At 35.8% G+C, this 72,089-nt stretch overlaps 1 protein-coding gene, 2 long non-coding RNA genes and 1 pseudogene across 4 annotated transcripts; 1 reads left to right on the top strand and 3 right to left on the bottom strand.

The window, feature by feature from the left end:
* Positions 1-6,793: 6,793 nt before the first annotated feature.
* Positions 6,794-10,916, bottom strand: LOC113696084 (serine hydroxymethyltransferase 3, chloroplastic-like). 2 transcript variants are annotated; one of them, XM_027215417.2, is made up of 12 exons: positions 10,198-10,668; positions 9,824-10,074; positions 9,444-9,639; positions 9,156-9,330; positions 8,934-9,051; positions 8,734-8,846; positions 8,474-8,596; positions 8,155-8,259; positions 7,951-8,037; positions 7,775-7,882; positions 7,430-7,502; positions 6,794-7,336 (listed from the first exon to the last, which is right to left on the bottom strand). In XM_027215417.2, the coding sequence occupies exons 2-12, from the start codon at positions 10,041-10,043 to the stop codon at positions 7,062-7,064; spliced, it is 1,593 nt and encodes a 530-aa protein (XP_027071218.1). In that variant the 5' UTR covers positions 10,044-10,074; positions 10,198-10,668; the 3' UTR covers positions 6,794-7,061. The 2 variants fall into 2 exon arrangements, with proteins under 2 accessions (XP_027071218.1, XP_071911914.1); XM_072055813.1 differs by lacking the exon at positions 10,198-10,668 and adding an exon at positions 10,779-10,916 and having other exon boundaries at positions 6,889-7,336.
* A 19,044-nt stretch (positions 10,917-29,960) lies between these two features.
* Positions 29,961-40,131, bottom strand: LOC113697163 (uncharacterized; annotated as a pseudogene).
* Positions 40,132-65,679: 25,548 nt separating this feature from the next.
* LOC140009664 (uncharacterized) lies at positions 65,680-66,655 on the bottom strand. Its single transcript, XR_011817152.1, has 2 exons — positions 66,519-66,655; positions 65,680-66,256 (listed from the first exon to the last, which is right to left on the bottom strand). It is a non-coding gene; the product is annotated as an uncharacterized lncRNA (long non-coding RNA).
* A 222-nt stretch (positions 66,656-66,877) lies between these two features.
* On the top strand, positions 66,878-71,280 carry LOC140009663 (uncharacterized). Its single transcript, XR_011817151.1, has 3 exons — positions 66,878-67,619; positions 68,967-69,026; positions 69,630-71,280. It is a non-coding gene; the product is annotated as an uncharacterized lncRNA (long non-coding RNA).
* The last annotated feature ends 809 nt before the right edge of the window (positions 71,281-72,089 follow it).

Here is a 72,089-nt window from a genome sequence, read left to right as displayed (position 1 = left end):
CATAAATAAATTTTTTAAATTATAAGTTGAAACAAATAATTTCATCTCAATCTCAATTGTATCTACCAAAAAAATGATGTTAAATCTAACCCATAAATCTAACCCAAAAATATCACAATATTCTGAAATTATACAAAATTCACATCTATGGGAATTAGATATTGTAAATTTTAATTTTAATTCACATTTTTGGGATTTAGAGATTGTAACTTAAAAAAAAAGAAATTTGAGTTTGGAGGAAGTTAGGAAAATAGAAAATAGACATGAAAATTTGGTAAAAGGCAAAAAAATGAGAAGAAAGTGAGTGGATGTGGCATTTAATAATTAGTTTTTAAATTTAAAGAAAACCTATTCTTTTTTATTTTTTTCAATTTAATAGACAAAATAAAAAAAAATCCGCCAGTTAAACGATTCAATTCGATTCAGATGGTTTGAAAAGTTCTTACTAGTTTCTAAGTTCAGTCAATCCAAAGTATGAACCAGACCGGAGTTATGAATGTTTCGCAGTCCTATCAGTCAAACCGGCCAATCTAATCCGATTTTTAAAACAATGCTTACTATTACTCTTTTTCAGTATCTCATCATCTCCATCACTTTTTTTTTGCGTGCTTTTTGGCTTGTATATCTTGATTATTGGGATGCTTGCTATGCTTCTTCTTCTGTATAGTAAAAATTTCGAGAAAAATATATTTTATCCCCCTATGGTTTAGTAATTTTTCATATAACCCTTCCGTAGTTTCAAAAGCTCTACATAACCCTCTCATAGTTTAGATTGAAGTGTCCAAAACACAGAATTTACATTCTGTAATGGAGTCAACTAAAATGTCAAAAGTATCCCTTTGTAAAGTTGAAAATTATTAATTAACCAAAAGGAGGTTATGTATATATTTTGAAAATCATAAGAAATTATGTGGTAAAACAATAACAATAAGGAGGTTATATAGTAAAACATAAAACTATAAGGGATTAAAGTGTCATGCACATTGTAGAACTAAAAAATTTCATCAAAAATTCATAGGAGATAAATGTCATAAAATCATTATGATGGGGAGGCAATTTAAACACATAAGAATATGTGTATGAGGAGAGGAATAAATACCAACAATAATATATTAACCGCGCACCATAAGAACAAGTCTATCAAATTTCACTCTTCTTAACTGATACAATAACAAGACTCTCTATTTATAAACTAGATGACTTAATAAACAAGTTTTACAATTATAAGAAACTTCCTAATAGAATACTAATTCATAAATAATAAAACTGGCATAACTTAACTCAAATATAAGTGCTAAAACCTTGACTAAAATACTGATATATAATAATATGAAAATTTTTATTTTTAAACCTTGATTTAATATGTCAACTTTGCCTCCCTTAAATCAAGCCTTTTATTGGATTCAGCTTACTACCACCACAAACGATAATTTCCTTTGCAAATTATATCAATATTACTTTGTACTAGTTATTCATCTTCAAACACTTTTATCGTTGCAATAATCCCCGCACCTGGATAGACTATTTTTGTCATGCAATTTGGTGTCAATTTATTAACAACTCATTTTGTGATTTTCATTGACAAGATTCTTCTCTAATTTCTGTCTTCACAATCACAATTAATTTGACAATTCTTCTAGATCAATCTTATGATCCAATATTCACCAATTGGATACTCCATGACCAACTTTGTGATCTTAGTCAATTAACTTACTTCTTCACAATAGTAATTCTTAAGGATGGCAATGGGGGCACCCGCCCCGCGGGAGGCTAATGGGGCGGGGGGGATTTTTTCCTCCCAGCTTAGAAACGGGGCGGGGGTACATCCCCCACCCCGCGATCCGCTTTAAAAAAATAAGATATAAAATATATATATGTATATATATAATATATAATTTAATTAGTTACAAACTTATGATAATGATATTATTAGTTATATGTATTATATAATGTATATTAGTATATGTAATATAATTGACATTATCAATTATACTAATAATTATATATGTGTACTAATACAAATTATTAATCGATTATACTAAATTTACTAATACATTTATACTAAATCCCTAATTACACTTAATACAATAACATTTTTTTCTCAAAAAAAAACATAAGCACAATAATAAAATAGTGATTGTATTTGTGCTAAAAGTGAAAACTTGACTACTTTAGTTGTATTTATTTCATTATGTTGGATTGTATTCAAATAACTTTTGTTTGATTTTTTTTATAACTTTCAATTGTGAAATTACAATGAATAATAATTTGGTGATGTGTTGATATTTTAGTACTTGATTATTTACTAAAATTTAATTATAATAAAATTATATAACAAATTTTTATTAGTCTCTCGGGGGCACCCGCGGGGGAAGCGGGGTGGGGCGGGGACAAGGCAGAGGGAGCGGGAGACGGGGGACGAGGCGGGAGCGGGGTGAATTTGTAGGCAACGGGGCGGGGGGCGGGGGACCCGCCCTGTTGCCATCCTTAGTAATTCTTATACTCTAATTATGATAGCAAAAAACAAGCACAACTAATCTTGTAACCGAGAAGATTCTTCAATATTCACAGTCACCCCAAGATCAATTTCTTAAACCTAGAGCTCGGATACTAGATATAGAACTAAAAAATTCCATCAAAAAGTTATAGGTTATAAATTTCATAAAATCAATATAATGGGAAGGCAATTTACACACATAAGAATATGTGTAGGAGAAGAGGAATTAATACCAACAATAATATATTAACTACACACCATAAGTATAAGTCTATCAAATTTCACTCTTCTCAACAGATACAATAATAAGATTTCCTATTTGTAGACTAGATGATTTGATAAATAAATTTTACAATTATAAGAACCTTCATAATAAAATACTAATTTCTAAATAATAAAACTACCATAACTTGACTCAAATATAATTGCTAAAACCTTAACTTGGCTAAAATACTGTTAAATAATAATATGAAAATTTCTAATTTTGAGCTTTAATTTAATGTGCCAACACATATTAAATTTATATATTTTGGTCATTTTAATCATTTTAGTTTTTAAGTAAGGACATTCTCAGCATTTCCTTGAGTTCCGTTACAGAGAATTATTTCCGTCACATTTACACATATTAAATTTATATATTTTGATCATTTCAATCATTTTAGTTTTTAAATAAGGACATTCTCAGCATTTCCTTGAGTTCCATTACAGAGAATTATTTCCGTCAAATTGACACTTCAGTCCAAACTGTGAGAAAGTTAGTTTTTGAAACTAAGGAAAGTTATATGAAAAATCACTAAATTACAGAGGAATAATGTTAGGAAGTTGACTTAATTTCTTTTAGACAGGTTTCTTATTTTGTGTACAAGTAATTAGTTTTCTAATTGATTTTAATTACTTGAAATAGTAACCAAAGAATTTCCTATTTGTATAAATTTAAAAAATAGGAGTTATTTCCTAGTTTAAACCAGTTTAGAAATTAACAATGATTTCATGTTATTACTTGAATATTTGCCAAATAATGTAACTTAAAAATAAGTGAGTTGGCGTACTACAAAAAAGCATACAAGGGTGACATATTGCCTTATACATAGGGTGAAAGAGGATTCTTGTGAGATAATATACAAGAGTTTGGACTTGGGTTTAAATTGTATTTTAGTATAAGATTTTTCCTCTCATAATAAAGAATGGATTTCTCTTCGTGGACGTTGACGTAGACTTGATGATCGAATCGAACTACGTTAAATCTTGCATGTCATTTATTTTTTATGCTTGTGGCTCGTATATCATTAAATTGTTGTGTACTTGATATCTTAATAGTCGTGTATTCCGCGTTTGGATCCCAACAAACTGATATCAGAGCGGGGTTCATAGTTGGATCCTGATTGATTATTAAGATCAAGTGAGTTGGTGGATGTTATCAATTGACTAATTTAATGAGTGATATCCTTGTTTCAAAAGTTTGGCAAAAAGTATTGATGGTGAAGGATGGAAAGTTGGAAAGCATGAAAACACTTAATGATGTGAATCTAGGCATGTGATTCAAGAGTCAAGAAAAAGGTGGAGTCCAATATTAATTTTGAACGTGAATTGATGGAAACTTTCTCACAATTTCAACAATTGATACTTAATCCCGGATGATTTTTAGATTCAAATTATATTCTTTAGATGATGTGGCATGCGTGCTAAAAAAATAAAGAGATCTAATTTTCAAGCGTCAGAAGGCTCTAATAGTTACGAGTTTTTCGTTGTAGGTAGAGTCTTTAAAATCACATATGGCGAGACAGTCTTGAGCATGGGAAGAATTATGGTGATTTTACCACCTGATTGCCTTAATGGTTGGAAATAGAGCTAACTAAATAGGATCCCAAGTTACAAATGGTGGTGAGAAGAAATCCTACGAAGGGAGATCCTAAATTAAGGCACATTCTCGCGAGTCAACAGGAAGTTAGACTCGGAGTAACTACACAGGTTCATTTACCAATTGAATTAATTGAGAGTCAAGACTATATTGATTCGAATATGTAGTTTGATACCATATTATTTGATAGTTAAAGGTAAATGGTCGCTAAAAGAAATAATAGCCAAGGTGGAGATTTGTTAGGAAATGGTTTAATTTCATTTAGACAGATTTCTTGTTTTGTGTGCAAGTAACTAGTTCTTAATTAGTTTTAGTTGCTTGAAATAGTAACCAAGGAATTTCCTATTTGTATGGGTTTAGCAATTATGAGTTATTTTCTATTCTAAACCAATTTAGGAATTAACAATTATTTCTTGTTATTACTTGGGTATTGGCCAAGTAATGTAACTTATAAATAGATGGGGATTGACATACTACAAAGAAGCACACAAAGGCGACATATAACCTTATACATGGGGTAAGAGAAGATTCTTGAGAGACAAGAGATGAGATATGGTATACAAAAGTTTGAACTTGGATTCAAAGTTGTATTCTTGTATAAGATTTTTTCGCTCATAATAAAAAACAGATTTCTCTCTGTGAACGTAGATTCAATGATATAATCGAATCACGTTAAATCTTATGTATCATTTATCTTTCATGTTTGTGATTCGTTTATCATTAAATTATTGTGTACTTAATATTTCAATAATCGTGTATTCCGTACTTGGATCCCAACATATAAAGTATATTTTATGCAAAAATTTCACCAATCTCATCCCTGGCTCTTTTACAAGACTGTTTTTTCTCCTCTCATACTAATATAGGAAAAGGGCCTTTAGTAGCAACCCCCACTAATGCTGCCGATTTTCACCACTCTATCTTAGTTGATCCAATGTGCCAGTAAAATTCATCTTCTTTCTAGCTATAGTTCATTAGTTTGTATTCTTTGAACAACAAGGTTTTATGCCCTTTTTGTCGGGGGAGGAGGGAGGGGGTGTTGGGGGGAAGAGATTCAAGAGAAACTTGAAATTAGAACTAACAAAGAAAATCAAAATCCAACAATCCACCCTACCCGCCCATTAATTTTAAAAAATGGGATAGGTCAATTAAGTTATGAATTTTGTTGGGTTGGATAAGAACAACCCAACTTATTCAATGGGTGAGTTAAATTTTTTATTTGGGTACCCAATACCCAATCTGTTTAAATATAATTCAAAACAACAAATACAAGATTCAATACACATATACCCAATCACTTGCATTTGGGCATATGTTAACAATTTATTGATCAATTTATATTCACAATTCTCATATATATGTTTTCAATCAATTATTTAAATTTTTATTTTAAAAAAAAAAATTTGAAATAAAAACTCATGCTTATTTGTTAAACTTGCTCAACTTCTATAATAATTTATTATGCCTTTTAAGAATATGTTGTTTTCCTCCCCTTTTTTTCTTTTTTCTTTTTGTTTTTTAGTTGTTGTCCTTAGGTTGTTACTTGCTTCTATTTCTTAATATTTTGTGTACATAAAATAGAGTTTTAAATTTATTCTAATCACATTCTTTTACTTTTCTTTAACTTGTTTTATTTCATTGGTAATAATTCATCATCAATATTATAATACAAAAAATTATGTCTCTTAACTACATTTTCAAGCAGAGTATAATCTAGCATTCAATAATTTAAATATGTCGAATATTACAATTTACAATAAAGCAAATATGAATAGTGAAAGTGTTAAATAAATTGTGACAAAAATAAGTTTCAATCAATTAATAATATAGAAAAGTATAAAGTAAACAAATTTTTTAGCTAATCTATTTAAATGTATAATTTATTATCTAAAATTCACAATACAATCAATATAAAATATTATTCTATTTATAATGTGTTTCCAAGCAAGTTAAGAAGTGAGCGTGTGTGTCAAAGCATACTAGTGTGTGAAAATATATTTATGCATATGAAAATATGCTTATGTGTGAAAAAAATCTTTTTGTGTCTTAAAATATATGTGAGAAAATTTACGAATAAAAAATGTATCAATTAATATGTTAGCATATTTGAATCATGAATTTAAGATAACTCAAGATAACCCAATTCAAAATCAACCAGCCCAATTGTCAGGCATACTCCAAGTGATATCATCTTTTGACCTCCAAGTGATATAATTTTTTACCTCTTCCGTGAAGATTCAATACAACATTACGTTATCGAGTCAAATAATTATATCAAGTCTCGATAAGTTTGATATAATCATCACAGAACATTTATGTTATCGACTCAACAAGTTACGTGATGATTTTAAAAAGAAAAAAAAAAGTTAATGTGATGATTTTCTCAACAAATTTTGATATACGGAAGACGACTGAAAAGGATCAACTCTTGACCCCCATTTGGTAGCCCCTCAGCATAAGGGAAAATTACTAGCATATTTTTGGCAGTGTGAACATTGATACAGGCAGTCCAAATGTAGAGGAGAAGACCACATCAGAATCTCTCGAGTAGCTATTGGTTGCCAAAGAATATAAATCAATTCTGTGACAATTTCCACACTCAATATTCCTAAATTGCTGACATGCATGCACCCATATTATCGAAGTTCCATGACTAATTTCAATTCTAGTGGTCTTACCAAAATGTAATTCTGAAGTTTCATTAGCTCATAAACCAGGGAGTGGGAACTTGGTTGTGAGAGCTTCAACTCTCCCTCTTAAATCTGATATTCGATGAGCCAAAGGGAAATCTTTGGATGTAACGAATTTCATGAAATCTTGAAGCTTAGAACCTGGAGAAGCCTGTTTTGCTTCCAGAGTAATTTGCACACCCTCATGAATGAAGTCTGCAACTGATACAAATTCCTTCTCTGTAAAACCTCTGGTAGTCATTGCAGGAGTGCCAATACGAATACCACCAGGCACTAAAGCACTTTTATCCCCTAGACTCTCAAAAGCAGCAATGTGAATTTGAGGATAGAAAAAAAAAAGGGTGAGAACGTTCAAATTAGAGAAGGATAATTTTGAATACTGACCAGGTACTGAATTCTTATTTAAAGTGATAGATGCCATATCAAGGATTTTCTCCACTCTAGCACCATCAATGCCCTACAATGTAAGACAGCAACCAATCCATGAGCGACATAGAGCTTGAATTGATCCAAGAACTACGAAGATAATCTATTCAATGGATCGCACTCATATGCTACATCGTACTAAGGTAGATCCATGGACATCATTGATTTTGGAAAATAACTGCTCCCAAATATTTCGTTTAGCACATTTTTCCGCCAGTTCATAGGATAGCTGCAGAGAAGTAGAGTGCTATTTCTAACAAGGATTGAGAAACCATGAAGACTATATACAAGGAAGAAACTCACTAATGGCCTGAGATCCACAAGAACCAAGTGGTTGTCACTTCCTCCAGAGACCAAATTATAACCCAACTCAAACAAACGTTCTGCAAGAGCTTTGCAATTTGAAACAACCTATAAAAGAACACTTCAAAGTCAGAACAGGGACAAGTACATTAATTCACAGACAGAGAATGCAGGACCTTGTTCTGATAATTCTTAAACTCTGGTGATTGAGCATGCTTCAAGCAGACAGCCAGTCCCCCAATTGTGTGGTTATGAGGACCACCCTAAGTCAACAAACATTCTTTATAAGTTACTAACTTCTTTCAAAAGCAAAAAACTAAACAAACCTGGTGCTAGGGAAATCCTAGTAAAAGAGAGCACAAGTTAGGATCCCAACCAACCTGTAACCCTGGGAAGACAGCATTATTGATGGCTGATTCTAAGTCAACACCAAGGATAGGATCCTTCTTGAAGAAGATCATTCCCCCTCTGGGCCCTCTCAAAGACTAAAAACATCACAAAGAATAGGATCAAGGCAGAAGTTGTGTGAGATGGTTGCCTTAGGAAGACACCAGCAAAGATTGTTCAAACAAAGAACCAACAATATTTGAAAAGCGAAAACTCATATTTAAACTAAATAATTGTTTCTTTGTTATGTTGGTATTTTTGAAACCATATAAATGTATATGCTACAAAATTGCACAATCAAAGATAATATACCTTGTGTGTTGTTGTTGTTACAATATCACAGTATTCAAAAGGATTGGCAACCACAGAAGCAGCTACAAGTCCACTGATGTGTGCCATATCCGCCATGAGGAAAGCACCAACAGCATCTGCAATCTTCAGAAGCACAAACAATGCAGAATTCAATTACTCTATCAAAAGGCAATGAATACAAATACAGCCAGATGCTACACAAAGAAAAAGAAAAATACAGATTCCTCAAAGGACATATAACAAGAATGCTAGAAATGAACCTTTCTCATGCGAGGATAATCAAAATCACGAGGGTATGCACTTGCACCAGCAATAATAAGTTTTGGCCTAAAAAGAATAGCTGTTTTCTCAAGCATCTCATAATTTACAAGGCCTGATCAAAGTGAAAAGAAACTTTAACATCAACATTGGTATTTAGAAGAAGAAAATAAAATGAAGCATAATACAGATAATCATGCACCTGTGGACTCATCAAGCCGATATGGCATAGACTCAAAGTAAATTGATGTGCCTGATACACGTCTTTTTGGAGTCATGAACCCATGGGACAAGTGTCCTCCATGAGGTAAATCCAGCCCCTGAACCAATTAATCTCCATTAAGAACTTCAACAAGAATCTAAAACTAATATTTCAGGAATTATTTTGAAAGCCCAACCAGCACGTAGGCAGCATATAACTTACCATTATCCGGTCATGAGGATTGAGAATGGCTGTGTAAACCTCAAAATTAGCAGGGGAACCGGACAGTGGCTGGACATTTACACCCCATATTTTCCCATCTAAATGAAATGCTTCTAAAGCCCTTTGTTGACAAAGAGTTTCCAGCTCATCAATGTATTCATTTCCACCATAGTATCTGATACATTTAAAAGTTAAAAGACAAAGACAAGGACCAAGAGAGGGGAAAAAGGACTATCAAGAAGTAACACCACAAAATCAATACGCTTCATCCAATATGCAAGAGCCAACCTTTTACCAGGCAATCCTTCAGAGTATTTGTTCGTCAGGCAAGAACCAACAGCTTCCATTACTGCTCGAGATGTAAAATTCTCTGAGGCAATAAGCTCTAAGCTTTTAAACTGCCTTTCCTTTTCCTTGTCTATGATAGACTGAACTTCAGGATCAGACTCACTCAAATTGAAGTCTTCAAAGCTGCTTCCACTACCTAATTTACAAAATAGTATTTTGATTTGACTAAGCCCTAATCTCATTTATTCAAATACTCACAAAAAACTAAAGACTCACTGAAATTGAACCCTATTCACTATAGAAACGGCAGAAATTCAAAAGTTTAGACTTGCTGCTGCATATTGGAATATAATCGCAATCTGTTGACTCATAGCCATTACCTCCAATTTCAGGCACAGGAACAGAAACAGAAGATGGAGGTCTCCCGGTGACCAAACTGCCTCCCAGCTGAGATGCTCTACATGCGCCAACCGAAATTAGTTTAACATAATTCTGATTTCCACTGATACCAAACCCTTTACAGGGAAAAGCTGATCCCTTAATCCAAATGGGCTGTTGAAGTGACCCCATAACTACAGCAGCTCCACTACAAGACTGCATCTTTTGCTAGTATCCCACTAACTTCCCGCACCTGAAGACATGCAAAAATAAGATAAGTATCCCACCTAGCTATTCAGCCCAAAATACAAATTAGAAAAAAAAAATTTAATGAGAAATTGCACAGAAAGACAGAAATAACAAATCAATCTTTAACCCAAAATTCTTTCTTTGAAGACTCTTCACTAAACAGCAAGTGGGTGGCAGAGATTCAGGAGACGAAGGAAAAATAAAAGGGCGAAGAAGACGAGGAGGCTTTCATATCATATGCACCGGTGGTGGTTGCTGTGGCGGTAGCGGTGAAATTTGAGAGGGAAGGGAGGAAAGAGGAAAGAAAGACAGACGGCCACAATAGGTTGGCGACGATTGGTGCAGCTGAACGAGTGAGAGGGCGCTTTTCTGCGCCTTTTTCTACTGTGACTAGTCTGCCCTAATCGAATTAGTTTATAACATGTACAACACAGAAGAAGGAGCAAAAAAGAAAAAAAAAATGGAGGAGGGAAAGATGAAGAGCAATTCAACAGAGATGAAATCTCCAAGAAAGCCCTCTAACACAAGAAGGAAATCTCCAAGCGCTCGGGCTGCCCTCTTATTCAAACCAAGCCCTACGAGGTCCTTTTTTTACCTCCTTTTTTCCCTCCTTTTGCATAAACCGTATATTATATGAATATTGTTTATTTTCAACACCATGACAGAGGGTCTTGAAGAGGTGATTTTTTGGTGGGCAACTGGACCGACCTAAATCAATCCCTTCTCAGGTGAAGTGAAGCGTGCTTGCTTGTCCGAAGTGGATGGCGGGACTTCTCCCCTGGGATCACTCCGACGATCAAGTTAGTATGAGAACGAGAGAAAAGCAATAGTATACGTGAATGAACAGTATGCTTACTTGTGAGATGTACATGAGGGGTATTTATAGAGTTGGGGTGGATGACTGGACGGAGGGCTCATGCTAGTGGGACCCATGTCCTGCCATTACGGCTCTGTTCCCTGTCAGGTGGCCTGACTCTGTCACTGTAGCCGTCTGGGCAGGGTGACGGGGAGCCTTGCGCAATAGCCATTAAGAGGATCAGTGCTTTTCAGATAAAGCACTGATCCTGGATGATGTTAGGCGGGTTGACATCATCAGCGTGCAGTCGAGGTTGAAGTCAGACGTGCAGAGGTCATCTAAGAAGGAGGTCAGACGTCTGGCCGAGCTCAGGGGTCATGCTCGGGACATGACTGCGTTCGTGTGAGAGACGAAACGAGGTCACCTCGGCAGAACGGCACTGCCGAGGCGAGCATCCTCAGGTCTATTGAGAGATAAGTATAAGAAAGAATTTAAAAGTTTAATGCTAGGGAAAATTTGAATTGATATTGAGTTGGAGTAATTTATTTTAAGTATCCCACAAGAAATGAGCTTTTCGATCGTTGGAATGCTCTGGGTTGGATCTCTTAAGCAATGATATTCCTTCCCTCTAATGCAGAGATTGATATATTTTGAGAGCCCTTCGGCTGAGAAAAAGGGTCTTCATTATGAGAGTGATTTTATTTTTTATTATTATCAATTGAGGGTGGCGACGGCAATAACAGGTCAAAGTTAAGCGTGGCGCAGTTCTTGGTTTCTAACGGTATCTCACTTAGGACCTTTTAAGTTTAAACTTTAAAAAATTCCAATTTTGTTTGGATTGTAATTTTTTAGGAGTTTATGAGAAAAATATTATTATAATATATTTTTTTGAAATATGATATATATGAAATGAAAAAATAATTAAAAAATATGTAAAAAATATTTACATAAAAAGTAAAAAATAAATTCCCAAAAAACAGCAATCCAAACGGGGGCCTCATTTGCATCCCTTATTTCTATTACTTTTTTTTTTAATTTTTGCAACTCATTTCAAAATATAATATTGAAAATCTTATTTTGAAAGAGAGAATTTAATCTCATTCTAAATTTACGATTTTCTTTCGAACTCTTAATTGTTTTTAATTTTTGATAAATTTGAACGGTACGATTCTCTAATTAAAATTAAAAAGTTGATAACAGAGTTGAAAGACCCTTTAATAATTTTTTTATGTCATTGGTTTGGATAACAACTCATGACACATAATATGTTTCTTCAAAATCATAGCTAAAAATCCACAGCCAAGGGGAAGGACAATGAGTGTTATCAAAGCAATTGGACCTTCAAATAATCTTTAGTACCGATGCTCATTTAATTTGTCTTATCTTGCAAAGCATAGGAGACAACAACCGAAGTAAGAGAACATTTACTTTTCAAGAAAAAACCTAACCAAACATCTTTTTTTATTTAAAGCGACAAAAGCATTTTCATTCCTTTGTATCCTCAAAAGCTGCATTTACAATCACGTATGGGAAATTATCCCACCAGACCATTCTGTGTTCCAACATGAGAGCTAGATTTGCTGACAGATGAGCTGACAAGTTTCCAGTTCTATATACGTGTGAAATATTACAAATCTGGATGCCTACTTTCATCATTCTAGCTTTGTCTACCAAGTGTCCCGTTGCTGATACAAGTCTGCTTCAATAGAATTCAATCTCTTAACAACATTTGCTGGAATCACTTTTCAAGGTGAAAGCTTCAATCCCTACTTTAGCAGCAGCCCACTGCATCCGTCTTGCATGCCGTAATCAGTTCTCCAAGCTCGATGACATTGTTTGGCCAATCCCTTCAGCTACTCCTGCCAAGATTTGTCCAGCTCCATTGCTGCTTTTCTTGTTTCCATGCCGCATTGACATTTATCTTCAATAGATCACCATCAGGGGGGCACCATATCCCTGTCAATTTCTGCAGGATCATGAACTTATTTGATTTCTGAGCTTGAATAAATTCCAGCCTAGAAGTCTTAGCCCGTTCAACTTCCGTACGCTCCTTCAGAAATATCTTAGCCCATTAAATCTTTACAATTTGAGACTTTGATACCTCTTATATCCATGGTTAACTCTGCTTGTTCCCACACTTCGGCAGCACAGTTACAATAAAAAAGGATATGTCTATCATCTTCATTTATTTCCCCACACCAAGGACACGAAGGATTGATTCCTACTGTTCTTTTCTTTAGATTTGCTCCAGCAGTAAGGGCATTCCAGCACAATCTCCTTAGGAAACATTTCACTTTGGGGGGAGCCTCTAGTTTCCAGATTGCTTTCCAGAATCTCCTTTCTTCAAGTGATGACGATGACTCAATCTTTCCACTTCAATGTTTTCAACAGGTCAATCATCATCCAGTTTGCTGATTGAACTGAAAAGTGACCATCAATGCTGGATTGCCACACTAGTTGATCATCAGGCCATGATTCACATAGTGGAATTTTGCATATCATTTCAGCTTCAAGTTCCGGGAAAACCATCTTGATTAAGTCCTTGCTCCATTTCTTCCTCACGTCATCTTAAGCTTAACCTTGATGCTTCAAACTAATTGTAACGAATTTTATTTTTTTCATATACTTTGGCATCAAAAGGTAATGGCCACATTTGATGTGACACACTAAATGTTTCTAACCTTTTATAAAATTTTTCCAAGTTGTTTTGGGATGAAAATCCATGTTGTATTGTAGGGGTGAGATGCCATTTAACTTTAGTACAACATTGCATCTTCGTACCTTCTTTTGCACTTTTGAATGTTTCTAACGATGAACTCACTCAGAAAGTTGAGGTTCATACTGCAAATTGCTCTTTTTGAACTCAAATAGCCCAACAAACATAACCAACAAAAGGAATCTAATGTTTCTATCACCATAAGCAATAACATAAAGGCCCAAATTATGTCTTGAACAATATAAAGAATCCGATGTCATTTTGAATATCGTAGCTTGCAAAAACAATTATGTCCAGAAGATAATTTTCATTTTATTTTAATTTTTAATGTGTTTGGCAATTTTTTTAAATTGGACCAATGAGGGAATTACAATGAGCTTTCGGTTCGCAGTTCAAAAGTGTTAACGCTGACTCAATGTTCAGCTTTTTTTCCATTTGCTTTGTCACTAATTACAACCAATTCAATAGTCCTTCTTTTACGTCCTCACTAGTTTTTAACTGAATTTTACAGGTTTTTTAAAATTATTTGGGTTTGAAATAAAATTGAACCGATACTGTGGTTGGATTGTGATTCAAGAGTTCAAACTGGTTGGCTGGGTTTTATTTTTCAACAATTTGTGCTTCCAATGATCTTCCATTTCAATATCTATGTCTATCTAAAAAGTCTAATTCCGGAAATTAGTATATTGCTATATGCTGAAAAAAAAAAGTTTGAAATCCTTGTGCTTAAAATTTTTAGCACACGGATATTTCTTCATTGGCATATGGATAGTTCTCGACAACAGCTTGGGGAGCATGGTGCAATAACTAAGTTGGCTAAATAATTAAAAGAGAATGGAAGGATCAGTGACTTTAGATATTAATATAGGATTAATCTTTGCTACATTGATAGTGTATACACTGTCAGTGTTGGATGAATGACAATTAATCAAAATTTAGATTTAAAATTTAATTTTTACATATATATCATGAACCAACGATAATAGTGTATACACCGTCAGTATACCTAATATTTACTCATTAATATATGGCTATTAGTAATTAACAAACATAATGAGAAGTACACTGACAACAAAAAAATTAACTTGAATTCGGTCATCCGGCTTCGCCAACTTTTCCCTCACTGTGAACCAAGGGCAGAGCTACTCTTTGTTGAGGGGGCAATTCCCTTCATATAGTGCATAATTTTGTGTAAGTTTTACTATTCCCTCCCCTCCCTACGAAATAAAGGGGGCAAACTGGTGAAGCAAAAGTATTATAGCCCACCAGCACTTATTAGAAGAAAGACAATGTTGAAGAAGCCATGTTTTTATACTTGTACGTGTATATATCTTCTCTGCTGTATGTATTCCTTGAAACTAGGAGACGTTTATGGAATAAGTAAATAATAAACATGTACATTTAACAATATCTCTCAAGTTTCCATGCATGGAAAGTCTTCAATTCCTAATTTCTAGAAAAAAAATTATAGAATAACTAAAGAATAAGTATCTATGATACATGAATTCCGTTTTAGTTTTTTAGCAAAAAGTAAAGAAACAACTAAATATTGAAAATATGAAATAAAGGAACGTGAATTTGTTTCTAATTTATTGGAAAGAATTAAAATAATTAAATTCACTTTAAACTTATAGGAACATATTTCAAATTTTTAAAACTTTTAGGAAATTGACTTTAGTTAAAATGTTAAGAAACACACAAGTCGCAATTTATTAGAACATCTTCCAACATATCTCCACGTCTGAAAGAAGAAAATCTCCTAAAACATCTCTATTAAAACAACAATTCTCTGAAACTACTACTATTGCTATTGTAAAAAGAACATTTTCTACTATGAAGATTGTGAAGAATAGGCTACGCAATCAAATGGAAGATCATTGGATGAATGAATGACTGCTTGATGAGATACATTGAGAGAGATATTTTTAATAGAATTGACAATGAAGCAATAATTCAACGTTTCTGAAGCATGAGTATTTATCGAGGACAATTATGAATTTTATTATTTATGTCGTAATTGTTTCATTATTTTATATTAAAATTCAATAAATATTGCATGGTAGAATTTTTTTTATGTAATTGACAATTTTTTAACAAAAAACTTCACAAACTTTGCCTCCTCCAAACCTACCCCGCGGGCCTCAAGGTCCTGGTTCAGCCACTACTGTGAGCCAATGAGTTTAGGGAAACAGAATACCAAAAGCATCATAAAGAAACACAAAGTTGATGTAAAGATGGCTAAAATGTTTGAACCATTTGAGCATGTATATACATGGTGAACAAATTATTGGAGTACAAATCTATGGTTGAGAAATGGAAACCTTTATGGTAGAAACGCTTTGACCGTGCTTATGGTAGGAAGGGCTGCAGAGATCGACACGTATTGGAGTTGAATGGAGTCCAAATGGAGACGTTAAGTTGTGGCAGAGCGCGTGGAGAGGAAAGATGCATGCACCGTCTGCGGATGCAACCAAAAACTCACACGGACTTCCGTACGATGTTGTAGGTTGGGCCAAGAAGGGTAATTGCAAGTTAGAACCAGAGGCATTTATGCATTTGCAAATGTACCCATTACCAACGGAAAAATGCTGCAAATGCCTTCGACAAAAAATGTGCTTAAAGAAGGTACGGAAATTTTAACAAATAATAAATGTAAATCTCACACGTGTGGGGGATAATAATTTGGAAGAAGGAAAAGTGGAGCAGAGTTGTAGTTCCGCGGCAACTCGAAACACAAAAGGATTCGAGCCCTCATTATATTTATATACATATATAAATTTAGTACCCAAGTGTTCAGCTTAAGCATCCGGGAAAATGGTGTAGTAACTATCGTTATGGTAAAAAAACAGTTTTAGACATGATATAATAGGTTATAATAATTTTAGCAACCATTTGATTACCTGTTGGATTTATCCACTTGAATAGGATAATAGGTAAAAATAAGGAAGTAAGTTTCTCATCTAAAATAGTAAGTTAACGTAATAACTTAGTAACTTTTGCAATCCAAAAGGTAAATTGAAAGTAATATGAAACATACTTTTTAAAGAGATAAATTACTATTTTATATCCCAAATATACTTTTGAGGGAGTAAGTTTATTTCAAGTAATAGTATGTTTTTATACATAAATAGTGATTTTTACTTATAACATAGTAAATTTGATTAATGACCAAAACATGCTAATTTATGGCACAAATATTCTATTCTGCTTAAAAAACTTATACCAAGCCCATCTTTCATTGTTATTTGAAATAACAATAAAATATTTTATTAATGATTAAAACTAAGTACCTTACTTAGTAAATACTCTTAATATACTTGTATACATACTTGATCGTATGTATAATTTAAAAAATTTTTGGGTCAATTTATTTTAAAATATTTTGACCTTTGACAAAACCTTATAAAATAATAAAATTTTGTCGTATTATACATTTGACTAATTTTTGAAAAGTTTAAAAGTTTGGATAATAATAACAACACATGTTCCTACTTATGTATGGAATATCACTTATCTATATAATTTCTATAATTTAAAACCTATGAATATAATAAGACAATGAAGTTTTAATATATGTATTTTCTGGGACACGAGACATAATAAGAATTAAACTTGTATTAATATAGACCAAACAAAATGAGAGAAATAGCGTAACAATTAATACAATAATAAGAATAACAGAGTTAGTATAACAAAATTAGTATAGTCTGGAATTTTTTTTTCGTCTGCAGATAGTTCACGAATATAAGATTCAACCACTAAACAAAAATGACATGCATATGTAATTTATAACTAAATATAAATTAAATTTAGTTACATTTTGTCATCGGATCCATGGTGCAAGTCGGAGTTCAATAATGCAATACCAAAGTTGAAGCTTACTTCAGACGCCATTGGGAAGAAGTGGGGTCACAAAATAATTGGTACAAAGAAAAGACACGGAGCAAGAGAAAGGAGGGAAAACCTTTACAGTAAATGGAGGGAAAATGAAGCTATGGAAATGGCTGGAAAAGCTATCACAACTAGCATGGTCCCACACCGTCCCTGTCAAAAACGTGTGGTAGGGGACCAGTTAGTTGAAAAAAAAGCATAAACCTAAGTTGGGCAAGGTTGTGTGAGCAGGACTGTGCAGTCCATTTACACCGTGCTTCACTTCATCCCTGAAACCGGACACACAACAGTGGAATTTTGGTTGCAGCGGTCGTCTGGTTGTGCACCAGTCATTGCTATCTTGGCGACGTCGAAGCATGCAAGTATTTCAACTTTTTCGAATACTTACTTGTATATTTTCACCCATGTGCATATGCTTACCATAATCGGTGTATATACTTTTGTTGATGCTGTTGAAATGCGTACAATTATCAATGCTGAACACCATAAATGAGGGGAATTTACAGCAAGCACAGTTGTCCGGCTTAAGCACAATAAAAACATGCATTAATCGTGTAGGTAAAACTATTTTACTGCGCCTTCTTACTTCCGTAACTTTTTGTCTGGTGAGAAGCAGACACGGTAAAGTTGAAAATGGTTGAAAGTTAGCGGCAGATACTTTTTTGTTTGTTGGTAGCACAGGCCCAGCGAAAGGTTTGGGCAATTGACTATTGGGTTCAATTTCAGTGCTTTTCCCCTGCTTTGTAAATATTCCATTCCTCAAATCTGTCGAAATAACCTAAACATCTGTCTTGCCTTATTAAGGTAGAGTGGCACTTTTACGGTTATAGTCCAATTGCCAAACTACATTTGTGGGCCACGACTATTATTTTTCTAAACTCAAGTTTATTTCAAATATGAAGTCAGTAAGTTAGTTTGTGTGGTGTACAATTTCTTCCCATGGACAAATACACATAAAACCCGATCTTATGGGTTCAGTCCGTATCTGCACAACTCGTTGAACGTATTGCTGACACATACCAAATTGGGGAGACCAGGTGCAGAACTTGGCAATTGCAACCGAGTTTAGGCGTGCCTCTGTTTACGTCACTGTAGTTTACTTCCCACTGGCGGTTCCACCACCCCTTCCTCAAATTTCGTTAATTACCCCTTGTCAGTTAAACTTGGGCAACACAGGCCTTCTAAACAAACCAGTAGTCACTTGTTTCGCTTATATGCAACCAATTGCGGTGTGAATGCAGATGGCAATTGCATAGTGACTGAGTTGTCAAAACAAATCAAACTGAAAAATTTTTAGGTCACACATGAATGTTACACTTGAACATGTATCCCGTTCAACAATAATTTGATGAAGCCAGAGTACAAACCACATGAATTCTTAGCAACCAATTGTAAATGTAGGAACAATATAGTTCCACTTCGAACATTACATATGACCCAGCAGAAACAATAGTACACAAGTACAATCGAGTTCGGACCTCACTACACAACAAGCGACCTATTTTTCCACCGCAAAATAGTAGTTTACTATGCAGGGTCACACAAAAGCAAGTGCCAATTCACTCTACCCACAGTCTATGCTTCATCAATCAGCAATGTCGGTTGATGCTGCTACAAAGGTATCAGCAAGTACAGCTGGTGGTTGATCAACCTGCCCAACATGGCCACTTCAGATGTAAATTACCTCGTATCGAACACAATTACAGATTGCTTTTGTTGTCCACTGCATGCGCCAAAAGCAAAAAACTTAATAATGTTGATGAATACCTGATACGAGGAAGGGCGTGGTGAATTCAGTATGTATCCGAAAAAGCCATCCACACTGTCCGGTCCACCCTAATCCAATTAAAATAATGGTAGTCAGTTCAAAAATGCCTTGACATACGACACGAACGACTCATTATGTACATAACTATAGCAATTACCCATTCCTTTTTTTTCCTTTGCCCTACGCCACTTGCTCCTGCCACATCCATGTCCTGCAACCAGTTGCAGGGGCCATATAAGCACACGCACTCACATAGGGGTATACCTGTTTTAGGCTAATATTTAAAGGACACAATGTCTGTCCTTCAAATACCTTACCGCTATGATTTAGTGCCACAAACCTATACAAATTATGCGTAACACCAATTTTCGTGATATTATGTTCATTGCAGTAGTTTACTTCAAAGATTAACAGAATAAGCCAACACCTTGTGAACTATATTAGCATTCGATGAGAAGATGTACGTATTACTTAGAGGGGGTGTGAACATGGATTTTGTGTACGAAGAACTTAGCAAGATAGGTAGCGAGGGATGTATTCAGACCATAGTCGATATATTGCAGATAATATCCATTCTAACCTGACGCCTAACAACGGGCTCTATTGGTCCCTGTTGCCCTTGTTTTTTAGGCACACTGATTCGGCCATCGGATGTCGTCCCCGTATTGCTTTGTTGTGATTGAGCAGTGCAACTACTATTCGCATGATGAACATCGTTGTCTGTGGCTCTGCGCTTTGATGACGTGTTTGGCCCACTTTCTCTTCCCCTGCATTAGTAATAAAACAAATGGGACTAAACTCCACACTCACCCTTTTCTATTCCATAACAAGTAACATATGTTATGTATGCCTATTTATGTACACACAGTTCGAATGTGTGCCGAAGTGCATTATACATGTGATAATCCAATAATACCTCACTGATATTGTTGCCTGCCTCGGTTTCCCTCGACGCAGGCCTCGTGATGCAATCATTTCGGGGTCCTTAACCCAATTCCTTTCACCCACAGTTTCATTGCTCCCCTGGACAGCTGCACAGTCCTTACCTCTGTGCCGCTTCAATTGCAGCTCTTTAGCTCGAACTGACTCGTTCTGGAACAGTTCCAATGCATTTGTGAATCCGTTGGCCGTCTTGCATGCATGCCTACATACATCATTAGCGGCCGAAACTAGTGTAGAATATCTGGACATCTCTGTAAAGTGCGTGCTGGTTGTTTGGGCCGCCTCATTACTTATTACCCCTTCCTTTGCCTGCCAAGTCCACCTCTTCATGATGCAGTTTGGAGAGATCCTTTTCAGTTTCTCAAATAGCATTGTACGAAACATATGACAACAGGGCAGTCCATGTGTTTCTATTTTCAGGCAGGAGCATTTCATATGTCCCGTGGACTTGTTATAGGCCACAGTATAATACGAGTAATTGTACAGATGCTTCATGAAGTGGACAACGGTGATTCCATCATTTGTGTCATTAATCCTACAAAATAGCCTCTGCTTCTTCATTTCCTTCCGTACCACAACAAATGTGGACCTCGTAAATACTTCACCAACATGTTTTTTCACCGCATGTAAATGTGTCGCTAGCACAAGGGTACTGTACTCTGTCACAGCCCTTTGACGCCTCTCCTCATGTTGCAAACGGGCCACGACCAAGTCATATGTTTGAAGGTACTCAAAAAACTTCAATTTCGGGGTGAGATGTAATTTTAAAACTTGATGTTTTTTCTCACACCGTTGAGTACTCCGCACTCCGCCAAAAAAGTTGCCTCTGAGAAAAGCCATAGCCCACATCTCCCTCTTCCGGTACATCTTGTTAACCCATTCGTTATCTTCAATCCCAAAACGTCTCACGACCTCTGCCCACATCGTTTCAAACTTGTCTACTGTACAATTCATAAACATGCAGGTCTTGAATGCCTCCAGAAACTCTTTCTCCCTTACATTTGTGGCTGTATTCATTTCCAAATGGAAGCTGCAAAGTCTATGCTTAGCTGTCAGTATTAAATTTTTAATGCACTTTCGCATTGACTTGTCCCCATCAGTCACAACTGTTAGCGGTTTCCTCCCATGCATTGTTTCTAAGAATGTACTTATAACCCAATCGTATCTCTCATCTCCTTCACGAACGATCAAAGCACAGACAAAAATACATATGGAGTAGTAATTGTTAACCCCACACAGCACAACCAATGAAAATTTGTACTGGTTCGTATTATACGTGCTGTCGAACACTAGCACATCACCAAAACATCCATAGTCATCTCTACACATTGAATTAGCCCAAAGCAGACGATTGAGACGGCCATGGCCATCTACTGAATATTTAAAAAATAAATTGGGATCACCTCATTGCTTGCCTGACAAGAATGCAATTGCCGAATCGCTGTCCCCATGACCAACTGCTAGCTGTCTCTGCCGATTTAGCGCATTGTACATAACAGTTACATGGAATCCCAAGTTGTGGTATCCTCTAGCCTGTACAGCTAGTAGTCTCATAATGTGACTTGTTCTTATGCCTGCTTGTTGCATAACTACTGCCTCCTGTAGGTCCGACTTCCCAACCTTTCTATGAGACCTCATGAAACTCACACTTTCAGAGCTGCACAAACGATGGCAATGTGCACTAACAAATTCTACAACAACGTACTTCTCTTTCGCCTCATCTAATCGAATCTTCAAACGTGTTTCACAGTTCACTCTTGTTACTGCCTTTGGTTCTCTTATTCGATCGCCTTTGTTCAGGTGCTTTTTATGTCTTTCGCCTTCCTTATTATAAAGTCATGACCTGATTCGGACAATCCCTTTCTTATCTTTTTTCTTTCACCTTTTTCGCACCCCAAAATCGATTGCTCTTGCGTACATCATATAGAATGATTCTGCCTCTTCAGTACTTTCAAACTCCATGCTACCTACATCTATATCATCAATACCTTCAAATGCAGTGTTTTGATTTCCCACATCTTCACCAACATGCTTCCCTACAGCCCCCTGCTCTGTTATCCCTTCTATTCTGCAATACGTTGTTGAATTTTTAATTTTTAATCTGTTAGCACTGTCTTCAACTTTGGCATGCGTGGCAATATACCGGCTGCTTGATGGTTCTCCTTCCACCATTTGCATTCGTAACCCAGACGTTATCTACCATTCAAACATACTGTATACCATGTGGCAATTCTCTCCAAAATTTATCTGGAACATTCCATGGCATTTTCCCCTACAACATTCAAAACCCAATCACTCCCAGGCACGTAAGGCGAACTTTCAAAGCAGTTGCCCGGCTGCCTATGCTCATACCGAACATGGTCTTAACAAGTTATAATACCACGCTTATGCAGCAGCCCTTAACTAACATAGTTTCAAATTTCGAGCATGGAAACTACAAGTACTATTCAATCTTTGGTACTAGAAAAACATATCAGCCCTCGCTACTACTATATACTTCTGGGTGAAGCCAGCAAGGTCAACCACAGAACCGAGGCTGTCACGTAGCTGAATCTTTGTGTGAATATGCAAACATTATTATTTCTTCGCCTACAGAGTATATGAAGAAATCTACTGCTATTTCAGCTTCATTAATAGTGGCTATGTTTCTATAAAATATACAAACTGATAATCGTCCCAAAGTACATGGTATGTCAATTATCACAAGAATTTAATAGTCAAATCATTTGGCGGTTGAATATGTTTGTTCTACCTCGTCAGCCAACTAACAAACCAATAAATACAGCCATCATGTGAGGGGGTGCAGCCATGTTTTATTGCTAATTGTGCTATGCAGGCATAATGAACTTTGTTCCTTTCTAAATTCTCTCCACCAAACATTGGAATTAAACCCCACGAATGAATGATGCAAAATGAGCTTACAAACCTAAAATAAGTAATATAGGTAATCATTCAGTGCCATCATAGGTTACGAACATTATCTAATCCACACAATGTTATTGAAGATAAATGTCATTACATGATAATTCCCTCAAAATGGCCCAAAAATTCCCTCACTGACAATCAATGTAGGTTAAAGAAAACAGAGGTTCATCCTTACAGTCTTGGTCTTGCATTTGCAAGATGAGATCTAACACACAATATATGAGAAAATAAAGACTTACGAATACGCTTTCTGAACTGACACTCTCCACTGCTGCCTTCCCTCCAAAGAACCCGTGACAAAGAGGGGATTGAATCATACAACTGAATGATGGCAAATGAGCTTACAAATCTAAAATAAGGAATAAAGGTAATCATTCAATGCCATCATAGGTAACGAACAATTTTCTGATATATACAATGTTATTGTAGATAAATGTCATTACATGATAATCCCCTCAAAATGGGGTAAAGATTCCCTCTCTGACAATCAATGTAGGTTACAGAACAGACAGGTTCATCCTTACAGTCTTGTTCTTGCGTTTTCATGATGAGATCCGACACAGAACATATCCAAACATAAAGGGAATCCCAACATAAAGACATACCAATACGCTTTCTGAATTGATACTCTCCACTGTTGTCTTCCCTCCAAAGAACCCGCGACGGAGAGGGGAATATGATACACTTCCAATACCACGTTCTCTGCACACCGCTTACATTCACATTTTCGCAAAATTAATTACAAAGCAAATCTCCGGAAAATACGAGAAAGAACCAACGAACCTTTGTTGCACAGTTGAAGAAGACAATTGATTTTCAACACCGGAGTGTTACTGTACCTCGGCTGACTTTGTTGGAGATTCACAACAAATGACGGTGAAGCGATACACAATTTTTTTCCCGGTTCAGTCGTGTTTTGGGGTTAGACTGACAGTAAACAAGTTACAGAACCCAGAGGCCAATAGCTTTATTTCGGCCTTTGTTTTCCAAATCAGTTGTGGCGCTTCTTTTTGCGCCTCTTCTTTCTTCAAAATTTGTTATTCACTAAATCACTTCTGCAGTATAATTTTTAACAAATTTTTTCTTCTTTATTTTATTTGAAGTATACATTTACCTGTTTTATTATTATTCACTACAAAACTTTTATCATAACTCCCACAATTTTCTAGCCTGTTGACAAGTCAAATACAAGTTTTATTAAACTTGTAATTGTTATTATAAGTTTAAACAACTTACGAACAATTTTATTCTACCCAAACACGGTATAATTCCCTTAACTTAACTTCTATCTCTCAATATATAGAAATTGCATCAAAATTAGAATTGTAACCATAACTATATCAACGGTCAATAACAAGGCCAATATTTCATTTGACTGCAACTGTTGGTTTGAATAGCTTGCAAATTTGGGTTGACCGACTTAGTTTAACACCACCTATTACGCTTAGTAGTTCGCCTTTTCATTGCATGTTAACAATCAAAATAAATTTTCATGCCCCTCAATTTTTGACCGATCACGAAAACTATTTTTAGCAACCAAATTTAATTACGAATGGTTGTTAGTCGGTTTCGGTAAATTCACACTATTTTGGAGAGTAAGTTTACTTCAACTAACATTAAGTTTTTATTCATTGATACTAAATCTTAGTAGTAACATGGTAAATTTTATTAACGATTAACACTTACAGATTTTTGCAATACATGTACAGTTTTACATAAAAAACTGTTGTCAAACTAATATTATGAAGTTTATTTTAAATAATGATAACAGGTTTTATTAGTCATTAAGGCTGCAAGTACCTTACTTAGTAAGTACTCTAATATACCTATATAATAAATGATTATAGATATTTATTAAATTTTTTTGTATTTTTTTAAAATACTATGAAAAGAAGTTTCACTCTGTTCATAACCTTGGACAAAAATTATTAACATTTGTCACATTATAAGTTTTTAATAATTTTTTATTTTTAAAAAGTTTGAAGGTTTGAATACCAATAACAAAAATCTTCATACTTATATATAGAATATCACTTGTTTATATATCAAAATTTTTATATTTTAACACCTACGAATATACTAAGATGATAAAATTTTAATAAATTTACATCTGCGACACAAGAATTAATAAGAGTTAAAGCCCAAACAATGTAAGAAATAGTACAACAATAACAAATTGACAAAATTGGTATAATACTTAATATAATAAAATCAGTATGATCTGGACTTTTTTCCTTGGCAGATTGTTCATAAAAAAAGATTCAACAATTAAATGAAAATCACTTGCACATACAAATCTTTTGTATAATTTAAATTAAATTCAGTTCACGTATACAACGGTCCAAAAATAATTAGCGCACTATGATACAATGTTATTTTAACAACAACACTTTTTGTTATTCAAAGTCTCAAATATCCATGACATACATATGAGGGATGTTTTACCATATTTGCACAAATTTCGTTGCCGAAAATAAAAGACATGAAAACTTGCACAAATATCAAATTTATTACATATATTAATAATATAGTTAGAATCTCAAAAAATTCTTTCTTCTTTTCATAATTACAATCTCTAAAAATTATTGAATCAAAGAAATTAATCCCCTAATACTTCCATTCGAAAGCACTCGTAAATAAAGTATAATTACTCAACTTTTTTTGGAACTTTTTAATGTAGTAGTTATGTTTACTTAATAACTAGTAAACCATTCCTACAATGCATTGCTTCTCCTAAAAGTATTAATATTTTGTAAATAAATTGATTCTACTTTTGTAAAAAGATTTTATGCATTTTCACTAATATAATCAAGAGAATTTTGCAGTTTTATAACATAGATGGAAAGAAAGGCAAATGGTATGAGTATTACGGTGACGAAATGCAATATATATCACATCATGTGTTTAGATACGATTTGTTAAGTAATCAGTAATTTACTCCTGGTCAATATATGATGCATATTGATTGCTTATGAATACGAATATAATTTAACAATTATGCAGTAACAGTTTGAATGCAATCAATTGAGCACCTGATTCCTTTTTTTAAATAGCTATTATTTATTTCATTATTTAGGTTATATTTTCACATGTAAAATAACAACAATAGCATGCCAGTCCTCGAACCAACACAACTTCAATTTTTGTTAACTAAACTAATTCTACATTCATAAAAATTAGTCTACAAACTGAAATGTTAATGGCAACAATTGGTAAACAAAATAGCAATCTTTTATTTTTGGGAAAATAAAATATAACTTCCAAAATATTTCACAAATATTTTTCCAAAAAAATCTCAACTTGTTAATTACATTCGAACTGGTTTTATTATAAAAAATATTCTTCCTGAAATTAACATCAATGATTACACATGAGATACAATATGAGAAAACAAGAGATTAAAATATGGTAAAATACCTCTCATACATATATCATGTATATTGGAGACTTTTGCCAAAAAGTATTTTTTGTTGTTAAAATAATAGGGTATTGTAGTGTGCTAATTATTTTGGGATCATTTTGTACATGAACTAAATTTAGGGCCTGTTTGGAGTCTGAATTTTTTGGGAGTTTGTCTAAAACTTTACTGTAGTGCACTGTAGAAGTTTTTGAAAAAATTTTGTAGAAGTTTTTGTAAGGTGAAAATTTTTTTTGTAGAAGTTTTTGTAAGGTGCAAAATTTTGTAGAAGTTTTTGTAGAGTGAAAAACTTTTTTTTCCTTTTCTTTTTCTCTTTCTCTTTCTTTTCTTTTTCTTTCTTTCCTTTTTCTTTTCTTTCCTCTCTTCTTCTTCTTCTTCCTTTTTCTTCTTCTTCTTTCTTTCTTTCCTCCCCGTTACCTCCCAGCAACACTCACGCCCGCCATCCCTCTCCTCCCTTTCCCCTTCTCCTCCCGCCACCCCCTGCCCTTTCCCCAGCTTCTCCCGCCACCTCCCCTGCGCGACTCCCTCCCCTGCCACCCCCCTGCCCTTTCCCCAGCGCGACCCTATCTCCCCGCCACCCAGCGGACGGCACTGAAATAGTACCTCGGTTTCCGGCAGAAAGCATCGAGGAATTTGCGGAACTTGGATCGCTTCGTCGCGGAGGATTTGCTCTTCTGCATCCAGTTGAATAAGGAAACCATCACGTTGAATTTGATATCCAATTCCTCCATTTTGGACTTTTTTTTTTCCCTTTTTTTGCCTTTTTTGGGCTATGATTTTGCTTGTTCGGTTCTTGGGATTTTATGTTCATTTTTTGTGTTTGAAAATGAAGGATTTAAAAACCGCCTGAAAGGGGAGGGGGAAGCGGGCGGGGGAGGCAGAGGGGAAGAGGGAGGGGGGAGGGAGAGAAAAAAAAAACTTTGTGTATGGCAGGAACTGGCCGCCTGAATAGCAACCGGCGTCAGAAGTGGTGGTGGAAGTGGTGGCCGGCGGCGGAGGATGTGGTGGGTTGGGTGGGGGAGGAAAAAGAAGAAAAGTTGAAGGGAAAGTTTTTTGTGTATTTTTTAAGTGTGTAGGTAAAAAGTTTTGAGAAGTTTTTTGGGGTTTCTGTAGCAAAAGTTGTTAAAAAACTAGTAGGTAAAAAACTTGGTCAAAAAACTCACTTCCAAACAGGCCCTTTATTGTAGTGCACTGTAGAAGTTTTTGAAAAAATTTTGTAGAAATTTTTGTAAGGTGAAAAATTTTGTAGAAGTTTGTGAAAAACTTTTTTTTTCCTTTTCTTTTTTTTTCTTTCTCTTTTTTTTTTCTCTTTCTTTTTCTTTTTCTTTTTCTTTCTTTCCTTTTTCTTTTCTTTCCTCTCTTCTTCTTCTTCCTTCCCCCTCCCTCTTCCCCATTACCTCCGCCACCCCCAGCAGCAACTCCACCAATGCCACCTCCCGCCACCCCTCTCCTCCCTTTCCCCTTCTCCTCCCCTCTGCCCCGCCACCCCCTATGCGCCTTCGCGCTCTGCCCCGTCGTCACCCCCTCCCCCACCCCTCTGCCCGCAACCCCCCTCCCCCACCCCTGCAAAAGCTCCCCCGCCACCCCTCCCTCTCCCTCTCCCTCTGCCGCCACCTGAGTTTTGCACATGAGTTTTGCAGCAACAGAAATGATTTTTTTTTCCAATGTTCCATCTCCCTCTCCTCTCCTTATCTTGCCGGCAGAATAAGCAGCAACAGCCGAGAATAATTTTTTTTTTTTTTTTTTTTTTTTGCAATTTTCCTTCTCCCCAAGCTGCAGGAGGGGAAAAGTGGCGGGGAAAGGCAGAGGGAAAGAGGGGAAGGGGGAGGGAGAAAGAAAAAAAAAAGAAAAAAGAGATTTTGGAAACCAACATATTGGTCAAAGGGGGAGGGGAGGGAGAGAAAAAAAAAAGAGGAAGGCCGGCAAAAGTTGGCCGGAATAGTTACCGGCGCCAGGAGCGGTGGTGGAGGTGGTGGCCGGTTGGGTAGGGGAGGAAAAAGAAGAAAAGTTGAAGGGAAAGTTTTTTGTGTATTATTTTGAAGTGTGTAAGTAAAAAACTTTGATAAATTTTTTGGGGTTCCTGTAGCAAAAGTTGTTAAAAAACTAGTAGCTAAAAAACTTGGTCAAAAACTTCACTTCCAAACACGCCCTTAACTTATATGTAGTTATAGATTAGATATGCATGACGTTTTTGTTTAGTGGTTGACTCTTATATTCGTGAACAATCTGCAGAGGAAAAAAAAATTCCCGACTATACTAATTTTGTTATACTAACTCTGCTCCACTTTTCCTTCTTCCAAATTATTATCCCCCACACGTGTGAGATTTACATTTATTATTTGTTAAAATTTCGGTACCTTCTTTCCCGACTATACTAATTTTGTTATACTAACTCTGCTCCACTTTTCCTTCTTCCAAATTATTATCCCCCACACGTGTGAGATTTACATTTATTATTTGTTAAAATTTCGGTACCTTCTTTACGCACATTTTTTGTCGAAGGCATGTGCAGCATTTTTCCATTGGTAATTGGTGCATTTGCAAATGCATAAATGCCTCTGGTTCTAACCTGCAATTACCCTTCCTTGCCCAACCTACAACATCGTACGGAAGTCCGTGTGATTTTTTGGTTGCATCCGCAGACGGTGCATGCATATTTTCTCTCCACGCGCTCTGTCACAACTTAACGTCTCCGTTTGGACTCCATTCAACTCCAACACGTGTCGATCTCTGCAGCCCTTCCTACCATAGGCAGGGTCAAAGCGTTCCTACCCTAAAGGCTTCCGAGAGAACTTATAAGTGGAGATTTCTTGTCAAAAAGGTTGGCAGCAAAACCACTGCCGTATCCAAGTGTCTTAAACCTTGTCCCCTTCGAGTCCAGAATTGGGGGATAAGTCGAAGTAAAAATTACCAGGTCATTAGTACGCTCATGCCCCGTACTCAATCCAACAAAATTCAGGATATTTCACTAAAGACAATAAACTGAAGTGGTACTCTAAATTGTGCATTATTACACGTTCGTATATCTATTCTCTTCAGTTTCAAAACCTTTATGACAAAATATATTCATCTACTTCTAGATTGCAACACGAAAATGCTCAATTTGCACCTTTAGTTATTCTCTAAAGTATCAATTATCAACGCCATGCAATATAACCTTCATTATGGACAGTAAAACTACAATTAATAAAGACCTCAATTAAACCATATGAATGGCATCCTCCTATTACACCAATCTAATCTTCCTTCTCAATTCAATATTTGACATCAATCATTAAGAATATGCAAAAAAAAAAAAAAAAATGAGCTGATTCATATATCATTGCCCATCCACACTTAATTTGACCAATTTCAGTAGTATGAAATCTTTTCCTAATTTTATGGGGTAAATTGTCCAAAATAGAAAAATGAATGAAAGCATAGAGGGTTCACAATGAATGAAATTGTCCATGCATATCTAAGCAAAAGTATTTTCTCCCACTTAACTTCCAGCCAAATGGTTGGCAAGACCAATAATCCTCAATATCCCAAGGTGCCCGCTCCAAATTTAACATAAAAAGGCAGTAAGTCACGACCAACAAAATTGACCTACAATAACAGAGAACTTCAGCAATCGAATATCTATCCACAGCTTCATGACAGATTCTCAAATTTATCTTATACCGCCCTTACATCTCCATCTAATACATTTTGTTGAGGAGGTTCGCTATCAAGCTTTCTGCGAATGGTTCATTACATGAAATTAGGGATGATGTAAAGGACGATGACCAACGGCAAAGAATCAAATGTGAACCTTGGTATCCTTATCTTGCAAGCAGGGAATTTCTGAGGCATATTTTCAGATTTTGCCGCGGTCTTCAGCTACCTTGAACAAAACACCTAGTAGTATCAGGCACGGCAGAAAATATACAACAAAGCATCCCAATAAGAGCAGACATGTTACATGTCTAATGGGGATTATACAACATATGCAAACAGAGTGTGCAGAAAGGTCTGAAATAATACAACAGATTTTATAACACCATGTTAACATGCAATAACAACTGCAAAATCCCAAGTGATTCGTTTTCCAAGAGATGCAAAAAAACAAATATTACTGACCAAGAACTAATGAGACCAATTAAAGAACTAGATGACCATAATGACATGTAGAATACCTGCAGTTGAATGAGCACTAAATTTTTATGAGAAAAGGAATGGTCACTCTGTACATGGTGCCACAGTAAAATCCTAACCACGAATCACCACCAAAAACGTTAAGAATGCTCATCAGCTTCAGTAGCAGAAGCAGCACGAATATGATGGATGTACAGACCCAGTGAAAAGCAATTGCGGTGATTGATCTCTAACATGTAGAATACAATAAGATGCAATTCATAAAACCAACTCATCCCCAACAGCCAAGCAATCAGTGATACCCATTGTCCACTGCTCTTGACAGGTAAAACTGAGTTTCATGAGGCACGCCACAGACATATTGGAAGAACTAGGCCAAACCTGCAAAATTAAGCCAAAATCTGATATGTTCCAAAATCCAAATCAGCAGATACGATGACCAGGAAAACAATAGTACTGTTGAGGGATAAGTGCCTGGTTAAGGTAAGTTACCTGAACAATATCTGTGCAGTCAACATTACAAAGATGCTCAAAAAGAGATTTCCTCCTGTAAAACCATGAGTAAGGTAATCAGACAGAAGAGATCTTTGAAGCATGCCTGATAGAACATTCAAATTTTGAAGGTAGCAGTATCTAAAATTACATTGGGAAAAAAGAAGCATAAAAATTCTTAAGCTCCGACGGATAACAAATACCACAAACTACCACTCTAATAGCACAAGCAACCATGTATATTAAAGGAAAGGAAGAATTTATGATGAAAGTGTAAGTCCTAGTATGATCCCCATCACAACTAGATCCATTAAAATAACATATTTTCAGCACACAACAGGCTTTAGGATGCCTTCGGCGATAAAACTACTAGTATCTGATTCCTTCCTTTTCAGCTACAAGTCAGCTTTTCATGCACTAGATACTTAACAGCAGATACCATTATTCTATCACAACTCAAACTTTTTATGAACTAGAACAACTCACCATCTTTCATGAATTTAACAACTTTCTTTTGTTCAGCATATATTACAGACAAAAAATCCCCATTGCTGTCTACTCCTAAAGAATCTTCAGTACAATATTAGGAACTTTTCTTCTACTGATGCATCGCATAAGTATGCACAGGGAACTAATTCTGCCAGTGTATTAGTTGCAAAGTTGAATTCATTGTTTTTGTTTATGTCCTTATGTCTCCCAAATGATATAGTATGTCACATTTCAACCAAAACCAACCATTCTTATTCTAACAATAAGACTGTAAAAATTGTGCATTAGCATAATGAAAATCAGCAGATTTGCTAGACACTTTGCTTGAGCGGGAAAATTGGCAGGTTGCTAGACGTAGCCACTAAGCTGAGCTAATTTGGTGGTGATTATACACACAATGGGATTCAGGAGGGGCTTAGGTAGACAAGCGTCCGACCAAGTTCAGGCTTCCATGAGCCTGAAAGGATGAGTGCCAGCCAGTCACCATCCCTATTATATTCTTGACCAAATGGAATGAAATTCATTAACTGCAACCAATAAGTTTCAGATCTAAGTAGATCAGACTTGAAACAATTGATGTTAGAACAATCCATACATTTTTGTTGAGCTACGTCTGAGTGCAACTCCAAACCCTTGGCATTTTGATGATTGCAACAGTGGATTATAACATAAATGTATGCAAACTAATCCTACATCTTTACATGGATCAAAATCCTAGTGATGCCCCAGGTAAGCCATGAAAACTTAAATCTTAATGCAACTTCCAAAATGATCTCTTCTGGTAAGTGGACGGTATAAACCACTAACAAAGAAAAATTGCTTTATAAAAGTTTTCCATCCTACCCATAATTAGTACAATTAAGTTTATTCTTGATAAACTAAAAAGATCAATGTGGTGCACCACCTTGCATATTCATGCACAACATAAATGGCTCCATGACATTTCCTTATTGAGTAGTAAAACACAGAGACAGAAGAACGTAAACTCAGGTAATTATACATTCCAGTGAAACCAAGAGATATATATACAACCGTAAAGCTGGTGTGGCTGAAAAGGAGATTCACAGCCCTGGATGGATTATCTCCTTGAGCTTGAGGACAACTGGCAAAGTTTGAATCTGTATAATGAAATCTCTGTACGTTCCTACAAACGTCAGCAAAGACATACAAATTGAGATAATAGCTCCAAAAGAGAAAGAAAAGGGGAAGATTGCTATTAATAGTGAAAAGACAGTCTACCATAAAATTCTAAACAGATGGTTGACAGAACAACACCTAAGGCCATCAATAGTCTCCTTTAATCAAACGTGGCATGTGTTTCCTGGTCAGCTTCTCCCAGGGACTATAGTCTAAAGGTGAAAGTCAGGCTGCCTGAGTATGAAAATACAGCCATTCCACAATTAAGCAACGATTTTTTCCATGATAAAATGTAAGAAGCTATAACAGATGCAAGCATGAAACTGCTTGTATAGACACTCAAAATATCAACAGAATTACCTGAGTTTACTGATTCACTATCTAACTGCACTCTACCTGGTGTTAACAATATAGCTGCCCGGGAAAACAACATTAGCACTAAAGAGTACAGAGAGATAATTAAGCATGCTAAAGGCAACTAAAGCTAAATAGATATGAAAATGTGAAAAAAAATAATAATAACACCCTCAAGGAACAACTGAAATATAAGGGAAAATGGAAACTTAACCTAAAAAGACCAAAGAATTATCTCGTGTGAGGATTATTTCCTATTGCCACATTTAAAATTTTTCCTGCATCATTGAGCGAGAGAGCCACAGGCTGTCTAGGTGCCAAAGACAGATACAACAACTTCCCAAGAACAAATGACAAGTGCCTCAAGATGATGATGACATGATAGTGATATGACAATACTTCTTAGGGAATTAAATCTAGTTACAATATCAATGTCCCACTAGTGGGCAATTGCCATGCAACACAGCCACCAAAAACTACAAAGCTGTAGCTATGAAGCCAAATTCAGCAAATTTTCAATGACTAGGACACTGTGCCAGAGTCAATGACATCTTAAGACCGAGCAAGAACTATGAGGAAATCATGATAAATAACCAAAGTAACTCCATGAAAAGGGGCATCCAACCATATACCACAGGCACCAGCTAATTTATACACAACTTCTAAAGGGCTTTTTCTTTGGGGGGAGGGGGGGCATATCTGCAGAAAATAGAATATAAAGAACCTGAGCAGCTCAATCATATGGAAGATCTCATAAATAAGTTTTCAATATCCATTCACCAGTGGTTTACAAGGTTGGTTAGCACAAATGTAATGGGTACACAAGCAAACGAGAAAATTACAAAAAGGATGGCTTCACTTTTAACCCACAATCACATGGTGGCTAGCACGATTACCAACAATGTTATTGCTGTCTTGTTAATCATCCATGAACAAAAGATAAAGTAAATCTAGTAGATGTGATACAAATAGTATACATAACCTGGTTAACCATTGGTTCTTTACGACTTATCATTGTCTGAGAATCCACTTTGTTTTGAATCCGTGCAGTTCAGCTAATTCAATCCATCAACTTTTGATTAATCAATCAAAATCCTTAGGAAGGATAAGCATATAACTGGTATCAAAACACCTGATCAATGAAAACCATATCTCATTTTTCTTTACTATGACATGTGATTGCTTCTACATTTCTTTGCTTTAATCTCATCCACCATCCTGTACAAATTTCACTTATTCTCAGATGAAAATGAGTTAATTACAGGTTTCAGCTCTAGTTCATCTTTAATTAGCAACTCAGACGCCCAAAGAAAAGCTGGAAGACTAATTGTCTTTGAAGAGTGTGCATATTTGGATCCATGAACAAAAATGTCTAGCTATCTAGAATATGTTCAAAAAGCTATATATGTAACGCAAGTCAATGGACTGACAGATGCATCAAAAGAAACTGGGTACTAAATTCCAACTATGGTACTGACAAACTCTGTGTGAACCCTTAATCAATAAAATAGATGTGAAATGTTCTTTTTTTTTACAGGAAATTCTTTTCCTTCCTCGAAGGAGTTTGTTCTATTGGAGGTTATGGGGAGAATAAAGAGGATGTGGATAATTTGAAAACTAATTTAGAAATGGTTTTGTGGAATAACATTAAATTACAAGAGGAAGTTAACACCAAATAAGCCGTAACAAAAAGATAGGAGGGGAATAGGAGATATTTCATCTGCTAAGATAGCTAAATATAAAGGGGAGCAAGGAAAGAAAAAAGAAGCAAAATGGATGGATAGTAAAAGCCTTTAATGATTAAATATTAGTTCTCGCACTATAACTTTCTCATCCGTTTTGTCATTCAGCCCATTTATTACTGGTTTATAATTGAACCTCTATCTGCAATGGTGGAAATTATTCAAAAATATTCAATTTATGTAAATGAAGTATCTGACTTCAAATTCATGACAAGAAAAACTACAAAAAATGCATTCTTTACTAAATCAATTACTTTCTTGTGCAATATTTTGCAAGAAATTATCACAATATATCATTATTTACATCAAAAACAAAATCTTCAGAATCCTACACCTCCAACTTCACCAATACAAATAGAAAAGTGGTCAAGAAAATTCAGATTAAACACTACTGGACCACATGGAGAAATCACACAAAGGTGCAATACAGAACTGCTAGTCTCTCCGATTAGCTTCATACAATGCCTGAAGGCAACTAAAAAGTCCACAATTACATTCTGACAATTCAAGGACCAAAGTAGTCTAGGTATGTCTAACCCTATCTCCTATTAGTACCTAAAACATTACCAGTTGATAGGATCTGATTCTTTGATTTAAAATGAGTAAATGCCTTCTATCAATAATGTATATTGTTCAATAACATTGATAATATATATTCCAAATGGCAACTTATGAACTAAGCCAACAACGATCTTCGGCATCAGAAAGATTTTACACCAATAACTCTAAGTCAGCAACCGATTTCTAATTCCATTAAATTCCAGCCTTAACCCATTTAAAGACAAAATTCACAAATAGCTCTGTTGGCTGACTTCAAAAGAATAACTCAATCATACTCATGGTAAATTCTATTCAACAAATATCCATATTACTGTTGTGCATTGAAACTGATGGACTAAACCAATAATGATCTTCCACATCAGAAAGTTTTTGCATCAGTAACTCCAAGTTGGCAACCAATTTTCTAATTCCACTAAGTGCCATTATACTCATCAAAGACATTATTTGTACTTGCATGAATTTCTTTTTCAGTTGAAAGAAATTTCTTCTGTTTTGGTTTATTTTTCACTTGTGTTCATGGAAAAAACTATTTCTTCATGTCAAAAACAAACTTCAACTATTTGAAACAGCAATGTTATTTCGACTAACAAATTTTGTCATAGTGCCACACCTTTGAAGCACTAAATATTGAATTTATAACTTTGGAAATTTGGAATTCAAACAGAATTCCACACAAAAAACTGCACAAAAATATGTTAGCAAAGGCATTTCAACCTCATTTAGAAAACCGAAAGGGCCTATGATTTAATTTTTTATTTTATGTATATTTTATTGGAAGATGAAATAACAGAAAATCAGTTACTATATTTTATTGGAAGATGAAATAACAGAAAATCAGTTTATAGTAACTTTCAACTTCTATAAGAGGCAAGCATATGAGTCAAGGAACTTGAAATTCAGAAGCTGCAATCAAAGTTATTTTATGAGTCCAAAAGAAACCGATAATAATTTATACTCAGTCAACAATACAACTAAAAACTTATCAAATTTTATGAGAAAATCAAGTGCAAATGCACTAAAATGAAAGATTATGGAAGAGGAGGTATCTTAAATATCAGAAATATAAGGAGAGGTCACAAAGCACAAACCTTCAAGTGGAGATCATCAACTTGCAGAAGATATCAACCATCCTTCCTTTGAACAGATAATGAATTAATGTAATGCATGAACTGTACTGCCAGCAGGGAGCTGTATTGATCAGAAAAATTTTTGCAGCCCAGAGTACCAATTGATCAATACTAAAGGTATTCTCAACTCTTTCTGAATAACCACTTCTGATAAAGTTCAAATGCTTTGTCTAGCTCCCTCATCTTGCAATACTTTTTCATGAGTATCAGATATGGAACATGGTCAACCTGTAAATCCAAAGCCTGTAACTTTTCCAAGAGTTCTTCTGCCTTCTCTGTATAACCTTGTATACAGTAAAACTTAATTGGCTCAGTGTATGTTATTGTGTCTGGGTAATAACCTCCTCTTATTATTTCATCATATAGCTGCAGCACTGAATGAATGTTACCAAGAATGCAAGAGGCACCCAACAAGAGATTGTACGTAATTAAGCCTGGAAAATAACCATTTAGAAGCATCTCCTTCTTCAAAGAAAGTGCCTCAACGATATTTCCACCTTTTATCTGTGCATGGATCAAGGCATTATAAGTAAATGTGTTTGGCATTAATCCAAAGGCAACCATTTGATTCCTGATGTATAATGCCTTTTGCATATTACCACACCTCCCATAACCATCAATTATGACATTCCAAATGAGAGGTTCAGGCAAAATGAGTTATCTAAAATAGCATGAAGAAACAGATTAGCTTTTGTTGCATCGTCATGAAAACATAGCCCTTGTATAATCATCTTGTAAGAGATTTGATCAGGACAAACACCCATTTTGGACATAATATTGTAGATATAACAAGCCTCAGTGGTCCATCCTTCCTTACAGAAAGCACCAATAAGAGTATTGGAAGAAAATATATCAGGAAGAAAACCACACGTAAACATTTTGCAGACATATTTATAAGCAATGGATATATCTCTGATCAAACAGAATCCATGAATGACAACATTGTAGGCAACAGCATCAACTGGGAGACTCCCGCAAAAAATGCCATCCAAATAAGTGAGAGCCTGATTTATATGTCCATTGTTAAAGGACCCACCCATTAATATAGTCGATGTTATCAAATTCGATGTGTCCTTACGGTGAGTATCACCTAATATTTCCATAAGAAGCTTTCTTGAATCCTCCAGCAGACCTTTCTTACAAAGAGCATGTACAGTAATGTTACAGGTAACTCTGTTTGGGATAATACCACTGTTGGCCATTGTTGAAAACAGATTTAAAGCCCTTTCAATACCATTCTGAATACAATAACCCTTTATTAAAGTGTTGTAAGTTGCACAATTGGGAGGAGGAACCCTAAATAACCTCTTTGATAAGCCACTCTGCCTTATCCAAGTTACCAGTTTTGCAGAAGCAGTTTATTAGATAATTGTGGGTGATAATATCAGGAATAACACTTTTCTGTATCATCATATACCAAAGAGATAGAGCTACCCCCAAATTACCCTCCAAGCATAAAGCACTAATTATAGTTATATCTCGATTATATTTCACTTCAAAGTCACAGCATTCACTGCCTATAGCATCCCATGATATGCTTTGCCTGCGGAACTTATGGAACATCAGTTGCAGAAGGCATACACACAGAAACTATAAGCTCAATATTACTCCAAACAAGTATTGCATAATTCACTTCCATAAACTGAAACAGGGAACCTGATACAATTTGGCAAAACAAAAGTACAATTTAGAATCACCTTTGAAAGAACAACAAAAGCTACCAAGAGAGGAGACATTAAAAACTAAAAAAGGGCAACCACTGCCACTTCAGAAACTATATTTCAAAGGTCACTAGTAAAGTATTCAAGGGGACATTTGCCTAAAGTAGCAGATAATTACAACAGCTAAAGTAAACTGATACAGACAGCGGAAGAGAGAGAACAGGATCCCAGTTACCTCTGACTAAACATCACAGCAACAACATTTTATAATTGCCTAAAAAGAAATAGAAGCATGGATGACAATCTATTAAAGTTGCTAAATTGTTGAACACCAGAAGCCAGAAATCAGAGTAATAGAGATACCATACACATTAATGCTTTGTCTATCTTCTATCCTGTAAGAAACGAAGTATTGATTATCTTCTATCCTGTAAGGAAGGTACTTCATTTTGACTGATTTTCCTAAGAATATTCAAAGAACATAAATGAAGATGTATGTGGAGAAGACACAAGCAACTTAATACAAGCTGTTGGTAACAACAATCAGTATCAGATAGACATTTAGGCAAATGAGCAACTACCATTAACTGGTATCCAAAAAGCTAATTTAAAATCTGAAACTTTTGGAAGAAAAAACACAAAGTTTTCTTCTGTAACTTCTTATGTTTGCAAGTACTCCTCTGTTCTCCAAGCGAAACATGTATGTATAACTCTCTCTACCGCTCCCTGGAAAATCCTTCTACACACATCTTGAAATAGTAAAGCTACATTATATGGCACCATTAACACGGCTAAGATATCCTCTATACAATGCATTCACCTCCATATTAAATATCATAAAAAACATACTGAAAGAACAGCCAAATCAGCAAGCAGTACCCATTAAATATTTACAAAACATTATAAAAGAACTGAAACTCTGAATTCAACATGACAAGAAGTTCCCGACTTCAGAAAATAAAAAACCACTGACCACATTGTTTTCAAGCGATCTAAACTGTCCTTTAACATTGTATCTAAAACGTTAAAAACCGCACTGGAACACTGCCCTTTATTACCATCACAAGGCTCCTTTTCACTTAACTCACATTGATTTTGATTACAACTTGTTTTTACCTCATCCAACCCTCTGTACCTATACCACATATTAAAATTCCTTATTCAACAGAACTTCACATGAACACAAAAAAGGCAAATATACAACTAAAATCCATGTAAGTTTGATATTACCTTGCATCAATTACGCCAATGTCAAAGGATATGGAGCAGAAAAAAATAGCAAAAATGTGAGAAATGCTGTCTTTTACCGAGTCTAGGGTTTGGAAGCTATTGTTTAATATTCTGAGGAGAACATGCGATTCCTCTGCTGCTATCAACACCTGATTTTGATTTCAAAATTATATAAATAAATGCAAAATTTAAAAATTCCACAGCAATTTCTCATCTACATAAAATGATAAAATTAAATCTAAAATTACTGCATTTAAATTTAAATTTAGGAAATGAGATTAAAGGACTTACGGACTGCATTCCGGGGGAAGATAGGAAGTGGGAAAATAGGTTGATACACGATGGCGGGGAGTTATCAGGGAAGAAATGGAGTCGGAGGGGTCTGCAGGAGGAGGGTTAAGACCAGAGATAAGAGTGTGCGGAGGTGGTGGAGATTAAAGGACTATCTCACCGGGTCTTCATCCTCCTCCTCTTCGTGTAATCGATTTGTCATGGTGAACCGGTAAAAATGGAAGCTCAGAACAAGGCAAAGATGGGGAGAAGACGTGATGGTAGGAGGCTTAGTTTCTTGAAGGCGCGAATCGAACCCTTGTTGAGAAGTACGCTTTTGTGGATTAGAAGAAAAAGTGAATTTGTTTGGAATGGATATTTGGTTTGCCTAATTTAGCTCTGAAAATAAAGTTTTCAAAACTTTGTTTGGACATGCCAAAACCAAACATTTGATTTTAACAACTATGGGCTTTTAAAGTACCCCACCAACTCTGCCGTATCAATTTTATTGGAGTAAGGGTTCATGTGAACAAACAGGTGAATTTTTCACATCCTAAGTTTGCAAGTTAATTGTGGGATGGGAGGTTAAGAGTTCAAACCTTATCTCCCATTAATATGCCTCAATATGAGGTTTGTTTTAAATCCATACGAGTGTGTGATGCACCCGTCTGGTCTGATGTGGTTCAGTTCCCGTCAGATTCCCCCAACTCAGTTGGGTTACCCCATAGAGTAGGTTCCCCCCGACAGGAGTAGGAGTATGTTAGGTTAGACTAGATGTGCCATTACGACAAAAAAAAAGGATTCAATCAACGGCTATGGGCCAGTCACTGTTCAAGTTTTAAAATCTATTCATTGTTATCCAGAGGAGTAAAGAAAAGGCGGAGTGTCTTGCGCCCTCAATTGCTCACAATTCTTCCATGGCCATTGACAAAAAACCTCTCTGACCTCCCGCAATTTTTAACCCCTACGAGCAGCACTCTATCGACAAGAAGCAAGTTAACTTGACAATCATACCAATGCGCTGGCCAAAACTTGGAAAACTAAGGTTGTGTTTGGACTGATAATATTTAGTTTTTTATATTTTGGAACAGTAAAATCAAAATGATGATTGACTTTTCTTGACCAAATAAATCATCCCAACTTTTCAATCCCAAAACAGTAAAACACCAATACATTTTTCAGACCGTTGTATTGCGTCAGGGAGAAACCGACAAATAAGCCTAGCCTCTCTCTGTTTTCTTCTTTACTCCCTCTCTTCATCACCCCCAACCTCTCACTGACATAGCACTTTCTCAGACGTGGGTTTTGTAATTATTCTGTCAGGGAAGTAACCAGCAAGTTGTGACACTTACAAGAAGAACGGATCTAAAGTATCCCTCAACTTTGGCTTCGATTAAGGTTCAGCATCGCTCAACGGTTTTTCCCGGCGCCGACCTTCATCGCCTAACTCTTATTTAAGCCTTCCAAATTTTTTGCCTCAAGGTACGTTTCCCCAATCTGCCAACCAAGCATGGGATTTTTTCTTTCAATTTTGTGCTGATCCATTCCAATTTGGCTTTATGTTAAGAAGCGAATACATTGTATAGTGCCCGAGTCCTTTTTTGTCATCAGTTAGGGTTCGGTAACTTGTCGGAGCAAAATTTTCCTCCCTGAAACATATGTAAATTGTTTCATATCAATTAACAGCAGTATTTGTAACATCGATTTCCTTCACAAGCTAGTTCTTAGCTCATTTTTATTTATGAAAAATTATTTAATTTTGAAAAAATTAAATGCACCACTTTGAATGCATTGCCCAAGTCTGTTGTTGCGAACCAATATTGTTAAGTCCGAGGAAAAATTGAAAGAGACTTTTAGATGTTTTGCCGACCATTAGACCAATTTACTCCATGAACCAATTTGAACATTCTGGAGATGAATGAATGCTTCTTTACGACGTATGTGAGTGTCTTTATGGTTTACACTTTGTCGTCTATGGCTTCTGATATACTAATGATGTTTATTGGTCTTGGTTGTTACGGTTACAATCGATATTGTGTATGGCTGTTTGGAGAGAAAGAGACAAAATAGGCCTTCTTTCGACAGTGAGTTCAGGGGAGGGGGTGTTAGACGAGGAACCAAAAAGGGTGGATGAAAGAACTTACGGTAGTTGAAGGGGGGAATGTTGAGTGGCTGCTTTACTTGCACGAATGGAGGATTACACTCTATTTGGTGCTGTTTCCATATCCATTTTATTTTTCCTATTACCAAATTTGGTTAGACTGCAAATCAGCTAGTTATCCTTTTACAATATGTTAGGCCTGGTGCAACCCAATGAGTACAAACAATTTCACAATGATGCACAAAGATATATCAAATTTAAGCACAATAAAGAAAACTTAATTAAAGAGAAAAGATGAGAAATGCAAACCAAATATCAATCCAATAGCCTCTTCAATAGATGGCGATGCTAACCAAGACGTACAAGTGAAGGCTCACTCCTTCCTCACCCCAAACACACTTTGGTTGAGCCAAGGAGTTTTACAACTATTCTAGTTAACCCTCAACAACCTACACTTGAAAGATCACTCACCCAAATAAGAACTATTTTATACAAATGAGGCAACCTTCACCAAGGTTTTACCACTCCAAGTGATAGGTTCACCTTCACCAAGGTTTTACTCCACCTAGAGAGTAACCTTCACTTGAGCAACCTCACAACCCAACTTTCCCAACCCCTTATACAACCAACAAAGAATCTTTCTACTCAAAAATCTCACTTGTAAGCTTGTATTTTGTGTTGGCAAAAAATCTCTTGTCTTCTTGTGCTTTGGGGTATTTATAGAAGGTGAGAAATGGCTTCAAAAGGCTCTCTAACGGTCAAATATTAAATGCTGTCAAAACTAGCCGTTGGCCTGTCGGACGTCCGAACCACCTGTCGGACGTCCGAACCCTGCGTCCAAACCACCTGTCGGACGTCCGAACCCTGCGTCCGAACGTCGTCAGAGAGTCATCAAATCTTTGCGAAATTTCTCGGACGTCCGATGCGATCGATGTGCGTCCGATGCGTGCGTCCGATCCTTCCGGACGTCCGATGCTTCCTCACGAGCGTCCGACAGAGTTTCCTTCTTGATGTTCTTCATCCTTTCGGACGTCCGATAGCTTCCTTTCGGACGTCCCACATGAGTGCCCTGTTTTTGCTTCTTCTTTTGTGCCACAAGAATCTGTTCTAACAAATTGCTCACATAAAAACATTAGCCCAAATCTACATTTTAGTTTGTTAATCATCAAAACCAAGGATTGATCGACCAAGGTCAACAATCTCCCCCTTTTTGATGATGACAAACAAAATGAAGATTTCTTTGATCAAATAAGTTCAAATAAAACTCCCCCTTAGAAAATGCCAACATACAAAGAAATTTCAATAAATCCTACTCCCCCTTTTGACATCAATCAAAAAGCAAACTCCCCCTTTATTTTCCAAATCAAGACCATATAGAATGACAAAACTTTCATGATACCAATTGTAATTTTTTATAGGTTTCTTGGGAGTTAGTACAACATGATCTAGCAATCCACATAGATTTCATACCTTTTCTCATATTTTTCTTTACATAGCAATCATTTTGCATATGTCCAAATTGGCAACAAAAGTGACACATGATAGAAGTATTTTGCACATAGGTGGATTTAATGCAACTAATTTTCTTACTTCTTATCATAGCAAACTTATTTGTACCTTGAAAAGATTTGCTTTCTTTTGTTTGAGAAAACGTTTGTTTTTCATTTTGGAGAAACTCGTTCAAGTCATTAATTCTTTTCTTTAACACATTTTGTTCCTCCAACATTTTTTCATAAAACTTTGTTTTCTCTTCCAACTTCCTTTTCAAATTATTTTTGCAATCAAAAACACTTTTTTGATTTTTTAAATCATCATTTTCCATTCTCAAACATTTGTTTTCTTGAAAAAGTTTGGAGTTTTCTTCCAACAAATCATTTATTTTTGTTTTCAAATCTTTATTTTTAGCATAAGATTTTCTCAAACTTTTATGCATTTTAATCATAAGAATTTTCACATCATCATCTTCATTATCTTCATCACAAGAAGAGTGATAAGAACTTACCTCATCTTCTCCAACGGCCATTAGTGCCATTTGGGCCAACTCTTCTTTTTCTCTTTTTGAATTGCATTCATCCCATGTAATTTTGCAATCTCCTCTTGAACATCTCTTGTTGAAGATCTTCTTGAAACTTTTGATGTGAGGAGTTATATCATTGTCCACTTCCATGATTTCATTACCCATGAAGGATGGGTTATCCCCCACTTGAGATGCTTTAAAAGCTATGCCTCTCTTATACATTCTTGCATTTTCTTCCTCTTGCACTTTGAATTTCAGCTTTAATTCATAAGAGGTTAGGGTATCCACAAGAGATTCAATGGACATAGAATTTAAATCCTTTGCCTCTTCTATAGCATTTATTTTGTTTTCCCATTCTTTTGGCAAGGCATTCAAAATCTTTCTATTTTTCTCACCCAAAGAATATTCTTTTCCAAGCAATTTAAGATCTTCAATAATGTCACAAAATCTACTACACATCTCATCAACATTTTCAAGAGGATGCATTTTGAAAAATTCATATTGAGAAACAAGCAAAGATTTCTTTTGTTCTTTAATATCTTGGTTACCTTCATGAAATACACACAATTTATCCCAAATATCTTTAGCTGATTTACAACCTTTAATCCTACTAGATTCATTTACATCTAATGCATTGTACAATATACACATGGTCTTGGCATTCAAAGAAAGGTATCTCTTGTCTTTTTCATTCAATTCTTGTCTAGTCTTTAATCTACTCAAATTGGTGGTAGAGTCAACTATTCTAGTTTCATAAGGACCATCTTCTACCACATACCATAATTCAATATAAACGGATTGTAAGAAAATCATCATTCTTTGTTTCCACATGCTAAAATGAGAACCATTAAACATAGGTGGTCTATCAATAGATTGTCCTTCTAAAAAAGAAACTTTTATGGTTGCCATGATCTTTACTCAAAGCGGTTAAGCTTGATCAAAAGAGACCAAGCTCTGATACCACAATAAATCAGCAATTGTGTTTTCATCGAGATGAAGGCTTCTTTACTCAAATTATATGTATAGATATAGGAAGAAAAACCTTTGTTATACAGGATGTAAAAGTTGCATATGTGTCCCCATAGGTGCGTTTTGGATCCTAAGTTGCCAGAAATTCACTTGCACATGCAGTCCCCGATGATGCTAATGCTGTCTCTGTCCAATTAAAGACAAGGGAAATAGGTTTGCAGGTAGGGTAAAGGTTTTACTATGAGTTATTTCTCAATAAAATTTTGCTTATTATTGCTGCCTTGTTTTTTTTTTTAAGCAGCCAGTTGGTGTGGTACTGTTAGGTCCTCAATTTTTCGTCGTATCCACATTTATATGCCACATAAGTGCCGTCGAGTATGTAAGAGCAGCGGTAAGACCCTCATCCATATAAAATTCTGGTTTGATTGCTACTATTTTCAATTATTATCAATTCGTTAATGATCTCAAAATCTTTTGACCAAAAAATTTTTCATTTGGGATTGCTGACACATTTGAATGCCTATTTCTCTTTATTTATTAAACCCCTAACTACAGTCTTGTTTTTTATATTTCACTTTCATGCAATCCAGCAGGCACATTCCGAGAGCAGTTCAAACGATTTGGGTGCTTGTGCGAGAAACTATTTCGTAAAGGTATGCAAATGGTTCCTACTTTGAAGTACCAGCACCCACTTTCGATTTTGTATTTCCTTGTACAATCTACCTGTGCTTTACTATGGATTATATATGTTTATTGCATTAGATGAATGATGATTCTGAAGTGACCGATTAGAAAAACCACCCTACGCTTGAGGCATCTTTCGTTGCGACACTTGTAAAGTGGCACAGGAATGGTGTTTGGGACAAGCACCAAAATGACAGGTCAAACTGGCACCATCTGAGTATACATATGAACGACAAGTGCCATGTCAATTTGAGATGGGACTAATATCGTTCAAAATTCTATAGGCTAGAAGCCGAGTGGAAGTGTTTCGTTTGCTTATCGGGGATGTCCCAGTCAACGGCAGAGATAGGAATTGGGTTTAATTCGAAGTTTCTGTGCTTTCAGACTACGAAGAAAAAATGGAGAGCTCTAAAGCGGGTAAACTTCTTCTATGTCTCTATTAATTGTATCCCAAATTGCCCTCAAGCTTTGCTGGATATGTTTGCCCTGTTAAATTGGTGCTAGGCAACCAAATATTGAGCCCTGTCACTACTTGAGGGTCGTTGAAATTATGACTTATTTAACAGTTGATAGCCGTTTTATGTGTTTCATTACTGCTGCGCTGGGTTGGTACCATAGATGTGTACTTTAAGGTGCCCTGTTTATGTTTGGAGGCTGCCTTAACAATCTTTGATTGCTGCTACAATTTAAATGTAACTGTGAGGGAGGCTAAAATTGTTATCTATCAAATAGGTTGGTACAATAATATTATAAGTTAAGGTAGTCTGGACATGGTTGATTGCTGGCCTACATATCTTTCATTACTGCTGCGATATAAATATTGTTTTGGGGTAAAGTATTCTATGTGTAATTTATTATTTGAAGTAACAGCTTGTAAGTACATATCAAGAATGCTTGTTCTATAAACCGTATTTACTTGTCCAATTGAAGTAGCTGGTATTTCACATGGATTGCAGGAAAATAAATTCTATGCAAGGTTCAAAGAATGTCGTAGTTGCGGTTACTTCTATGAATTGACAGACATTCTTGAGGGCCGATCAGCCACAGGAAAGCATGCCCAATCATCTGCTCAGAGTGATGTCCACCACTCACCGTCGTCTATCGAAAAGACCACAGCTACTGCATCAAGGCATAAGGGGAAGGCAAAGGTAGACGGACTTACCTCAGACTTTTGCAGGGAGGATGTTTATATTCCAGTTCGGGATGAAAAAGTCGAATTCGTTGCTAGCAGGCCAAGTAAACGTCCAGCATCGAGTTGGGGGACATCATCCTATGATGGTTCAAGGAGCACTAAGTCTCAGAAACCAACATTGGCAAGTTGTCACAGATCGAAATTGAGGAAAACACTAGACGAAATGAGTGGTGTGTAGAGATGCTAAAGGTTTGGGACAAATGCTACCCAAAACATGAGCCCATTGAATTGTGATCCCGGAAATAGCTTGCGTACATGAAAGAATTTGAAAATAGTGAGAGGTGGTGCCACATGTTTCTCCAGCTGGATGAAGGCTTCCAGTATTGGTACGTTGATACTATTCTTGACTCGAAATAGTTGCTGTGTAGGCAAAAATTTTTATTTATGGTGCCTTGCTATATATTTGAGGAAATTGGCTGGGTTGTGACAACTGTGTCTTGGATGACTAATTTTTGGGATGAAGAAGTCGAATTCGTTGCTAGCAAGCCAGGTAAACGCCCGGCATCGAGTTTGGGGACATCATCCTACGATGGTTCAAGGAGCACTAAATCTCAGAAGATTGGGGAAGCTCTACGAGGCGCAACAACCAACATTGGCAAGTTGTCACAGATCGAAATTGAGGAAAACACTAGACGAAATGAGTGGTGCGTAGCGGCGCTAAAGGTTTGGGATAAATACTACCCAAAACATGAGCCCGTTGAACTGTGGTCCCGGAAACGGCTTACGTGCATGAAAGATTTTGAAAATAGTGAGAAGTGGTGCCACATGTTTCTCCAGTTGGATGAAGGCTTCCAGTATTGGTACGCTGATACTATTCTTGACCCAAAATAGTTGCTGCATAGGCAAAAATTTTCATTTATGATGCCTTACTAGATATTTGAGGAAATTAGTTGGGTTGTGACAACTGTCTTGGATGACCAATTTTGGATTGTTGGTGTATGCAAAAAAATTTCCCAGTCTTGCGGATGTTATATGTAATTTGCTTGTCATTAGAGATAAATTTGTACTATGTATGTAATTGAGTCTTTTAACCTTGTGGCTTATGAATTTGATGGTATTGATGTACTAATTTTATATAGTAGGTAGCTGCTAGCTACTCCCATTGTTAGGTTACAATGTACTATTGAGGATAATTTTCTTCATTTATATGGAAAATAGTTAATATTCGTGCAATTATATTAGCTATAAGAGCATAAGAGCAGGTGAAACACAGGGAGGCACGTTCTCCATCATGATTGAACAAGATTTGGCCGCAAAGGGAGAGTGTGTTTGGCACGCACATGAGCAGGCTAGTTTCCTTTGCTCTCACGTTCATCTCCTTTTCTTATTACGTAGAATAATTATTTTAGATTTGTCTATATATATATATATATATGTAACATGTATACTTGTGTATACCATATATACATATATATATATATGTAAATTTGTGAAATAAACTCAAGGCCGTCTATATATATATTTTTTAATGTACACTTAACAGAAGATGGTTTCCTAGAGCATGCATATGTATGTGACTAGTATGAACCACTGACACCCACAGATGACACCACTCTTTTTTTTTCAAACAGCTTATGACTACAATAGTTTTTTTAATTACTACAGGCCCACATCTTAACCCACAGACAGCTTTGCATTTGATTGCGGGTTACATTGTAGCTGTTGGCCAACAGCTTCTTTGCAGGAAATGCACATGGGTCTCTGGACCTTCACGGGAGTATCAGATACACCTTTAACATATTCAATGGCCCATTGAAGTTCTACTCACTACTGTCTTCGCGTGCTTATTTGTCCGAGCAGCTGCGATCTATAAATCAGAAATAAACTACGGACACGCGATGCACTATTTGGCAGCAGCTTTTTTTATGCAACCAGTCGTGGCCATTTAAAGTGTGCCACTATGTCTAGTGTCGATAGCATGAAATTGTTATAAACCATGTTTCTTGTCAAATTTCTATAAAGGCATAATTTTATAGTAATGTGTACATACCTCTATAGCTGGCTACTAACTTCACAAACACGGGCAGAGTTAAAGCCATAGGAATTCTGGTTCATCAACGGCCTTTTTTCTCCTGCAACAGGCTACTGCCATAACCCAAAATAGGTGAATAATTTATAATGTCATATCTCTCATGTTGGGAATTACCAAAATTTGTGAGTTTCAAAATTTTTAACTTTATAAAGTTCCAACTTCAGAATGGTAGAGGTTTTTACGACGCCCAACACCCTCGTCCATGTTATATACTGTATTTTGAGCATATCGTAGTTACATATTTATGAAGTTAAAGCATAAATTTTGAAATCTTATCAAATAGTTCTTTCGCACTCAGGGTCCATGCACCAACATGTACTGTTTGGAAAAAACATTTAACATTCAATCCAAAATACTACATGCACGCTACTAGCTCTACTCTTATGTACATGAACTAATAAATAATATTAGGATATATATATATATATTACTTAGGGATACGTTGTAACAACTTCCCAGAGCTGGCTACAGATCATAATTGGTTCCACTAGTATTTTGGGCCTTTTAGTATTTGTTCGTATAAATGTAAATCTTCCAGTGAGACTACTTGTGCACGTATATGTTAGTATATATATGCAACTGTAGTTCAAATTATTTTGGAGTCGGCTTACAAACATTAAATGCGCACCATATATATATATATGTAGTATCTGTACATCTCTTCTACTGGTCAAATCAAATATTCATGGGTAATATATGCAGTATCTGTTCTTATCCAATTTTTTTGGTGGACTATGTTTGGTAATATACATTAGATACAGGCAAAGGTATATTACTATAAAAGCCTCCAATTTTTTCCGTTAAAAAATGCTTTGGAGTCATTCTACAGTGAATTAGCCAAATTTCGTTTTGGCCATGGTATACCAGGTTTCATAGTCGGCCAAATTAGAAGTATGGATGACAGTTGGAATACTTGGGGATCATCTTCGAATTATGATGATGACGATGATGAGGACTGGCTACTCATCCAGTGGGCAACGATTATTCTATTCAACCCTGTGGCTGAACGACTAGCTGGATATATATTGCCTCTACCGTACAAAAATAGCATGCTAACCGGCCGCGATTATGTGCACAAAGCGATTAATGGCCATCCTGCAAGAGTACTTGAGAATTGTAGAATAACGATGGATTCTTTCATGCGCTTATGTGACATTCTTGTGAGTGGGGAATATGTCCCACAAAATCCCCAAAAAAGAGTCCTCATAGAGGAAGCAGTGTGCATGACATTAGTTATGTTAAGCCACAATCATCAAATGCAGTGCCTTGCTGAACAATTCCAACATTCCCCGGAAATCATTTGCAGGAACATTCATGAGGTGATACGGGGGCTTTGTGAGTTAGGAAAAAGTCTCATTTGTCCAAGACGGCAGAACGAGATTCATCCTAAAATTTACACCGATCGGAGATTTGCCTAGTGGTTTATGGTAAAATATTGTTAAACCAAATTTATTCAAGTAGTATAAAGTATTACTTATCCTTTTGTACCAATATTCAAGCATCATAATCCAGTGATTGTATTTGTATGCACTTACCAACTAACTCGCGTATCAAATCTACTAGAACGTTGTAGGTGCAATGGATGGTACACATATTCCATCACATCCGTCACCTGAAGAGCAAGTGACATACACGAATAAGCATGGCCAAACAACTCAAAATGTACTAGCCATTTGTAATTTTGATATGCGATTTTCATATATTTATGTTGGTTGGGAAGGAAGCACCCATGATGCACGCATCTTGGACGGAGTACTAACAGAATCTACACATTTTTCGATGCCCCCTCCAAGTGCACTAAATTATTTTTCAAATTTTTGCGCTTCTATGCAAATATAGTATGTGAGTATATGACTAGAGAAGAAGAGTGTGATTTTACTTATATTCGACATTCATTCTTGTGTTTTTAGGAAAATACTACCTTGTAGATTCAGCATATAAAAATATTCCTAAATTCCTTATACCTTATCGTGAAACATCTTGACAACCTGTACAGGGTCGACGTGGGTTTTCCTCCCCGTAGCAACTTTTCAATACTCGTCATTCATTACTTAGAAATGTAATTAAGAGATGCTTTGGGGTACTTAAAAAGAGATTCACCATCCTACGCGGTCATGTACCTAATTTTTACTCCCTCCGTCCCGTAAAGTTCGCCGCACTTCGAAAACAACGCTTTTTAAGCACAGTAACATTCACTTACCTGTAAACTCATTTGTTCCAAACTTGCCTTTCATCCAAGAAATAAATGGGTCCCATAAAAAAGCACTCCTTTGTTTCAAAAAATTGATTTTCTTACCGTAATCTTCTTCATCCAAGAAACAAATGGGTCAAAGCGGACCCATCAAAAAACAATGCTTTGTTTCAGCCACCAAAAAGTACATCTAGCACATGCATTGTCACATCATTAGTGGAGGGTAGAAATGAGACTTCACAGCTTAAAATAGTTTAAAATATTAAACTTGACAAATATTTTGGGACAGACCAAAAAGAAAAATATGACACTTTCAATGGGACGGAGGGAGTATATGAGTACACAAATAAATGTGGTGATAGCTTGCTGCACTCTACACAATTTCATACGGGATGAATTGCCAGATGATGACATATTCAATGATCATGATCAAGAGATGGATATCAAGGGAGAAAGTAGGGTCCCACCAATGCCAGAAATTCAACCCCTAAATGCCTCACAAGAAGAGATCAATGAATGGCATGAAATGGGGGATGAACTGGCAAACAGAATGTGGAATGCGTAGTGGAGTGCGAGACAAAGGTGAGGAGATAGAAATTTATGACCGTTGTGTATTAATACTAGTGTGGTGCGAATAAGGTTAATCCAAGTAGTTAGCCTCATTTTAAATTCCAAAACTTTGCTTGTTTCTGTCATGTGTGTACGTTTCCTAATTGGTCATGCTTGCTTCACAAGTGTGTGACCACATCTTTGTATTGAAAGTATTGTAATCTATATTAATGCTGGTTTTCATAATTTTATGAAGAACTATTTAGCCCCTGCAAATTAAATGCACATAAAGTCAACTTTCGTTGTGTAAGGTTGCAATTTTAGGTGAATAATGTGATATAACCAAAAAATCGTTGATAAAAAATAATTATTACTTGCAAGGATAGAATATACTATCCAAACGCGAATCCTATATTGTATTCTCATAAAATCGACTATCCATATGAGATTGGGTTATTCTTATCCGGTCAAACCATTTGACCAAATAATAAAATATTATTCATTACAATACTCATAATCCAAACAAAGCATACAGTGCTTAGAAGGGCTTTTACTGTTTCTACATCTAGCTTTCCTCTTTCGCTATTACTAACCTGAAGCCTTTGGTCTGGCCAACTTCCTATCTAGATTTGTAGCTTATGGATGGCCAACTTCAAGGCTATTAACCAATACTCCATCAACAGGCAGGGGTCATAGGCAATGTCAAAGGGTTCCCCAATCTGAGGTTCAGGTTAATCGTCCTTCTTTCTACAGTGCCGACATCACCGCACTTCTTTAATTTATGTATTTGCCCTAATTAGTTTGTCCATTTGGTGAATTAGTTGTTTGCTGACGGCCTACATAAATTGATTTGGGCATCATAGGCAGTGTCAAACCGGTCTGATTTCCCGTATTACAATTTTTTTTAAAAAAAAAATGCTACAATAGTAGTACTTCCAAGTTTTACATTTTATGTCTCCCTCACCACCTGCAATCTCCGACGCAAATTCACCAAAGCTTATGCACCTCTAAAATGGGCATAATTGTCTCAGGTCTAGCACGTCATGAGCTACTATTTACTCGTTCACCACTAGTAAATGCCAAACAAATGCAGGAGATCGTTGTCCGGCCCAACTAATCCCGCTCGTCGTTCCGAGGCTTCTTCTGTCCACTCCGTCACTGACTCCAACGACAACACCCAGTCCCTAGTTAACTACTTCAGAGTAAGTCCCATGATAATCCAACTTCCATGGCCGTCGTTGTTCGATTTTAATTAAAGCTTTATCGATAGCCATATGAATACTTTTAAAAAATTTAGACCCTTCTTATATTCATTTCTGGCACCTATGTTAATTGACTTTTTTACCGATTATTTGAACATTTGTTTTCCTCTGTAGTTTGAACTATACACGATATGCAGAACTGATCCAAACTTGCGAGCATACATCTGAATTGAATTTGTGCGCTTCTATCTGTCCCTAACTACCCTCTTCACTTATGACACTTCAAATAACAATGTAAGTAGTTTATTCAATTTTTATGGCCAAATGTATCCTGGCCTACAAGTGTTTACGTTAAGGAGTGGATGCCTGGCAGGGGACCAATTTGTGTTATAGTACTACCAATTTACACCATGCCTAAGAGATAATGAGTAGAAGTGATGAGCAATTTAGATAGGTAATGATTTTTGTAATTAATCCTTAAATTCCAGTATGCAAGCTGCTGATATTAATACAAGTGCATTGGCTGCTGGTATTTAAAAATTTTGAAATAAACTTACAAATATGGCCATATTGTAGTCCTGGTCGAAATTTGTAAACTAGCTTTTAAACTAACTCCTTTGGTTTCGTCTGTAGTGTCGCGGCCCATTTTTTGAAATAAAACAGAAAGAGTTAAAAAATGTATCTTTGATTTTTTAGAAAATAACGAAAAGGGTTTTTAAAGAATACGATAGTTCGAGTCCAAAATTTAATCTAAAAAGGGTTTTTAAGAAAATAGGAGTTGCCATTTGATATTGAGTTTAGGTGTACCAAGTCATCCAAAACATTTTTAACAAAAAATAAAAATAAAATAAAACCATTTTTGACAACTCCAGATTTTAGAAAAATGAGAAAAAATGAATTCGGAAGTCACAGTTGAAGAAAGGGAATGCAAAGGTTTGATTGACTCAAACTTAAGACACCCTTTATATCAAGTCTAAGCTAGTTGCGAGATTTAGTCAAAATTTCCTAATCTAACCCTTAAATTTATCACATTTGGATGTTTCTATATAGATGCATACTTAAGCCTAGGGGGTATCGAGAGGAATGAAATGTTTCAAAATTTGATTGGTACAAATCACATTAATTGTGAAACCCAGGAATGATCCCTTGAAGAGGTCATGAATATACAAAAGATTAGACTCAAAAAGAAAATTATGTTATATAGATAAATATACATGATCTAAAAGAAGGGAATGCAACATAACGGGTACAGGAGATTAAAATTCGTGACACAATTTTCTTTTTTATAAAAAGGTAGTAGCGTGTTAAGGTTAAAAAGTTATACTCACCCATTTTTCATATTTGAAGGGCGATTCTTCTAACTTAGTCAAGCAAATGAGCTAACTTATTTTTAATTATCTAAATGAAATGCAAGTTTAAATGATTTGCCCATATAGGGATAAGAAGACATATCACGCAAATGAAAATAATCTAAAATAAAGAAAATGCATGAAGTGCAATAGATGTCACAAAAAGTATGAATCTAGTGCGTAAATGGTCTAAGGGTCTAGCATTGAGTTAGTCCATTTCTACAAGTTTTCACTAGCGTTGGATTAGTGAGAAAGTGGGGAGAAAAATCACAACTAGCGTTGGACTAGTGTGATAACGTCATGCACATCATTGTAATAAATAAAGCATATAGAGATAATTAAAACGAATAAACACATAAAATATATAAAGCATATAGAGTACATAGCACATATGCATAATATCTAGATGCAAAAAACCCTAAAAAAAGCGAATAAACCACATAAGTACATAAGCCCACAAACACATAAAATCTAATTATTACATTGGGAGTTCTAACTACAATCTAAAAGGAAAAATATAAGACAATAACCCTATCTAACCTATCTATTACATTTATCTAACTAATTATATTTCTTGTAAAAAATAAAACCTATTTATTATATTACCTATCTAATTACATTTATTGTACAAAAGGATATTACCTATCTATTACAATTTGGGCATTTAAGTACCCTCCAAACAATCACAAGACTTAATTTAAACAAACACAAAATGAATAAAAGTTTAAAATAAATAAATGAAAGAAAAAATAGATAAACATATAAACACATAGGAGCATATAGAAAAATTTAAAGAATAATAGATATACCTCCCTTTTGAAATAGCGGCTAATGAGGGGAAGAGAAAGTTGTCTATTTTTTCAAAATCAACAAACGGGTCAATGCACCAATTTAATTGATAATTTTTAAAAGAGAATGAAAACATATACTAAATTCCTCTTATTATTGTAAAAATATAAATAAACATAAGACATCTAGAATTTACAGATTAAATATATTTAAATGAAACACAATTAACAATTAAAAAAGAGAAACAATTGTAATTGAGAAATCAAAAAACTAATAGGGACTAAACTATAAAACTTAGAAAGTTTTTAAGATCAAATTATAATTCTTAAAAAGATCAAGGGTTAAATTGAATAAAAATAAAGTTTAGGAACCAAAATGTAATTAAATTAAGGACCTAAGTGAAATAAATTTAAAATTTATGAGTCACAACAAAATTACTCAAAAGATTAGGGGCTAAATCGCAAAATTCGTTTATGGTTTCTCAAGAAAACATCATTAGGCTATTTTACGCATTTGGGCTGAAGTGATTTGGGCCCAAGAAAAAATAAACAGATCCATTTTATTTAAAGACAGCCCAACACAATTCATTTTTACAACCTTGAACCTAATAAAAACATTGAGGTTGAGTTTTAAAACCCATGTCACAAACCCAAACAAACAAATAAAAAAATAAAACACTAGCCCATTAAATCAAAACCATTCACGTTAATTTCTTAAATTGTCTAATTAAAAAAAATCTAAACTTAACAAATTCATTCAAGCCCCAGTTATACATAAAAGAACAACATTAATCCACTCAAAACATGCATATAACATATAAAAGGAAATCAAGACTTTGAAGGGAAGAAACTTGTCCATTTTTCACAAGTTTTGGGCCTTAGTATAATAATACCAATATTGGGGCAAAAATGCAAATTCCTTGGGACCCAAATAAACCCAAATCAATTCTGACCAATCTAAACGTTCATTATACTCAGCAGCCAACCAAGGGGAGAAGAAACAAGCATGCACAGCTAATGGAGAAATAATTCTTGTCAACCTATTTATGTTTTACTTTGGCAAATAAAACAAAAGAAGACAACAAAACACAAGTTCTACAGCCCGTACCTTCCCGGATTTATGAGTAAAAGAAGGAAGATAACTTTCCTTCAAAAGTTCCAAATCCAATCACAAAATAAAAAAAAAGGGGCTTTAATTTATAAGCTACAAAGTCAGTAAAAGAAGAAAACATCCTTGGTTAAAAGCTTTCATGCCATCTTCCTAGTTGGACGAGACTCATCAGACCCTTGATAGACCATTACCAGACCAGCAATAATCATGAAACGGGCACAATAAAAACATGAAACCGGACCACAAAACAAGATCTAAAATTCACGTTTAATGGATTCAAACTTGCATGCAAGGCATTAAATCAACCAAGAGAAAGAGCTATAGTTACCTTCGGATGCTTGTGGATTCAAACAAACATGGGAAATCTCCAAAAAATGCACACCAGCTCTTGAAATGAAGCAAACAAGATTCTGTCGCAGAAATTCAAGTACTGATGAAGCCGCAACTTCAGGCCTTAATTCGAGGGACTTAGGGACCTTTTTCAGGAATTTTTTAAAATGAAAGTTGCTCCCCTATGATCATAGATGATGCAGAAACAAAGATCTCACTTAGAAGGCTATGATCGAAGTCGGATTTTGGTGAGAAACAGGGCTGATTCATCAGCCCTGTGTGTAGTTTTTTTCTTTTTCAGATAATTATTTTTCTTCTCGTTTCTTCTTTTTTCTTTTTTGTCTTTCTCCTTGGCCGACTTTGCTAAACTCTCCCTCCTGACCCTAAAGGCACATTTCTCAGCCTTTTAAATGAAACCAATGAGCTACAACCATAAGAATAATGGCCGAGATTGAAACTAGGTTTTGTGGCTTTATTTGGTCTTTTAGATCCATTTGCCAGCTGTTTTCTTGATGGATTTTTGGTGATGATGTGTCCTAGTACGTACTAACCTTCGAGGGGAAGAGATAAGAACCAAAAACGAATTTTACTTGCCTCAAAAACCAGTTGTTCTTCTTGTACTGTCGTTCTGGTGCGAAGGAAGAAGAGGAAGATGCACACGCGCGTAAAATTGTGATTTTATTTACTTATTTTTTTGAAAATGGGCTAATGGGCCTCCTTTCTTTTCTGGACTTTTGTTGGATTTTTTTCTTGGGCTTTTGTTTGGATTTTGGGGGGATTTTTGGTTGGGTTTTGGAGGGAATTTTGATTGGATTTTGGTTGGATTTTTTTTTCTTTTGGATTGGGCTAAAAATGAAGAATATTTTAAAATTTCGTTTCTTCTTCTTTTCCTACAAAATAACACAAAATAAAAATGATTACTTAATCAATAATATAAATAAAGATACAATAAAAATTAACAATTTTTTTTGAAAAAATTTTGGTGTCTACATATAGATGCCTTGAGACCACACCATTGCAAAGGCGTATTGGGATGAAAACATGGAGATGCACTTCTATTTGACATACGTTGAATGGAAAAAAGAGTGGAAAGTGGAATCCAAACATCGCATCAGAGGTCAATTGGATGAAACTTGTTGTACACCTTAACTGTACCTGGGGAAAGTAGTATGCCTGGACCATCTACCATTCTAAGTTCTCCCACCTCAAGAGGATTTGGCATGCCTTTGCCAAGTTAAAAGGTTTGCGACATTCGTCCAAAACTGGTATTGATTGGGATGAGAATATGAGGTGCTTCTTGGCTAATGATTCTCAATGAAACAGTTTGCAAATGGTAACAACCCTCCACCCTTCTTTATTATGGAGTAGGGAAAATGTTTTTTTTTTTTTTTTATCTTTGTCTACATTCTTGCACAGATGGTTACTATATTCACCATATGAAATGACTATTGTTTTTTTTGTCTTAGCCTTCGAATAAATTGACCATCTAATGCTTCATCACTACTAAATGTAGTTGTATTAAGCTTTTTTTGTTCTACTTACTCGTCTTGACATCTTATAGCGTGCATATCAGTTCAGGATTCACTTCATGCTTCTTTACAATTTCTTTTCATTTACTCCGTTGGTATAATTCATGACTGACATACCCTATTATGTTGTAAGACCGAAATTTTCTTCTATACTACTAGTTCAAAAGACTTGAGATAAATTCATATGATAATTCTTTTGGTTATACACTTGGCCCACCATAAATGTGGATTTGAGAGAGTTCTCTCCCCCTCCCCCCAAATAAGTTTCGTTGGGTTCAAGAGGATATTAAAGGCTTGACGTTATTGTCACTTATAAATAGGAGAACTAGGATTATAGGAACTTTAGACATTTCTAGTGCATCGATAAATGTTCTATACTATCTGAGGTCTTGGAAGGGGAAACTGCCATAGGGAGCCAAGCTCATTCTTCTACAGTTCCATCTGCACATGGCATTCGACAGAATCAAGCTTCTCAGTTTGGAAGGCAGTCATCTTCGCAATGTAGTGAGGAAATGTACAACCTTGGCCCAGATGCCAAGTTATACTAGCAAGCTCCCAAAGCGGCTAGTAAACGGATATTAAGCAATCAAGGGGCCACGATCTCGGTACAGGGATCTCGTGGAAGCAAATCCAGTATGAGTTCAGAAAATCCTTTCATTGAGTGTGCCAACTCGCTCTCTAACCTAGCCTTAGCAAAACTAAAGATTTGTGATTGCCGCAAAAATAAATTTGAGAAATTCGATGTTACAATCGGAGTTTAGGTTGTGGAATCGTTCACAGGCATGCATCTAGGGAGGAAGGTCATTGCTGTTATACAACTACAGGGTGACAAGTGGCGAAAAACTTTCCTGAGTCTCAATCGCTAGCTTCAAGAGTACTGGCTTAATTCTTTGGAGATTGCCCCCCAGAAGGGCTAATCTGGAAAGTAGTACCGTGTGGATGCCTGTGCATGGCTTCTCTTCCCATTGGAGCCACCGTCGCACGCCACCAAAGGTTTTTTTTTATTTTGGCTTTTCCTGGAGGGAAGCCTGTGAACAATTTTATTTCTTCAAAATGTGTACTTTTAAAGATTATGTTTAAATTCTACTGAACCTAAAGCTTGATAGCTGACTCGTCTTCCCTTCATTTATGTAATGAATATGGATTTGGTTTGCTTTAAGAGACAACTTATTGATGTACTTTTGTGAGAACCCGAAAATTATTTTTAATTTTCTCCTATTTTTGGAAAATTAATTTATATTTCCTTTTAATTTTACTTTACTTACTTATTTGCTTATCTTAATTTCCTAGATATTTTTATAAGTAAATCAAGTTTTTTAACCATTTTTCTTGTATAAATTAGTACATGTTAAGTTCGTAATGCATTATGAAAGTAAGACCCACTAGTGAGGTGTGTGCGATAAATTTTTGAAGATTAGGAGGAGTTTTGTGCAAAGGGATATTATTTTATAAGGTGTTAAGAGATAATTAAAAGTTGGTTAGATATTTTAGCATTTGGAAAACAATAGGATGAGGATTAACCTTAGAGTGCCACTTGTCACAAACGCTATGAAGCTTGGACTTTGACTAAGGCCTTTCTTAGCCTTTAATTAAAAGAAAAATTGACCAAAAACCCTTCATTCTTCCCCTTCCCTTGGCCGAACTTCATGAGAGGAAAAGAGAGAGAGAGAGACTTCATCTTCAACCTTCAATTCTTGCTTAAATCCTTGAGTTTTCACCATAAACTTGCAGAGACTTCATCTTCAACCTTCAATTCTTGCTTAAATCCTTGAGTTTTCACCATAAACTTGCAAACTACTCCATAAAATGTGACCTTTAGGAAGGATTAAGGACTTTAGTGGAGAGATTTGGGAGAAAGAAGCTCTTGGTTTCCATTTCTTCATAGGGTTTCAAAGTAACTACATCAAGAAACCATCTTTTCTTTTATAACTTGCATATGAGTGGATTTAAGGCTTGATTTTGGTAGTTTACATGGAAAATTTCAGGTTTAAGTGGTGATTGGCAAATTTCAACTTTAAGTGAAAAATTTCAGCCTTGACATGATGGTTTGAGTTTGGCTATGATCTAGTAGTTTTGCCATGTGAATTTTCTAGTTTTTATATGTTATTTTGGCTTGATTATAGGAAATTTCAGCTTGTAGTTGAAAATTTCAGCTTAGGGTTTCAAATTTCAGCTTTGTTGTGGTTGATTTTGGGCTAGATAAATTGGCTATTTTGGATGGTTTTGTGGCCTTAAACAAGTGTACTTTATAGCCTATAACTTGTGGTTGTGATTGAGGTTGGATTGCTATGAATATAGGTGTTGAGTTTGAATGGAAAAGTTAAGAAAATAAGGGGAAATGCTGCTGAAATTTTTATTACTTTCTTTTTTGTGTTATGAGTGATGTTAGAGGGGTGATTTTGGGTTGATGTGGACTTAGGTTACTTGCGTTTGCTTGATTCCACCTTGGTAGTGACATATGAGCTGAAATTTTAACAAAAATCATGTGTAAAACAAAAGGAAAAGCAATGAGTGTGTTTGGATTGCATAGTTTTGAAACAAAATAATTTACTTCACAAATTTCAATTACATTTTTATCTCATATACATCACATCACAAAAAGTGCTACAGTAATTATCTCAAATAAATCATCCAAACAAATCCAATGGTTTCTTCTATCATGCTCTCTAGTTTCGTTTGCCCAACTTTAGACTCGAGGTTGGTTGTTTTTTTCTAAAAGTCGTGTGTATATCTTACGTATGTTTTGCTAAACTTCATAAGTTGTAAATATCCAATTTTCCTCTTTTGGTTTCTTACATCTTGTGAGTCTAAGTGCTTTTCATTTTGCACTAATAACTCACTTGAACCAAAGCCCTAGAATGCACTTGGATATTCTTTGATTGGGTTTCAAATTTGTCTTTGAACTTTGTGTTTCGAGAGGCCAAACTTAGATAGGCGTATGGCTCATAATTAAGTCTCAAGTGAGCACTTTATTAACCTAAGTTTTGAATGGTCGGACCATGACACCTTGTCTTAGTTACTTTTAGGGTTTGACGCGGGAAACGAGCACAATCCGGGATCGAACTTTTAGCGTTGCTCTACTTTAAAAAAAGGTGAGTGTTCCTTGCATGTTGTGCTACCAATGACTATGTAGAATGTTACGAACGTTTGTTTGAATGTTAAATGCTTTTCAATGATTGTTAAATGGATTTTCAATGGGCGAGTGTGTACTTTATCGCACTCGACCTAAGTGAATGTGAATTTTCAATGATCAAGTGATTGAATGTTACTTGTGCATAAATGTAAGCCTTTGACTGAATTGGGCCCTTGCCCTTTGTTGCCAGTCGACTCGAGCCAGAAGCGAACTCAGTCGGGCGGCTAGTGACCCTGGGACAGTGTTTGGTATACTCGAGTACGATCACGAAATCTGGTGGAGAACTTGCCAGTGAATACAATGCAATGATTGAAATGAATACTGAAGGGGTTTTCACTGTTAAATGTTTTCAAATGTCGAAGGAATAAGGGAATTGGTCGGCGACTGAATGATTGAATGAATGGCTCCAAGTGAGCACATATCTTTCCAATGATTGAATGATTGTTTCTTGAATGACTATTTATTACTGTGAAAAATGTGTACATTGTTAAATGTGATACTTTCATGTTTTATCTACCTGATTGCTTGCTTAGGAACCTCACTGGGCTTTTAGCTCATTTATTTAGTTTTGTTTTCCTTACAGGAGTGAAGGCCGGAGCAAGTAAACATGAACTAGTGTATATAATCTTCATGCACTTGTACTTTTGTAGATGAAATGTATTTGGGATCTTTGGCAATGTACTCCTATGTTACACTTTTGGGTTGTAAATTAAGTTGAAATTCTTAGATGAATGGAACTTCTATGCTTATCTAGAGGCGTGAAAGACTATTTCAAGAATGTAAGTGAGTAAGTCTTAGCGCGAGTTGGGCAGGCGGTCCGCCAAACCCTTGGATTCGCCCTAAGGTGAGGTGGGGTCGTCACAACTTTTGTCGAGCCTTGCATTATTATTTATTATTTATTTGTTCATGTGCAAAAATTGTACAACTATTACGCTAAGTTTTATTATTTTAATGAATTAAATTTATGAAAAATACCACTTCGTTGTAAGGTTAGGTATGTGTACTTTTTTATAATTTATTTCTTTTAGGATTATGAAAAATACCACTTACTGTGGTGATTTTTGGGATTTTCTTAATTGTATTTTTAGGATTTTTCTCACCTTTAATTATCTATATAGCAATACATTTTGGAACTTTTGTGCTACCACAAAATCTAATTTGGCAAACAAGATAAGCTCAATTCCAGATAATGTGTATTTTTACTACAGTTTGCCATTCCATTTGTTGATATTAATTAATAATAATGAGATTACTTAAATGTATCGCAAAAGTTAACTAAACAATATTTATTATGAGATTACTTAATAATGCAAGGAGAAAGTTAATTATGAGATTACTTAATGTATCAAGAAAGTTAATATTGAGATTAGTTATTTACGTGATATAAATTTGCAAATCCGAAGTTTTCAGCCCATAAAAAATTGCACATACAAGAAAATGGCCGCCGGCCAGGGAAATCTTTTGCCATTTTGGAAGGTCCCAATTTGGTAAATAAATAGCTGATTGGGTAACTTGTTATTCATGAAAATATCGGATAATCCTTTTTAAGAAACAAACCCATTGTAAATGGTTCGGCCTTTGTTTGGAAATGCAATTTTTCATAACTGATTCACATCCAAATGTTGAAATAATAAATTGGGCGTGAATAAATATCAACCAAATTTAGGGAACAATTTAAGGATGTATCCAGGTTAGCTTCCAACAGGGTGTCCCCACAACCTTGATGTTGATGATATCCTTATCTCAAGATAGCAGGAATTAATTAAACCCAACGTTTAGCCAAACCACAAACCAAAGGCCTCCGATGCCAGTTAAGATATACTTTGCCAACTTTTTTAACAATCTTCCAAGCTTTATCGGCAAAAAATTGGAGTAAATTGCATAAGCCTATGTCGAATGATTGCCGAAGGATTCTACTCGTAAAACGTTAATTAACTATGGGCTAGACGCATGGCGCTATATAGGGCATGTGACTATGCAACTATTGAGCATAAGTCCCATGCGATTTGATGTATCGTGTGGCCTTGCTCGTTTTATCTTTTTGCGAACATCAGCTCTTGTTACTGACACACTGCCTCAAGCAAGGCTGCAAAAATTTGCTGGTACTAACAAAGATGATCTGACTCATAACCTAATTAATAGTTCCCACAGGGATCACGTGTACCCCAATTTATCTATGTAACGAACAAGTAGCATGGAAGGGTTTTCTTGCCTTTATAAGGATTGGCTGAGTGTATCCCTCCATCATATCGACATCTCATTTCTATAGTTAGTAGTATATGATCTACAACTTCTTTCTTGTTTGCCCTAAGGACAAATGGATGCCTTCTATCATGGCCAAGGCACTAGCTCGTCATCGGATGAAGATGATATTCTATTTATAGCTAGTGCCGCCCTATTATTCAGTCCAAATGCAGAACCATACGGGGGGCCTATCCAGAAGGTACCGTGTAGGACATCAGCATTAATTGGTCGATATTGAGTTAAAGAATTAATAACAAGCCACCATACCCGAATTATGGATGCAACAAGGTTAACTGTAGATTCCTTCATGAGATTGTGTCACGTATTATCCGAATGTGGATTTGTCCCACAGAATCATCAGAAATGGGTTACAATAGAGAAGGCACTGGCGATGACTTTGGTCATGATGAGTCACAACATATGAATGCGAATGATTGTTAACCGATTCAACTATTCGACGGAGACAGTATACCAAAATATTCACGAAGTCATTTGGGGGCTATGCACATTCGCTCAGTTCATCATTACTCCAAAACGGCAAGAAGAAGTCCATCCAAAAATTATAAATGACAGCAAATTTTATTCGTGGTTTGAAGTACGATTAGTTAAGACTGTCTAAACAAAATTGATATTAACAAAAATATTCATTTATTATGTTATACCATGCTTTTGCAGCAGGTTCTAAAATTCAGAAATATCTCTATCTGAAATATTCATTTATAGCAATTCGTTTCTTAAAAATTTAAATATCGCTCACTGAAATATACAAGTTATGGGGACATTTAAATATTCGTGCCCTTCACAAGAATACCAATTAACAAATGAGCTCTACCATTCTAATTAACAACTGTGTGTCTGAAATTTCGTTACGAGATGGCCTATGTTAGGGAAGGGTTGTTTAATTTTTAGGCAAGGGTGGGAACGTGTTCCACCACCCTAGTATTGTCTAAATACATCTAATTTGTGTTTTTTTATTTTGACTTTTAAGGATGCAGTTGGAGCCATTGACAAGACGCACATACCTGCTTCTGTCCCAAGCGTACGGCAAGTAGCATACACCAATAGGCATAGGGTTCAGTCACAAAATGTGTTAGCCGTATACGATCATGATATGCGATTGGAGTATGTGTATACTGATTGGGAGGGAAGTGCCTGTGAGGCCCGAATTTTGAATAGGATTCTGACGGGCCCAAACTATTTTCCAATGCCATCCCCAGGTATAATTTAAAATCCCTGTATATATATTCAGTAGTAATTCCACACAACTAATTCAAAAGACGAAAACTAATAGACAAATACTACTTGGTGGACTTAGCGTATCGAAACTTGCCCGATTTCTTACCACCTTATAGGGGATGGCAAGCAAATGTAAGTGGACGTAAGCAGGGGAGATTTGTCATTGCCAAGGCACTGTTTAATTACAGGTAGTCGGCTCTACGTAATGTCATAGAACGAACCCTTGGTGTCCTCAAGAGGAGATATCCAATCTTACAAGGAGCTGCGCCTAACTACATGATGACAACTCAAATAAATGTAGTTATTGTCTGTTGTGCCATGCATAACTTCATAAGAGATCAACAGCCGAATGATATGTACTTTGCAAACCCTGATATGGGAGATCCAGATATTCACGGTGCAATTCCTCCTTATCCGAAGATGCAGCCGTTGCATTCTCCCCTCGAAGTTAATGACCAATGGATTGCCATGAGAGATGCAATGGCGGCACATATGTTCAATGCCTATAGAAATATAAGGCATCGTTCATGAAGAGCCAGCACTCCTATCCATAGAAATTCGGGCCAGTTGGTGGATTGTGCTAGGTGGCCCACACAAGTGCCGATTTGGCTTTTAATATTGACAAACATGACTAGTTTTTATTAAGGTTGTTGCACTTTGCTTATGACCGGAGCAGTTTAACCTTATAATTAAAATGGGTCGTGGAAGCCAAATTTTGCTCATGGTTGTGGCCCACCAATCTAGCTACTTGGAAGACTAATAAATTAAAGATTTTTTGTATCAAAATTCCCACACAATAGTAGAATGTTTTAGGTCTTATCTTGCGTCGACATAAATATGCTTCTAATCACAACTCCAAAACCCAGGTCAATGTATCCATGTGATGACAGAGATTGGTGATAGGGCACACTATGGGACCCGCATCTGTGTTACAAACTTTAAATGCCAGCTTTGTGTCTATGTTAGTCATAATCTGGCGCATTCAAATTTCAATTCGGCACATATGTTCAAAAAACCCAAATCATGGAAATCTTTTTTTCCAAGAAAATTATCCAAATTTGGGGTCTCCAAACAAATCTAGTGTAAGTAGCTGCTGGAACTTTATGTTGTGTCCTTTTGTAGACACGTGTCCTCATTCAATTAGCTGATAAGAAAAGTAGCAGCTGGAACTTTCTGTTTTGTCCTTTGTGAACACATGTCCTTATTCAATTGGTTAAGAAGGAAGTTAGTTAGAGCTATATCGACTGCAAGCTCACAATTTTTTTTATCCAGATTCAAGTTATATTTTGTTAAAGATAGAATTTGCTTAGCTATGCGAATTCCTTCTTCCTTTCTCTCCAGTTTCCTTCATAATTTTTTTCACCTCCTAATCTTATGCAATTTTCTATTTCTCTATGTTTTATGAGTTGATTAATGAGAATTTGAGCTTCCAGTTTAATTATTTCACTGTTACATCAATTCATTTGGTAGTTGCTTACACGATGTCCTTTCTCCAAGCCTGTACCATTATAGTGAGAATATATGTTAGCAGTAATGGAGACATAAGAAAAAGGTTAATTGTTGCTTTACATTCTTCTCAATTAGGAATGGCAACGGGGCGGGTTTGGGAGGGAGGACCCTTCCCCCGCCCTCCACCCCATCTTCAGGTAGTTCTCCCCCCGTCCTCGCCCTTACCCCATCTCCCATCCCCTGCTTTTGCCCCGCCCCGCTACTACCACGGATGCCCGCGGGTGATTGAATTATTTCAAATACACAAACATCCCACAATGCAAAACCTAAAAACATGGTAGTATCAACAATGGCAACACATTAGGAAAATACCATCCTTCATTCTTTCTCTTACTGCTGCTTTTTAGCACCTTCTCGTTATCTCAGTCCTCACTCTTTCCTCCATCTTCAAAAAAAAAAAAGGAAAAAACTGTCAAATAAAAAATTTTATAGAGGGAGAGACATCAGATAATAACAAGGCCTTCTCTTTCCATTCATATCCTATTCCTATGTCCTGAATAGAAGGAGAATAGCAGGCTGTCATCTAGAAGGTTTAATTTCATTATCAACTATCATAGGCAGATTTATCCAAGTATGAAAAATAGACAGATTCAAAAGCAAAAAAACTTGAGTCAATGCTTAAATAAAAGAAAAAAGATAAAGAAAACTTCTGCAATGCTTTTTTGTTGAAGAAATTTGGGGCCGACGATGATGGGTCAGCCAACCCTCTTCTTCCTCTTTATTTTCCTGATGCATGAGCGAGAGGAGTTGGTTTTGGGGAAAGTAAAGGTAGTGGCGGCTGCGGGGTAGAAAGGCAACGACTGAAGGAAGCGAAAAAAAAAAAGACGAAGAGCACTAGAGCAGCTTTGCAGCTGAGAAGAAGAGACAAGAAGCAAATATTAGGTTTCTCTTGAAGCACTTTGAGTCGTCAAGGGTGATGAATATTGCTCCAAATTAAAATGATATACATAAATAATTAATTATAATTACACATAACCAATTATAGAGTTGTATTCTACTTAAACTAATTTATGATTATTATATTATATATAATTTTATTTATATTAATTAAATGACGTGGGGGACGGGGCAAGGATATCCTCCCCCTCCCCTCTCCCTATTTAAAATGGGGAGAGGAAAATTCCCCCCGTCCCTACCCCCACTGTGAGAACTTAAAAATTTATCCATATATTTACATTTATCCAAAAGATCAAATGCATTTCATTTATCTTATTATTGAATGATCTATGTGTTCAACTGTTTCTTTATAATTTAAGTGCATAAGAATGCTTTAAATTATTGCACGATTATCTTTATAGGAACTCTACTAATTAGAACAAATTAATGGGGCAATAGTGTGACCATTAAAATTAGTTTGGCCATAGTTGAATAAAGTTTTGAAACAATATATTCAATTGACAAATGTCCAACTTCTTGCCAAGTGTCAAAAATTTTGTCAAATAACCAAATAGCCAAGGGAATATGCCTAAACTACCATGCAACCAACCTGCCCTTTTTCTTGTCTTGTAACTGAGAGGAGAAGAGAGACTAAGTCATTTTTCTTCTTCACTTCAACACACAAGAAAGAGAGAGAGAGAGAGAGCCGAGAGAGAAGACTGAACTGCTTGCATTTTGGAACCGAGAGGAGAGAGAGTCTTAGCCTCATTTTTCTTCTTTACTCCAAAACAAAGACAGACAGAGAGAGAGAGAGAGAGCTAAGGGAGAAGAGTGAATGCATTTTCTAGCTTTGATTTGCGAGGAAAATGGAGGTAACAATTGCTATAAACCATTCATTTTTTCTATTACTATTGAGCACTCTAGGTGTATGTTAATTTTAAGCCAAAATGTAGGAGGTTTGTGAAAGAAAAATTCACTTTCTAAGCTATATGTTGCTGGAATTTCAATTTAGATGCATGTGATGGATAGTTTTGATTTGCATCTTTGTATTTGAAACTTTGATAGATTTCTTTACTAAGAACTCATGTCATATGCTTCATCTTATGTTAAAAATGATATATGATATATTTGCCATGGAAATGAGTGAGAAAATTAGTAGCTTGGATGAAAAATTTTGAAAGAACCTGGTTGGAAAATCTGTTGAGCTGACCAAGTGAAAGAGAGAGAGTTTACTAGCTTTTCTCCTTGATTTATGACTGAAAAATCTCACATTGTTGCTCAATATCCTTTATAACACATTAATCTTAACATGCACGTTGGATTTGAGTGAAAAATAAAGAATTTTAGGGGAGAAATTTTGTTTCTTCAAACTATCCTCTTGTTGGAAATTTTTCCAGCTTTGAACCGTGGAAGAGGCTTGAATTTTCAACTCTTAGATGCAAAATTTCCTTTCTGAGTTTTGCTGGAATGCTTGATTAATACCTTATCTCATGTTACAAGCCTATTATTGTGTGATTTACGGTTGAAAGTGAGTAAGAGAGATGCTATTTTGGTGAGAAAAAGTGAAGAAAGACTTGTTGGAAATTTTCTTGCTTGAACCGAAGGATGAAGCTATGTTTTCCAACTTATAGCTTCCATTTTGCTAAAGTTTTTCAAAGAGATTCATGCTTTATAGTCACTTCATGATATATTGCATGATTTATACATCATGAAAGAAAGTTAAGATTTTAATTAGAAATTAGCATGCATGTAACCGTTTTGGATAAAACTTTTCGAACATTGAATCATGGTTAAATTTTAGCCTTGATTTCCAAAAAAATGATGTTATTTTACTGAAAATTGCTGCTTAGGCCGTGATTTGGTAGCTCAACTCTAGGTTCGACTCTAATATGTTGGCTGTAAACTTGCACATTTTGACTCATTAAACTTTTAAAGCTTTAATCAGGGCATGCATGAATCAATTCACTGGTTTTTGGAGAATTTGAGTAATCTTAGTAAGAAATTCTGTTAAAAAGGGGCCGAGAGTGAGGGTAAGATTTCCAATCTTATTTTCAAGAATTTGGCTATAAAACTTTATATAATTCAACCTACATGTTTGATAACTCTTCTAAACTAGAAGTTATGTGACATTCCACTTGATTAGACTAAAGAGTTTAGTAGTTGGAAAGAATGTTAGTAATATTGAAAGGTCTATTAAATGTAGCTTGGGCATGTTTCAGGAGTCGATGGTAAGCTAGAAGGAAACCTCGAAACCGAGGCGTGACTGTGCACTTGATTTGGTGAGTGGTACTTGTATGTATTTGTGATTAGACATTAAAGTTGTTGTTGCTTGTTGATTAGTGAATTGTTGCAAATTTCTAAGTGCCTGTGTTCGACACTTAAACTATTTTTATAAAAGACGAATGTGTACTTTATTGCGCTAGACCTAATTGCTCTTGAGGAGCTATTAATTGTTTAACTGCTACTAAAAACTGTGCATGACCGTTTTGGGCCCAAATCCCATTGACGATCGACCTATTCGGGCTAGCATCGAGCTCGATCGATAGTTTTCGGGTATCGTTTATTAGTATACTCGAGTATGACCCATTGAGGTAATCATCGAACACTAGAAGAAAGAAGAATGTTGGGTACTGTTTAATTGGGCAAATGACATTGAATCACTAAACAGGAGTAAGTGTTATGTTTGGAAACGGACAGGAGTCACCTCTACAGCCTATATCAGTACTGTATCCTTTATTGAACGGGTTATTTGTTTTAGAATGATATTTATTAAATGACATACTTAATGTTAAATTGTGATTGCGATGATGCTTTTGGATGGTTGGATTTATTTGGAACCTCACTGGACTTTGCTTAACCCCTCTAGTTGTTTTTCCTTACAGGAGTAGAAGACGGGTATAGGGGAAGCCGGTAGTATAAGCTCAAAATTTGGAATTCTACCTTGGTGAATGTTTTGTATTTGACGTAAAGTCATACAAATTTATTATTTTGAGGAATGTACATATTAAATGATATAATCTTAGTTGGGGAAGTAAGCATGTATGGATTGTTAGTAGTTAGTCTAAATTAATATTATATCTGAAGTCAATGTGAGTGAGTGAGTCCTGGTGAGAGTCAGGTAGGCGGTCCGCGAAACCCTGGGGTTTGCCCTAAGGAGAAGTGGGGTCGTCATACCTCCCACTCGATTACTCGCCCCGCAGAGCGAGCACCCACGAATACCCTTCCCTGTTGCCATCCCTAATCTCAATTCAAGGTCACTCAAGAGTCTAAGCCAGCTATTTGAGGGCCAAACAATTTGTTTATTAGTTAGGAATATATAGGAGCATCAGGGAAGAAGTGTTACAGTGTGATGTATGCAAAAGGTGCAAAAATATGCATGTGCAATATCCTGACCTTCTCTATCCCTTACCAACACCACAACACTTTTGGAGTCACATCACTATGGATTTCATAGAAGGGTTGCCCAAGTCAAAAAATAAAGATACTATCATGGTAATAGTGGGTAGGTACATCTAGTACTCCCACTTCTTTAGCCTTGCCCATCCTTTTACTGTTGTCATAATGGCCAGAATCTTTCTGGCACTCTATGGACTTAAGCCACCACAACTGGCTCTAGGGCCATATTTGCAAACCAATGTGGCTGCTGTGAAAGACTATTTGTAGCAAAGGAAGGAGTTAGACATTCTGCTGAAACAAAACCTGGAATTGGCATACCAAAGAATGAAGATGTATGTAGACAGGAAGATGAGTGAAAGGGAGTTTACCGTAGGGGATTGGGTGTATCTGAGACTACAGCCTTACAAGGAGAATATAGTGGCTATGAGGGGGACGACTCAAACTTTTTTACTAAGTATTATGGACCATACCAAGTTCTAAGCGAAATTGGGAAGGTAGCTTACAGATTGAGACGGCCAGATCAGTCCTTAATTCATCCAGTTTTCCATGTCTCTTTACTAAAAAGCAACTTGAGTAAGCATGTTGTTCCCATCACACAACTCCTAATTACTGATGGAGCTGGAAGAATGAGGGTGGAGCCTATTGCAGTGATGGATAGAAGGATGGTGAAGAGGAAAAATGTTGTAGTTGTGCAATGGTTAGTCCAATTGTGGAATTTATCATCTGAAGAAGCCACAGGGAAGATGCTGAGTACATTGAGACAATTTTTCCAAATTTCCAATCTTGAGGACAAGATCTTGCTAAGAGGGAGGCATTGTCATGGTGAACAGGTCAAAATGGAACCTCGGAACTGGAAGACAGAGATTGGGAAAAGGCATGAAGGTTGGAGGCTAGTTTCCTGAAGGTGTGAGTTTGAACCCTTATTTAGAAGCACGCTTTTGTGGATTAGAAGAAAGAGTATAAGTAGAAGCTGGAACTTTTTGTTTTGTCATTTATGGAAACGCGCCCTCATTCAATTAGCTAATGGGAAAGGAAGTTAGAGCTACATAGAGCCTACGAGCTCGCATTTTTTCATCCAGATTTAAGTTGTATTTTGTTAAATATAGAGTTTGCTTAATTAAGTGAATTCCTTCTTCATTTCTCTTGAAGTTTTCTTCATAATTTTCTTCACCTTTTGATCTTACGCAATTTTCTATTTCTCTGTGCTTCCTGAATTGATTAATGAGAATTTGAGCTTCCAGTTTAATCATTTCACTATTACATCAATTCATTTGGTAGTTGCTTACATGATTTCCATTCTCCTAGCCTGTACCATTACACGATTGTTCTTTCAAAACCATTTCTAGGCAGTCAAATACCCCTCACCCCCTCCCGACATCCTCATGGTAACTTTGCAGAATACATTAACATCTAAGACAAAATGGCAAAATCTAGATCTTAGATAGTGGAATTAAACCGATCTACCTAGTGGAAACAGTCAGCTGAGAAGAGAAAAACAAGAACACTATCTAGTAAGGACGAGCAAGACCTGTGGACGAGTTAAGGAGAGTGCGCAAGAAGGAAACAACGGAGATGGTGGTGGTTTTGTGGAGTCGTTGTAAGGATGGTGGCAGCGGCGGGTGCACAAAGTCTTTGGCCGGAGAGATAGGTGGTGTGGTTGATGGTAGGTAGAATTAGTCATGAGCTACTTTTGCAATTGAAAATATATGAAATTACTTATTTTCTTGGGGAAAAATTTTCACAAGAAAATTTTTTTACACCCAATCAAAGATACCATCAATATCTATTTTTTTTCCTTTCTTTAATTAAAAGAATTCGGGTTTTGTTGTGTAGTAGAAAAATGGATATGGATTTTTCTCCATTGATATTTCTATTATTTATATCTAAATCAGCTTAACTTGTACGAAATCATCCACCTGTGTCATTAATTTTCTCTATCTAGATCA

The sequence above is a fragment of the Coffea arabica genome, chromosome 6e (assembly GCF_036785885.1).
Source record: "Coffea arabica cultivar ET-39 chromosome 6e, Coffea Arabica ET-39 HiFi, whole genome shotgun sequence".
NCBI classification, from domain to species: Eukaryota; Viridiplantae; Streptophyta; class Magnoliopsida; order Gentianales; family Rubiaceae; genus Coffea; species Coffea arabica.
Note: the sequence above shows the minus strand (reverse complement) of the source record. Positions and strands in the feature narration are given on the sequence as shown.

What these genes read in the sequence shown, in the direction of transcription:
- LOC113696084 (XM_072055813.1), bottom strand. Translation starts at nt 10,043, where the DNA reads ATGCAGTCTTGTAGTGGAGCTGCTGTAGTTATGGGGTCACTTCAACAG. An exon ending in TTAAGAATTATCAGAACAAG is followed by an intron (nt 7,883 to 7,950) that starts GTCCTGCATTCT and finishes GTTCTTTTATAG; the next exon opens with GTTGTTTCAAATTGCAAAGC. An exon ending in TTGTGGATCTCAGGCCATTA is followed by an intron (nt 7,503 to 7,774) that starts GTGAGTTTCTTC and finishes CTTACATTGTAG; the next exon opens with GGCATTGATGGTGCTAGAGT.